Raw genomic sequence first — 72,089 nt, forward strand, 5'->3', positions numbered from 1 at the left:
TGTACTGAGGTTGATTGACCCATGTTAGTATGCTGAGGTTGTTGGCTAATAATGTTAATGGTTGATTATTGATTGTCCCTAATGCATACACTAGTTTAGAGTCTCTGGTGGCCACCCAATCCATATGATAACGGGACTCAAAACTCTAAAATAAGGTTTGATTTGCTCCAGAGTTCACTCTTTTGAGGTATTAAACCTTGTATTCCATGAGTTAAATTAAGATACCCCGAATGGATTATTAATGGTCAAATGATGAGCTATATTGAGATACAAAAGCTTTTATTTAATGATCTATGATGTGAATTTGGTTAGTCCCTGCCTTGTTGGATGTTTGGAGTTGTAGAATTGAGTCCCTATTCACCACTAAATCCAAATGATAAAGGAACCCATTTACTCTTAAACAAGGTTTGAATTGCTCCAGAGTTAGCTATGTGGAGTTACCAAACCTTGTTTTTAATGAGTAAAATCAACATATCCTTGATAGATTAATGTAGGAGCAATTTTAATTCACTACATAAACTTGACTGCATCTACAAACCTAGGTTGATATGCATACCTGTAATCTATACAAAAGTTTTTTGCTTACCTAAGTTTATATGTATACCAAGTAACAACACAAGAGTTGGTATGTAATACCCCTAATGATTGCTTGAAAGAGATTTAGCAGACTACTCATTCCAACAAGACGCATCTTTCTTTTAGAGAGCTCATTTCTTTAGTTACTCCACATTAAGCGTGCTTGGCTTGGAGAAGTCCATGGATGGACGACCTCTTGGAAAGTTTGTCAGGGTGCTCATGAGTGAGGACAAAATGCACCGGACTCTACTACAAATATGTGCAAAAGTATCACCTATGAGAGACCTCCTTAATAACATGAGTGATTATTCAGCAAAAAAAACCTATTTTGTTCCACAGGTGGTCTGTTATGACATGATAAATGAGACCTCTTCTTTAAAAAGGTGGTCTTTTTGAACCTTATCAAAAGTTTCCAAAAGAAACCACTTATTCCTATTAAGTGGTGATTTTAAATTTATATTTTTTAATTTTTTTTCATATATTCATGTACGTGTTTTCAGGTATATAATATCTATATTACTAATTACTAATAAAAAAAAATCAACACACACATCTATATCCACTAACAGTTAGTTACCTCTTATATCTCTATTTTAAAAAAGTAAAACCCTAAATATACTATTCTTTAATTACTTAATTTACCTTTAATTTACTTACTCCATCATTAACAAATTATATCCCAATGCATTTTGAAAGCCAACACACACATCGCTAATTATAGGTTGCCCCTAATGCCACCTTTTAGAGGCAGACAAGTTAAGGTGCCGCTAAAGAGACTTCTGTTTAGAGGCAACCATATGTCTGTCGCTAATTATTGGTTGCCCCTAATGCCACCTTTTTGAGGCACAGAACTTATAGTGCTGCTAAAGCCACTTACATTTAGAGGCGACCATAAACCAGTCGGTAATTATAGGTTGTTGCTAATGCCACCTTTTTGGGGCACACATGTTACATTGGTGATAAGGCCATTTATATTTAAAGGCAACCATAAGTTCGTCTCTGATTTTAAGTTGCATCTAATGCAACTATAAGTCTGTCGCTAAAGGATGTTTTTAGATGCAACAACTACTAGAATTTCCACATTTTCGACAATTTTTTGGGATTTTTTGACGTTTATAAGCGTCGAAATAAAAAATTATCGACTCCCTATAAAGGAGTGGCGAACATTTAGCCACCGATAATTAACGACACTCACAGGCTTCGAAAATGTTACACGTTTTAGCACCATTGCAATTGAAGATATCTCAATTTGAAGCTACTATATGGACACTTGTAAGCGTCAACATTGTGTTATTAGTACAGTAAAAGTTACAAGCACATTCTTACATCAACAAAAAAAAAACATTATAAATTAATAAAGGAAACTAGAACTATAATCTTATTACTAACAATTTTGACGAATTGATACAAACATTCAGAAGAGGAAATAAAAAAAAAACAAAAAATATGTAGAAATTCCATCTTCAACCGACATTCAACCTTCAGTGAATCTTGAACATAAAACTTAAACTTGAATGCAATTCAATCTGCAAACTCAACCCAAAAAAAAGATCAATGATTGCAAAATAAAAAAGAACATAAATCTAGAAATTGCGAAACTATACCAAAAATGAAACCCAAAATCGAAATTTCACAATAACCATAATTCAAACTCATAACAAACCCAAAAAAACAAAATTTCAGTAAAACATATTAATCAGAACTCAAACAAACCCAAACTTAGCAAATTTTCGAATAAAAATAGAAAACCCCCCCCCCCCCAAATTCGAACTAATATATGAAAACCCTATTTCGATTTTACCCTAAAAGTAACCCTAATTTCTATTTTACCACAAAATTAACCCCCAAATTCGATTTATTCCAAAAAATTTGAACAAAAGTATAAAAACCCCCCACAAAATTTGAACTAGTTTATGAACCAAAATCCTCTAATCCACCCGAATAACCCACCCAAATTCGAAATTTTCACCCCAAATTCATATCGAAACAATAACCCCTAAATTGAAACCAAGATTTTCAACTTATTAAGCAAAAAATCCCAATTCAATCAAAAAAAAAGGAAAACAGAAAAAAATACATGTGCAGATGAGAGAGAGTGAAGGATCATTGATGAGTGAGTGGAGCAGGCGGCAGTCGCGGTGGTAAAAAGCGGCAGCAGCAGCAGTAACATAAATTTAGGGTTCTTCGGAGAGAGAGAGTGAAGAAGGAATGAGAAGGAAGTGAGGGGGAGAGAGAAAACCTAGGAGAGAGAGAGAGTGGAGAGATGAAGAAATAAGAGTGAAATGGAAACTAAAATGAAGAAATCAGAATAATATGAGGGCGGGGATTCAAAACATTTGATGAAAATTTTGAAAACATTGAAAGGCAGAGCTTTAAACATTTTTAATGAAAATTTTAAAACTTTAGAAAATCAAATCAGATCTCATTAAATCCTTTAAAAATAATAAGTTTTAAAAATTATTATACTTTGACCAAAGAAGTCAACTTAAAAAATAGGGCACAAAGGAAGTACTACTAATTTTGTTGGACTCAAAAATTGTTTTAATTTAATTTTTAGCTTTGGTTAGTCTTTGTTTTCCTTGTTGATAGTACAAGAGTTTTGAACTAGGGGGTGGACGTAGGGGTGTTCATTGGCGGGTACCCGGGAAAGCGGGTACCCGGAGAAGCGGGTAATTAATTATTCGACCCATGACCCGGTCCACTAAAATCGGGTACCCGAATGTCGGGTACCCGGATTTAATGGGTCGGGTTGTAGGGTACCCGGTTTAATATACTGACTGCCTTAACTCTATAGGTTGCTGCAAGTCTGCAACTAAATTTCAATATTTACAGAAGGTAGATATACATAACGTTCAACTTGTTAAAAGGTAGATATAGGCTGCAGTGTATACATAACAAAGTTCCTCTACTACATAACAAAGTTCAACTTGTTAAATTACAAAAGCAAAGAAAATATTACAACGTTCAATAACTGTTAACACTCAACTAAATAAAACAAACACAAATTAATTTAAGATCAGGATCATTTCATGCAATAGTGAAGTCCGTAACTTCAAGTGTCTCATCGATTATTATTGTTGGTTGCTCCAAAACCAAATCTTTCATGCCTACAAAAAACATACAAGATAAAATATATTAGTATAATGAAAATTGAAAACAAGGGCATCATATATTAGGTTGACATAGTTACCTTCTTCTTCCATATTCTCCAACTCCAGCAAGTTTTCCTCTATAGTAATAAGTGTATTGGTTTGACGCATCCAATCTTGACCGCAAATAAGGGCTTCTACCATTCTAGTACTCAAAGAAGTGCGAAATGAATCTAGAACACGACCCCCCGTGCTAAATGTGGACTCCGAAGCAACAGAAGAGACCGGAATAGCTAGGATATCACGTGCCATTGTCATAAGAATTGGATAACTCTTTCCTTGTGCAGCCCACCATCCCAAAATATCAAATTTAGTAACTTGAGGTTCTAAATTATCTCCTAAATACTTCTCCAATTCAGATTTTCCATTAAAAGTATCTTCATCCCTACCCTCCCTCACAAAGCTATTTCTCAATCTGGATACATTAGAAAGATTCCCTCCAGCTTCAACCTCATTCCTTTGAACAATTGTGGAGGTTGAAGGTGAGGAAGATGACCCCATTTGTTTTGTATAAAGCTCAAATAACGAGTTCAGAGCATGGTTAACCTGTTGGCACAAAATATATGCATTTGAGGAATCATATGAGTTACGAACTACATATTCAGTATATTTCAACTTATTCCTGGGATCAAGAATCAATGCAATGAACATCAAAATATTGACATTATAAACATTTGACCAATACTTATCATATTTCAACTTCATTTGCTTCGCCATACTCTTAATCTCTTCATTAGAGTCACTTATGTACTTCGAAATTGTAAATCCAATGTCATATATCTCTTCAACAAAAGTATTACCAGTCACATAACGAGATCCCGAAAGTTTCAATGTAGCATCATAGAAGATTGCAAGGAAAGGCATGAAACATTCAATCTTATCCCAATCATCATCATCAGGAGCATCCCCCACTTGTCTTTTTAGCTCTCTAATATAAGGAGTGTGCTTAGTTCTCATATTTTTGAATGCTTTCCTAAACACTAATGCAGTTTTGAGCATCAAATAAGTGGAATTCCACCTTGTCTTAATATCTAAGCAAACAAGACATTTACATGCTATGCTCTCTTCTTCGACACAAGACTTGAACTTTTGCAGCCTAGAAGGAGAAGACCTAACATATTTAACAGCTGCACGCACTTTCAAAACTGAAACATCTACATCTTTCAAGCCATCCTTAACTACTAAGTTCAAAATGTGTGCAGCACACCTCACATGCAAAAACTCAGAGTCTAAGACACACCCGTCCCAAAGGTTTAAGATCTTTTTCAAGTACTTAATAGCTAAATCATTTAAACTAGCATTATCAACTGTAACAGTCAAAACCCTTTTCAAACCCCATTCTAACAAACACTTTTCAATAGACTTCCCAATCAGTTCCCCTGAATGACCACCAACAGGGCAAAAGTTAATGATTCTCTTGTGCAATTTCCAGTCATCATCAATGAAATGAGTCGTAAGACACATATATGACAAGTTTTGAGCGGAAGTCCAAGTATCTGTATTAAGACAAACTCTAGAAGACAGGTTTTGAAAAAAACTTTCTAACTTCTTTCGTTGTTCAATAAAAAGACCATAACAATCTCTTGTGATAGTAGTACGTGAAGGAGGAACAAAATCAGGAATAGCAACTTTGCAAAACATACGAAAACCCTCATGTTCAACAAAAGCAAATGGCAATTCATCAATAATTAACATCTTAGCAAGTGCTTTCCTAATCTCATCATGATTGAATCTCCATAATTTTGGAATATTAACCGTTTCAACTGTGCCATCAGTGTTAACCTTAGTCATAGACTCAAAATCCAATATTGATTGTTTTCTATCTAAGTTAAACGGGGCTTTTTTACACCTATCAGTGTGACGTTTCATGGCATTAGTTCCATTTTTTGTTGAACATGTAATTACAGTAGGACAATACACACACTTTGCATGATCTTTATCATTAGCAATCACAGCAAAGTGATCCCAAGCATCAGAAGTTTTTTTTCTTTTACCTACTTCCTTTGTGGCTTTGGATTTCTTCTTAGCTGTTCTCTTGTTTGTGTTTGTAGGAGCCTCCCTCACCACCTCAACCTCATCCGATTCATCAACACTTTTGCTCGAGTAAACCTCATCCGAATCATCAATGTTGTTCAAATCAGTTGACATCTAAACAAGAACATAAAAAACAGGTCAATACATATTAACTTATAAACTTTCCCAATGTTGACTTGAATACATAAAGCTCTTAATTATAGACCTTTTACCATAATAAGGCCTCTTAGATAAAATCTTTCGGTCCATTATAACACAATAAAGTAATGGTAACCTTTGTACAGATAGTTGTTAAACTCATCAATCACCTTTTACTGGTGGTAATCAAGCAAAACAAAAGAAGTCATTAATAAAAAAAGTTGGGCAAAGGTCATTTAAGTGAAGAATTAGTTTAAAAACATAGAGGTATCATATGAAATATGAAAAAAATGTTGAGTCGTTCAAAACACAACAATCACATGTAAAAACTTCAAAACTTTTTGAAAAAAAACAGTCAATATTTTTTCATTAACAGGAAGGAGTAATATTTTTTCTATAATTAATCAAAATAAAAGGATTTCCTCAACATGGCATGAGACGAATTCAAGTAAATAACTTACTTCTCTTGACGAAGATGAGAGCCGAATAGAAATTACAGAAGAGATTGATGGTGTTGAACTGTTGATTGTGCGATTGAGAGTGATGAAGCTAAGTTGATGGTGTTGATTTGTTACGTCGACAGAAGAAGAGAGAGAGTGTGTGTGTGTTTGTGTCTTTGTGAATAGTGTCGCTCAACAAGAAAAAAAAACCCTAACCCTAACATACTAACATCCTCTCATAAAACAGATATTTTAATTCCTTTACAAAAAAAATAGTATTTTACAGTGTTTCAACCGGGTAATTTGGGTACCCGTTTCCTGAGATTAAGGCCCATGCCCCGGCCCACGTTTGTAGCAATTCTTCGGGGCGGGTACCCGGCCCATTATAATTGAAAAAACAGTTTAAATACCCACCTAAATGGAGCCGGGTTATTGGGTAGTTGGGCCGGGTAGCTTGGGCCGAGTATTTTTGCACTCCCCTAGCTGGACGAACACATTTAGCTCGATTAGCGGTATGCGTATCGACAGTCATGGTGGGAATAGAAGGGATCTCAGTTGCATGTTTGTTAATTTTGGGGCGCAATTTATCAGTTTTCAATTTTCTTCTCTCATAAACAATTATTTTCAACTCAATTCAATTCAGTTCAGTTCAATTCAATTCGGTTCAGTCCAATTCAGTCCATATATTTTAATCTGAAACCAATCGGATTCAACTTGATATAATTCGAATAGTACCTACACCCGACAGTTGATATGATTCGAATACGCCACAATCTGATGTTGAAAGATCCGAAATCTGAGTTGTCCGAAAAAAAGACTATCAGAAATCCAAATAATATCATCCTAACATCATCAAAAAAAGATCAAAAAAAATTATATTTTTTAACCTTATATTATTAAATTTTTAATAAAAAAATAATAGATTATTATTGGAATTTAATATCTAGAATACACCATTGTTTATTTGTGGAACTTGGGAGTGTGTCGCTATGAAATATTATATGACACTAAATACATGGCTTTAGAGACAACTAACTACATGTGATGCTAAAGAAAATGGCTTTAGAGACAACTAAATTCATGCGACGTTAAATACATGGCTTTAGAGACAACTAACTACAGTTGATGCTGAAAAAATGGCTTTAGAGACAACTAAATTCATGTGACGCTAAATACATGGTTTTAGAGACAATTAACTACAGTTGATGCTGAAAAGAAATGGCTTTAGAGACAACTAAAGTCATGTGACGCTAAATACATGGCTTTAGAGACAACTAACTACAGTTGATGCTAAAAAAAAATGGCTTTAGAGACAACTAAATTCATGTGATGCTAAAAATATGGATTTAGAGACAACCAATATTCATGTGATGTTAAAAACATGGATTTAGAGGCAACCAACATTCATCTGATGCTGAAATGTATCTTTAGAGGCACCTGAATATACTTGACACTAAAAACCATATAATTTAGAGGCAACCATGTTTATGTGATGGTAAAAGGGGGTTTTAGAGGCAAGTCGACCAAATGATGTGCCCCAATAGCGAATTTGTTTTTGTAGTGTAGGATCATCTTCTTCAACCAACTTCATCTTCTCATTCAAGTAGTCTACTACATTGTCATCAATGATTTTCTGATCCACTATCACAATTTTTGGTAGCAGCTCTAACCTTCTAATCTCATATTCCCATGGTGAGGGTTCTTGTAGTTGTTCCTCCCTTTGACTTGTAAAAACTTTAACAACTCAGGTTCAAAGAAATCATATGATGATAGAATTTTTCAATCAACTCATCAATGTTCATAGGAAAAGTCCTATATTGCAACGCTTATATGGCATTAGAAAAACCTAGGTCTAGAATGTTAAGATCAGGGGACTATGGGGTTGACATACTAGTTGGACGTTGAAGCCATTCCTTATGGTTGTTGCCATGAAAGCTGGATCAGTTGGACTAATTTGTCGTCTTCATTATCCTGTTGGATAAAAATGTCTTTTTGGTAGATGAGTAAGTCATTTTCTCATGATTGCTGGAATGACTTGGTTCACTATAACATCTCTGATGACCACTTGGGTGATTTTCTCTATTGGTTTGGTCTCAATAGTGCCTTTGACTCTTTTTTTGCTTGTTTTTTTTTTTTTTTGCTGCAACCCTTTCCACGAAAGGATCGATTCCAAATTTCACATCATGGATCATATGACCTTATGTGTCATACAATGGCCTTGAAGTCACAACATAGCCTTGATCGTGAACGTCTTCCGTGGCCGTAAGTAGAACCTTCTCATATCTGGGTTTAAATAAAACCATTTTTCATCAATGTAAATCACATTCTCCATGGGTTCAAACATTGTTGGTTCAATTGCAGTGGTCGGTATGATGTGGGTAAGAACCCACTTCATCCTTGAAGCTTATGTGCCTTTGTGAGGGTTGGATGGTTGTTGGCGGTGTGAGATCTAAGCTTACCCTTCTTAAGTAGCCTGAATAATGAGCTTGGAGGAACCTTAAGTTATCCTGGAAATGACCTTACAGTTGATATGTAGTTTAGAGGACATGACTGAAGCCATTCCTCTGCATAATCTATGGGTTTTCTTCCAAAGTTGCCTTTTTCCTTTGAGCTCACATCCAGTGGAACACCTTGATCTTTGAATTTTTGTGCAGATTTCAAAATTATGTGAAGAGTGGTTCTATGAATACCAAACTCACTTGACAGTTTTCTTGTGTTCCCCCAAGGTAACATTTACCATTTTGTAGTTGAAAGATCTTCTCCACTAACAGACTTCTTATCTTTAGAGTTAATTATGATTTCATTGATGACCCACTAACTCGTACCTTTGTTGTTTCTTGTGTTGCATGTTGTTGCATATCTACTGCCACCACATTATCCGAATCAGAGGTCTCATCAAGCAACGCATGTCATCCCTCCTCTAACAACTGATCAACATTGAAGAACCCATCATCATTCAAATTCTGCATTTTGCCCTAGCAGGTCTAGAAATGAAGAATATGATATTCTTTATTTTTTCTGGTTTGGAGATGGTAATTAAGAAACTAAGTGTTGTGTGTGCTGTGTAATTATGAAGGTTAACTTTTTGGTGTAGAAACTGATGTTAAGTGTTGTTGATTTTTTTTGGTTGGTGAACATTAATGGCTGGTCATTTAGGTTGGTTTTTATATAGTGGTTGTTAACCTAAAAACAAGTGTTAACTTTTTTTTTTGAAGGTAAATTTCCCTCCATAATGTTTGGGAGATTAATGTTGCTGTTTTTGTGTTTTGTGTGTCCTCTTTTTTCCCATGCAGGTAGACTAAAATTTTGGCTTCTTGTTTTGGAGGGAAATAATCCCTCCCACTAAAACAACACTAGTGTCCCACCAAAAAAATTGGGGCACGTGGGGCAGCTGATTTTTTCCCCCTCAAAATTTTGGTGGTCCCATAATTCTCCCTCCAAGTTTACCACTACTTTAGGTCCCCACCGTTTAATTGTTTCTCTCTCCAATACTTTAATCACCCCTTAAGAAAAATTGTCTCAGAGTCCGCAATTCAAAAAGTGTTGCATGTATTTTGAAATGGAGGAATTATTTATTGCGATATTACTAAATTTAACTATGTTATCACTCTATCTCTCTCCTTATTACATGGGTCCTTTTTTATCTCTCTTTATTTCTCTCATCTCATTAAAAAAAGTGAAACCCCTTCATGTTGCATTCATTAAATAATGAAGAAAGTATGAGATTATGAATGTTGTATAACAAGGGACAAATATTGTACTTCCTCCGTTTCATAATACTCGCTACACTTTCTATTGTGGGAAGTTTTGCATTACTTGCTACACTTTCTTTTTGGGCAATAAACTCTCTCTATCTCTCTCATGTCACATGGGTCCCTTATCTTTTTACTCTCTACCTCTCTCTCTTCTCCTAGGAGTCCGTGAATTGATAAGTGTAGCGAGTAATTTGAAACGGAGGAAGTACAAAAATGACTTGTATAGGAAAATTTGTCAAAACAACCTTTTAAATACAAGTTTTTGCGAGAAACAACCTTTTAAAAAAATGGACAAAATAAGACCTTAAAAAATTTTTTTGCGAGAAACAACCTTATCCCATTTTTCGGGCATTGACCAAGTATTTTTGCGGCTTGGACTAACTAAAATCAAACATGGCAAGGAACGTAACCCACATTTCCTGTGTTTCAACCTCATTTCCCTTGCTATACTAATGAAGTCAACATCGGAATATACTTGGTTAATGTCGAAAAATGGAAAAAATAAAATAGAGTTGAAACATAAGAGATGTATTTCACATGCACTCCACATGTTTGCTTTTAACGGATCAACGCTGAAAAATGCATGGTCAATGCCTTAAAATGAGTCGAGATTATTCTTCACAAAATATTTTCTTCTTTTTTTTTTTGACAATTGCATAAATATCATAAATAGGGTACCAAAAGGCAAAAACTACAAACAAATGGCTAATTTCCTAGCTTGCGTAGCCAGGAAGTGAGCCTTTTGAATTTTTGTTCTTTCTACTTTAGTAATACAGACATAATCTAAATTATTTAAGATAAAGAGGATTTCTACTAAAATATTTTGAATTGAAGAAACATCACCCTTCAAGTCCCTTAAGCCTTCCACTACTTGTTGCGAGTCAGTCCAAACCTCAACAGCTTGTATTCTTCGGTCTCTACATTCTTTGATTCCAACTAGGAGAGCATAGGTCTCTGCTTGAATTGACGAATCTGCATCAATCAAGTTGCTTCCTTTTACTCTTTGATCTTGGCCTTTATATAATACTCACCCATAAGCAGTAGTCCCCGGGTCCTGTTTGTTGTTCTTATTACTCTTCCACGCTCCATCTATTAAGAGGGTGAAACTTATCTTATTTCTATCCTAATTTCGTTTCAAAGAGACTTCTCGGTGCAATACTCCAGAAAAGTTATTCTTATGGTGGCCGAGATTTGAAGTAGCATTAGTGGCCATCTCTTGCTCCAGTGGTTGAAGATTTTAACAACATCTAAGGGGTTCATACAATAATTCTTTGTGAAGATAACTTTGTTTCTTAACAGTCAGATGCTCCACAGAATCCCTATGAAACCTAACACTTTACCATTTGGTATATCATCATTCTGCATTAAGTACCATAACCAGTTCCTTGACCATGTTGCAATTGAGCTAGCTTCAGGAATTTTTTAGTTTATACCTAGTGTTGAGCTATTCTAGATTCTCATTGAGATTTCACAATTTTTGAATAAATGAGTATCCGATTCCACTGTGGTCCCACGTAGTAGGAAGGGAATCTCACTTAGAATTTTCCTATTTCTAAGGTTTACTCTAGTGGCAAGCGCATCATTAATTAGATTCCAATTGAAAAGATTTCATTTTGGCCAGAATTTTTGATTCCAGAAGATTGAAGTATCATTAATTGGGATAAAATCTCTTGTGAGGCACCAATAACCCGAGTTTATTTTATAATTTCCATGACTTGTTTTGTCCTAGTTGAACTCATCCTCCCTAACTAGTGAAGGGACATAAATTGTTTTAATCATCTTAACATCTTCTACTTTAAACCACTTTTGTAAAAGGTTTGTGTTCCATATATTGTTCTCCATTATCAGATACTGACCCATAGTGGCTTTACCTCGGTTGAGTTGTGCATATTTTCTTTGAAAAATATTCTTCTCCCCCCAGCCTAAATATTATCAAGAATCATCGTGGTTTTGCTATTACCTATTTATTTACCTAACCCATTTCTCATGAGACCAACACTTTTCATAATCCATCTACTCCCCCCCCCCCCAAGAGCTTGATTGGGGTATTTTCCCTCTTTTACTATTTTCAAACTAGGAGTCCGAGTATTTGGCTCTGAAAACTTTCCTCACAAGAAGAGACTGGTTGCTTTGCATTCGTCATGCTTGCTTAAAGAGAATCGTTGTGTTGACTGCCTGTAGATTTCTAAGACCTAAGCCTCCATTATGCTTGTGTTCCTCTAGTAGGCTACGCTTTTTCCAGTACATGGGCTTTTTTGTCCATACTTGAACTCCACCAAAACTTCAACATTGCAGAGGTGGCTTAGCGCAAGATCTTCTTGGGAAGCATATAAGTGGCCATAACATGTGAGGCATAAGCAATAAGGATTCTTAAGGTCTTCTTTTGCCAGTTTTTTTAAAGATTATTTCTCGCAAAAACTTGTATTTAAAAGGTTGATACTGATTAGTTTTCCTAGTATATATGAACATTTATATACTCATCCCAAAGAATGGAATTAGGCAAACCTCTCATGTGGGGGTTGTTCTTATTTTAGAGGAGGCTTGCTCTGGGATAGTTCTCATTGTAAATATCAGTAAGTTCTTTGTGGAATGCAGTTGGAGATTATCACTTTGGTTAACCGGCTGTAAAAGCTTTTAATGGGTAGCTCTTGGCCGAATGAACATTGCTTTGGAATGGACTAATTATAGTTTGATTGATCAAAAATATCTCGAACCAAAATCCAATTTGATATTTGATTTAATTAATTTGTAAACAAATTTTGACCTTGAATATGCAATAATATTAGATTCTAAATTTCGAATACTGGATATTGTTTCACGAGTTTTAATCAACCAAAGTTTGGGTCTTTTTGAGGAAAAATACACAATTTTTTACATTCTCACTTTATCCAAATTTAACCCATATTGTCGAGTCATGAGTGAACTTCTTGTTTATATAGATATTGATAACTAGATGAGAAGACAATAATTTTTGGAATATTATTCCTCAATAACCTTTGGTTCTCAAATTCTAGAACTCTATTATGCACATTGCACAATGATTTTTACTAGCGTATTAATTTTTTTTAAAATGTTCTACAGCAACGTGCATGGCACGGGTCTGATAGTAGTTGATGGTTATAAATCGTGTATGATGGCCGGCAGATGCTGCAGTAGCAATATGGTTGGTTTAGTTTTACATTAGAGGTATATTATGTCATATGTAATTCACACATGACATATTATGCCTACACTTTTTGAGGTAGTGGTAGATTTCGTCCTGTCAATTCATGGTCTAGTTCAAGTGTGGTTGTCTCTCTTTCTCACTATTTCAAAGCTAGAAAATGGAGTTCTTGATGGACCCCTTTCTGGAATCATAAAGATGGACCATATCTCTCCTGTGAGGTTGGAAAACATGCAAACCCAAAAGACAAGTATAAGAAGAACTAGAAATGACATTCAACTTTTGTAGATTGTTTCAATCGATTGCTATCACTTTGAAGATTTGATTGTCGAACAATTGACCTTTCAACTAAGCTACTTGGTCATGAATCAAACTGGCAATTTATACGATAGCTTATTTACATCCAGGAAGAAAGAAAAAATAGTTCGAACATCTTTTATGACTGACATATGTTTAAATGATAGTGTGGTATCAATAAGTATCTATTCAAACAATATTTGTAATCTCATCCATAATTTTATCAGTAAACCATTGATATTCTAAGAGATACCTCATCACAATGTTTATAAGTGACCTCATTCATGCATTGTCAATAACCACCATCACACCAATAATACTGACATGGTATATTTCATACTTCTTTTGTTTTTTCTTAATTGAATCATTTGGCTTTTGCACAAATTTTAAGAAAAGAGAAAAGAGAATAAGATTAGACCCATTTGTCCAGGTGTAAAAGTTATTCAGATAAAAACTGAAGTCCATCCTAATCTAAACCAAATTAGTAATTCGAATTGGACTCGAATTATGTTTGAAATAGATTCAGATTGAGTTTTTTCTTTTTAAATAGGATTTTCGAATTGGATTGAATTAAGGGTGATTGGATCCAAAAATTATAAATAACCTAATAGTTATGATTGGTCTTAACTGATTTTTTTTAAAAAAAAAAAAGAGTTCAAATAGTCCAACAACCCTTTTGTTTCCTTAAAAGTTAAAAACCCTAAGTTGTTGCTGTAAATTTAAATATGTTATGTAGTTAAACATATTTTTTGTTGTTGTTGTAATGAACGACGAGTTTGTAATGAATTCTTAGTTGGTATTAATGAATCTTTATGAGATTGTATGAACTACTTAAATTCCCTAATACTTTATATTGATATGCTCACGCTAAAATTTTTCATTGAAAATACAAAGTTTAAAAAAATTGAATAATTAGGATCAGATCCGATTTAATGTCTAATAATTCGGATTGGATTGGTTTAGACTCAAACTCTAATTGATTTGGATTAGGATTGAAAAATTCAAATCCAAATTTTGTCCGAGCTAGTCGAATTGGGTTAGCCCTAAATCCAAATCGTACACCGAACTTACACCCCCCTACATTAGTCGACTTATTTGGCAATTAGTTGGGTTGAGGTGTAGGTGAATTGAGGGAAAAAGGTAAAATAGTCAAAATCGTTGCCAAAAATAGAAATGGTGCAATTAAAAGAGAACACCCCAAAGTGAAAAATGGTGTCATTAGAAAAAACAGAGAAAGTACAAAAATTCGTAGAGTAGGTGATATTGATCCTAAAACAAAAGGCACACTCAAGTAGTATTTTGTATTAGTGTGGCTCAAATTAATTAGACACAATGACATATCTAGGAATTTAAGTATTATATGCTGGGTCATTGCATATTATTGACCATGTAATTGTCCAATCCATAAATTTAAAAGAAAATTACTTCAAATAAATCATTTCATGACTAGTAATAGTTCATATTACAATAAAATAGTACCTAAAATTTGCTACGATTGTTCTAGACGAGTTTTCATGTTTTGATGCAGATTTACAATATCATCCATGCTAACCTTAAAAAACAAATCTCTTTCTAGATAAGTAATCAAGTAATCATTTAACATTTGATCTCCCGTGCAATTATGCAATTTATCTTTCACTTGTGTAGTGCTTGAAAAAACTCTTTCTACAATTGTTGTTGCAACTTGAAGAAGCAATACCAACTTCAAAAGCAAGTAAACCTGATCATGAGTTTCAGATTTTCTCGTCTCAACCAATTTCATAGAAAGCTCATTGAGACTTTTCAAATTACAAAATTTTTCATCTCTCTAGGAGAGACTATATATGAAATTCTCAAGTGAAAATTTAAAATTCATCAATTCACTACTTGAAAATTCATTAGGATAGAATTTGACAAGTTGAATCAATAATCTCTTGTCGAAGGAAGAAAACCGATTACGAGGATTAAATCAAGACATACAAAAAGGTAGTTCCTTACTTATCTCTGGAAATCAACTTTTTTCAAGTTCTTGTAATTGCTAATCAATGATGCTTAGATTAACTTCAACTCGAAAATGATGAAGATTTCTCACTTGTGGAGTCTTACCTCTAAACATCCTTCTTCTAGGGACAAGATACCTCTCTTCCTTAATTGGAATCTCAATTTCATATCTCTATTATATAAGGGAAGGGGGGAGCTATAGTGTCCCCCATAAATTTACTTAATTACCACTTAGTAAATCAACTACTCTACCAAACAAAGTTGAAAGAAAATCAAACTCAAATATAGCATAAAAATATTAACAAAGAAAATTATATCAATCAAATATTTGATCAATAATCAAGTAGTAAAAAAAGAAGGAAAATACAGTCAATTAACAAAGTGAAATGATTTAATTAAAACAGAATACTTTGTTGATAAAAATATAAGAAATACTTAATAAATCTATGTAACATTCGTTTATTACTCATCAGTTTTAATTTTAAAAATTTTAAAGAAAGTATAAATGAAATAAATAATAAAAGACATGTTTGGTTAGGTGATATAGGCTTAATCAACAAAATTAGTTAGCCCAAAAAACATGTCTAATATTCAAATTTTACCTTTGTTTATGCCCAAAAAAGTTATAAATTATGTTCTTAAAAAGTGAGGCATGCATCGCGTGCATAAATTGCTAGTTTATTCATAAAAGAAGTGACTTTCTCCATATGAGAATCCCATCTTTCATTTCTCAACTTTTGCAAATTAGACTTGGTTATATCAACCATCGCTATTGCATTTACAATATCTTGATCATGTTTTTGCAATGCCACATTTAACTCATTTGTAAATTTCAAATATAGCGACCATCAAGTGTGCCACAAAATCAAATGACATCATCAAGTGTGTAATAGATTGTTCTTTATTTGAATCAATTGTATCAGAAACACTTCCAATTTTATTAAGTGAATCCGAAATTATTGGATATAAATCAAGCACATTCAAGGTTGTTTTTAAGTGAGATCCCCAAGGAGTGTCACAAGGTCTATCCAAGTCGCGTTCGTGATTTAAACCCATTTCTGTTTCAAGTTCACCTAGTGATATTGCTTCTACAACTCGTTGTGCTTGCTTATCTCGGAGAAATTCTCTCCTCTTTGGTGAATCTCCCATAAAATTTAAGAGAAGTGTAAGTACACCAACATAAAGCCAACAACAAAGTACACCAACATAAAGCCAACAACAATCTGAAGTTTTCTTAGCAATGGCAACTTGTGTCAAATGAAGTTATTGATGGGCAAAGTAGTGTACAAAGTGTGCTTAATGACATTCAGCTAATATTAAAGATTTGAGGCTATTAATTAAACCTTGCATATTGCTTGCCCCATCATAACCTTTCCCCCGAACTTGAGAGAAAGTTTAAAGAATAATCCATAAGTAAGACTTAATAGCCCTTTAAGTCAAAGAAGTAGTATTAGGAACATGCACAACACCAAGGAAACATTCACACACTTCCCCTCTCTTACTAACATATCTCAAACAAAGAGTCATTTGTTCCTTATCATATACATTAGTAGACGCATCAGCAAGAATATAAAACAAAAACCACTATTAAGATCTTCAAGTATTGGTTTAGTGGTCTCTTTTGCACAAGCGTTGATTATATCCTTTTGAACAATTGGAGAAGTGAGTTGACAATTACCAGGGGTCATCGTGAAAACAGCTTTAAAATATTCAAAATCATGTTCTGAAGGAAGAGTCGATAGTGCAGTAAAATTAACCTTATTCAATGACTTTTCTTTTTCATCATGACCACGAAAAGGCAACTCTTGGAGTAAAAGCCATTTGATGGTTTCAATAAATGCCCCTAATTACTTTCAATAGACAGTCATGGATTCTTTTGTTTATTTTGGTAAACCAGTAGTAATGTTATTCTTCTTATTTTTGAAAAATTCCATGCAACCACAACATTGGTGTGAGCACTAATGTGTTTACCTTCATGACCTTTAGTTATATCTAAGTTATTCCAAGATTCGATACCATGACCCACAAAAATCATCACCTCTTGATGTATTATCCTCGAATAAATAATAGATGAAAATCTAAGGGTGCTAATCGAGTTGAGCAATTCGCGAGCAACTCGAGCTCGACTCGGCTCGACAGCTTAACGAGCACGAGTTGAGCATGACCTTACTCGACTCAATAAGCTCGCGAACAGCTCGATAATTTATATTTTTTTTCTAGGAATTTATTTTATTTGGTATAAAATGTTTATATAAAAATTTAATTTACAAAGTATAATATGATATATATAACTAAAATATTTTTTAGAGTATTACCTAAAACTAGAAATATAGTAAATATTTTGACACCCTTACTAATACAATAATACTAACATTTGGATCTTAATTAATATAACAACAAAGCTTGTGTAAGATTTTTTTTTTTTTTTTGCCAACACTCATCTTTAAACATGCACGCAAAGATCCTCTAAAAAGAAAAAAGAAAAAAAGGGAAAACAAATCTAATGCTACTAATACGCACTCTACAAATCCATGGTTGCACTATATTACTCCTAGACTATTAAGGACCCTTGGGTCCAATGGTATGGCTTCCTATCTCCAATGGGAGACCAAGGTTCAAATCTTGGTGGAAGTAAAAATTTCAATATTGTTGGAGGGAGGGGGGTTTGGGGCTTGTTGAGCCTCTAGATGAGCAGCCCTGTGCGAGGGCAGTCTAGAGGAAATTCATCTTACCACGGGTTCTCGAAAGGGGGCTCAAAAAAAATATTACTCCTAGACTCCCACATCGAACATAATGAAGACAAAGATGGAATGGAGAAATGTTGAAAGTTTTATAGTAAATTAGTCATGTTTCTAGAGTCCCCCATCGGCATGTAATAAAGAGTATGGGGGATGAAACACTATAAAAAGGAGTGTAGAGTATGCATAAACATCACACTTACAAGCCCAACAATTCTGATGCCATATTGTCCTAGTTAGATGATGGGTTGGATTATTATTGGACAATAATTGACGATTTAAAATGGTAAAACTATTTTTTTCTATAAAAATAAAAAGAATTTTACATTATTAATTAATTTCTTACTAAACAATCGAGTTGAGCTCAACTCGAATTTTTCAAGCAAACTGAGCTAGAGTCAAGTTTCTCAAGCAAATCGAGCTCGAGTCGAGCTGAAACAAATCTTAACGAGCACGAGGCGAGCAAAATATTTGCTCGAGTCGAGTTGAAACAAATCTTAACGAGCACGAATTGAGAAAAAGTTTAGCGAGCTTAACGAGCAACGAGCACGAGTCGAGTAGGACAGAAATTTGTCAAGTCAAACAGAGGTACGTTCGTGATCGACTTGTTCGATTAGCACCCATAGATGGAACAAAAAGCGACATCCTTCCCAACACTATACTCAAGCCAAGTTTTCCATGTATCAAACCAGTCAACATTAAATCGACGCGTTTTTGAGTCCATAGGCATTTGAGGGAAGACAAAATTTTTAGGTTGACAAGGCCCTCTTTCTATGTATATTCTCCTTGCTAAATCTCTATCATTCTTATGAAAATTAGTAATCATTCTCCTCTTTCCCAAGTCTTGTGAAAGATTGGTGGTATCAAATTCACTTAGGGGGTGTTTGGTTCACTAGTTTTAGGTATGAGGTATGGGTTTGGAATGAACAAAACCCATACCTAGTGTTTGTTTAACTTATTTCTAAATTTTAAACCCATACCTCAAACCCATAAGGTATGGGGTTTAGAAACCCATGGGGGGAGGTGGGTATGGCTCATACCTTACCTCTAGGTATCAAATAAAATAAGATTTTTCATTCCTAAATGAAACCAAACACAAGGTATTAAGTATCAAGTTCCAAACCCATACCACCTTGGTTTCATTCCTGATTCCAAACCCATACCATTATATGAACCAAACACCCCCTTAATCTTTCATCATAAACCTGAGGATGAGTTTGTCCAACTTGATTTTGAGGGAATCGTGTAATGGAGAAAAATGTTGCTTACTTGCTTGGTGGGGAGGATTTTGTTCATTGGATTGAGAAGGGGAAGATTTTGTTCATTGGATTGAGAAGGGGGAGAATTTTGTATTAGAAGGAGGATTTAAAGCAAGTATTTGTGTTGTTTTAGCAAAAAAAAAAACTTAGTTATTCGTTTGCATTTTCTTTCTTTTTATTCTAAAATTTGAATTATAATTTTTATTAGATACAACCATTCAATTTGTCAATCATATCAATCAAATTCACTTAAATCTATTCAAATTTAATCTCATGTCAATGCATTATGCATAAAAATCAAATAATTTTACATTAGAGGAGAATCTTATCCATCTCCAACTAATTCTATCAGCACAAAAACACATAAAACCAATGGTTCAATCATGACCTCTTCGAAAATTTCACATGATAGGTCTAATTCTAAAAAGTCTAAAAAAAAATTTAGTGCACTACCTGAAGACAATCAATCAATCCTTCAAAACTAATCCAATGCTCTTGCTCATAGTCATCATTCACCAATTAGCCACTCTAACCAATTATATTAAATTAACAACAATAAATTAACAATAATAAATATAAGAACAATTAACAACAATAAATATAACAAGTGAAAGTATTGTGTCAGACCGTCTGACACAATACATTTGGTCGGACGACCACTCCTCTCTCTCAATACATTTACGCACAAATTGTTGTCATATTCTTCCTTTTCTTCCATTGAGTGTGTGCTGCTTCTTGAACAAATATCATAGAACTGGTCCAAATTTTCAGTCGAAGTTATCGTTCGTGTCGACTAAATTTGCTGTTTGTATGAGGGTTTGACGGTGATTTTGCGATGATGAAGAGCTGTTGTTGATCATGGGTGTTGATTTTGATGATTGATCAATGATGGGTTGTGATGGTGATGATTATTGATGCCGATTTCAACCATTAAAATTGGACTTATGATAAGTGGTGCTGATTCTGATGATTTATGTGAACCGTTGATGGCTGATGATTGAAGATGATGATGGCCTAATTATGATGAACGAAAGTGATGATGCAATGATATTAATGATTCTTGCACTGTTGATGTGTAACTGAAACAAAGATTATCATTTTATTTTTAGTCTAACTGAAACAAAACCGAAGCCAACTGAAATAAAAATAGAGCTAACTGAAACGAGAGTTGAATGTTTTCAGTTGGTTTTATTTTTCTTTCATTTAATCGAATTTTTCTTTTCAGTTATTCTAATTATTTTTTCATTTAGAGGTAACTTACTTTCATTTAGACATAAGTTATTTTCATTTAGAGGTAAGTTACTTTCATTTAGAGGTAAGTTGCTTTCATTTAGGAGTAAGTTGCTTTCATTTAAAACTTATTTTATTTCATTTACTTAAGTTTTGTTATCAGTTAGAATAAAACACGTAAATGAAACAATAAGATAAGTAACTGAACTTAGAAGACATCTAACTGAAAAAAATTCAAAACTAATTGAACAAAAATTGAAACCAACTGAAAAAAAATTAAAACCAATTGAAAAAAATTTGAAACCAACTGAAAAAAATTGAAACCAACTTAAAGTCGTCCGACCAAAAATTATGGTCGGACGATCTGACACAATTAACAAGATCATCTTATCATTACACAAACCATCAATCATTAGTAGCATTCAAATGCAATAGAATAAGCACAAAGAATCCACAAACCACAAATACAATCACTTCACTGTTACGCATAAAGAACTACACAAAAAGAGGTTAAGGTAGTGGAGTCGTGGCATCGTTCCCCACCTCATATCCTTGAGGTCTAGGGATCAAATTTCATGAAATTCATTTGAGCATTTGTCCTTATCACCCCTCAAGGGAGTCCCATTCATCTCACCTTAAAAAAATAAGTAAAGAATTACACAAAAAAAAAAAAAAATCAAATGGCAAACAAGAATAAAAAATCGATGTAACAATAACAGATTAATTTCGAAAAGCTGTAAGAATTCCACTTCAATTTCACTCATTACATCACACATTTTTCATGTTCTCAGAAAAGTCATGAATTCAGCTTAACCGATATAAAAGAAAAATTCACCATTAATATAATCAAAGACATTAATATGATCAAATTCGAAAAATGAGAGCAACATCAAGAGGGGAGAGAGTTGATAATTTCACAATTACTTTATTAGGAGGAGAGACAGCACTAAACACCGAACCGACAGAGCATCAAACGTAGTCGGAGGCAAGCAGCCCGTGACAGCAAGGCAAGGCGTAACTTGCGAGTTCCAAGCGGCAGCAAGTTGCGGGAGGAAAAAGAATAGAGGATGAGAGAGAAGTTGGAGGATGAGAGAAAGAGGAAGATCGAAGAGAACAGTAGTGGTGTCAATTCAGTTAACCAGTTCAGTTCTGGTTTAAATCAAACAGTTCAGTTGGCTTCAGTTCAGTTAATTCAGTTTATTTTTTCGAACTTAATTGATTCAGTTTAAACTTTTTCGGTTTCAGTTTCAACCCATACAGTTAATTCAATATTCAGTTAAGTTCAGTTCAGTTTACAGTTGTCTTTTGGTTTGACCCGTACAATTTTGGTTTATATAGTTGGCTTTTTACAGATTACTATCAGTTAAACAGTTATTTTCAGTTCGAATTCAGTTATTTTTAGTTTCTTAAGGAAACCCGCATTGACTCGGGTGAAAGTTGATATCGGTTATGCCGGGTGCTTCGGGTCTCACTTTGGGTCGAGCCGTTATTCATTGCAGAAAATTCCAATTCAGTTGGACTTTTATCACATAGGTTAAAGTGTCGTTAAACTTGTCGAACACAACAATAGCACCAAGGGACGTATATATATTTGTCTACGAAAGGGCATTTTGAAGTTGCCATAATTTCTGTAAAATTATTTTATTAAAGGTTCAACATTTGGCTGATATTGAAAAATTCAATTTCAAATTCTTCATTATTTTGTAGTTTTCTAATGTGTAACTATCAATGATGAATTTGTGATTGGTTGTGGTCAAAGATTAAGATGATGATTGATAATGATGAATTAGTTTATAAATCAGTTAATGTAAGTGGTTAAGCATTATGTCTTCCAAAGTTCCAATATATAATGGAATCTGAAACAAAAAACATTTACTTAAATAATCCAAGTATTTATTAGTGTACATAATGAATGTACCAATGGTAGCCTATAAGTTAATTTAAGATAACAATACGATATTTGAGTTAATCGTCTTTATGTGAAATGCATTTTGAAACATAAAACACATGATTGAACTAATATGTAGTTATTGTCAAGCATCAGATTAATTCGCTATTAAACGTCAATTCAACTTCGGTTGACTCCTAATACTCTATTGATTATAAATTAGTATAACGACTCTTAGTATGTTATAATACTATAACAAATGACAATCAATGTTTATAACTATCATTCATATGAGACCTACGTGATTATAAAGATGGTTCATATGTTATATAATAATAATAAACATAACAACAATTTATATAAATGAGTAAAATTACTAAACTAAAACTTAGATTATTGGCTAATGGTTTATTGCATTTCTATGTTACTCCAGCAGAGTATATAATAGAACAATATACATAAAGTCAATAATGATCAATCATCAAACGACTAAGTCAAATCAACTTGTTTAAACATTCAATTACAAGTTTATCTTACTAAAATCTCAATTTTTTTGATTCTTTCTAAAATCATAAGTTCTTAAAAATCAAAATCAAGAAGTTAATTGTTAACAATGTTATACCATAAACCAATAAGTTAATAAGTACTTACTGCAGAATGTCGTGTTAACAACCATATAGTAACTTAGCACTTAGTCAGTTGCTCACTTAGACCTATTAACTTAGTAATTCACTAGCTTGTTAGCTGTAAATTCTTATTAAGTGAAAAATACTAATTAATAGATATTTGATAGAGTGATACATATTAATGATATTACAAAGTTAACACAATAACAAGTATCAACAATAAGACACAAACCAAATTGCAAAAGTAATAACTAAGACATTAAGTCCTAAATCCTAATACCGAACCAACAACAATAACCGACTAACAGGTTACTGTATTACGTCGTACATGTTAACATTAAACTAATCCTTAACAACTGCATCTAACATGTTCAAATATTTCTAATTTATAAATTTAGAATAATAATTTCTTAAAAATCAATAATATATACTTATTTAATTTTGAAAGTTTGTAATTTCTATTAAATTATACTAATTACTACTAATTTCTAAAGTTAATAAACTAATAATAAGAGAATTAGAAATTTAGAATACTCAAATCAAAATAATATCAAAATACAATAATAGTTCCCCTCAAAAAAAAAAAAAAATACAATAATAGTCTATTAGTAGTTTAGGCCATTGATTTTAGAAAGATGAAAATCCAACCATTGATTAAGTTGACAATCCATGTAATTGGTCCATCTCAATTGTCATTGGTCAAAAAATAATGTCATGGATTGTGAATTAAGACCATTGATTTGATAAACATCAAAATCCAACCATTGAAGTAAAACCATTAAGTTCCCTCCCTAACCCTCAACCCATCCTCGTTCCTCACAGCCTCCTTCTCCATTATCCTCAAATCAATCTCCTCCCCAAAACCTAACCATAACCATCAGCTTAAAACAACCATTGGCAATCTCTCATACAATAAAGAAAGCCTAAAATAACCATCAGCTTAAAACAACCATTGGTTGTGGGTGGTGGCAATGGCGGCAAAATTGGATTCAGAAATGGTTTTGGAGGTGGTGGTTATGGTGGTCAAGGAAGAAGTCGTAGGAGAGAGAATTTAGGGTTTTAGGTGGTTTTGTTGATTTCTTCAAGTTTAGCTTTATGGGTTGTTTTGGAGAAAGAAAAAGAGAGTGAATTAGGTTTATGGGTTTTGTTGGTTTGTGTTTCTGCATTTGCTGTTTACTGCTTGCTGAAAGGGTGGAGGAGAGAGATTAAAGATTGGGTTTTTGGTTTTTCTTGTGGTGCTGTGTTAATGGGTTTGGTAATGAAGAACAATGAGAGTTTTGTGAGATTGGTTGATCATTTTAAGGCGAATTTTTCAAACTTTTTGTTCATTTCAAAGAAAAAGAGAAAAGGTAGAAGATGGATATAAGTATAAGTATATCTGGAATTTAGTTTCTTATGTAGTTACTGTTTGTTATTTGGATTTGCAATTTTGGCTTGTGTAAATCCAGGAAATTGTAATTGAGCTATATTGAGAAGAAATGTTATGTTGATAATTTTTTGCGGTTGAAATTCATTCTATTGTTTTTGGTAAAATCCCAAATTTTGATGTTCAGATTAGTTTTTAACAATTAGCAAAAGCGAATTCGAGCTTTGATTAGTCGTACTCTTTTTTGTAGTTATCTATTTATCTGTAGGCTGATGCTAGTCAATGAAAGATTGACAACGCAATTTTGGTAATAAATATAGCCCTTGGATATGTTATGTTCTCTGATCTATTTTGTTTTCAAGATATATGTTCCTTTAGTAGTTGTTTTAAGATAAAATTTCAATTGCAATTTCAATCCTCTAGTCGGGATTGGATTGTTTTTTTTTTTTTTCCTGTTTGTATGTTTATACCAGAGGTATAAAATTGTGCTTCTAAACTATAAGTGAATTTAGAAAGTATAATCTGCAAATTTTAGTAGTTTTTGCCTTAGGTCTTTTCATAAAAATCAAAATCGAGTGGAAGTGATCAAAAACAAAATAACCCTTAATCAAAGTGTGGTGAGTTATGGCGGAATAAACTATTATTAACTATGATGAATTTCATGAATTATATTTGAAGAATCAAAACAAATGATGTTTTTGATTTGTTGAAATTGGTTATATGAATTTATAAATAATCATAACTTCATAGCACATATAACTGTATAAGTGATACAATCATGTAAGCGTTTCTCTTTGTTAACATACACAAAAGTCTTGTATATTACATTTTGATTATTGAAAATTGAAATAACATTTTTTTTAAATCTTTGTCTAGTTATTATTAAGGTGTTATGTTATTGTATGTTAATAAAGTAGGTAAATTAAAAAAACACGAAATTAGGTGTTATATTATGAAACATTTGAGTTTGAGTATTAAAGACAATTGTATTTTATATAGTTAAAAACTGTTTTGTTCAATTTGATTCAGTTTTGTTTAAAACAGTTTTATTCAGTTTTATGCAGTTCAGTTAAAAATAGTTTGATTCAGTTTAATTAATAACAATTTTATTCAGTTGAGTTAAAAACAATTTATTCAGTTCAGTTAGAAACAGTTTGATTCAGTTCAGTTATAAACAGTTTGATTCAGTTCAGTTAGAAACAGTTTTATTCAGTTTGATTCAGTTCAGTTTAAAACAGTTTGAAACAGTTTTCAGTTAAATTCAGTTCATTTTCAGTCCAGTTCAGTTCAGTTTAAATCGGTTTTTCGTGCAGTTAATTTCAGTTTGGTAGGTTTTCGGTTGAGTTGCAGTTCAGTTTCAGTTCAGTTAATTGCAGTTTACTTTAATCTGATTGACTTATCGGTTTTTAACTTTTCAGTTATGGGTCAGTTCAGTTCAGTTTATTCAGTTCAGTTGATTTACAGTTTGCGGTTTAACCATCGATTTTCAACCAAATTGACAGCACTAGAGAACAGTAGGAAATTAAGGAGCAGCATAGAATGCAGTAATACTAAAACTAAAAAATTAGAATTTTTTTCTTGGGGTGACGGATAACGTGACCCACCATGACAAAAGGTAAATCCGCCTCTGATTACATTCTATTCATATATACTTTGACTTGTTTTTTTTTTTTTTTTTTGTCAATCCAATAGTACAAGTTTTCTTACTTTTATACTAGTCTTCTATACACGCGATGCGTGCATCGATTATTTGGGTCTATTTTTAGTAAATTTCATCAAAATATAATTATAAAAGTGTGATTTATAATTATTGTTATACAAACTACTGTAATCTATAAAGTTTTTAGAAATTAAGATAAACATTTAGATGTAAAGTTTTGTAATCAAATCAAAATTATATTCAACAACCATTTTTCTTATTATGTCAAGTTACTTTGTTAATGCTTATTTAGCTTATTATTGGAATTTTTGACCCATCTTTAAATTAAGAGAGGATATAGTTGTACAAAATCTAGATATTAACTATATATATATTTAGTTTAGGATAACAGAGACATTTTATTGGGAGACATTATAGCTCCCCTTGCCTTATGTAATAGAGATTACCAAAAGAAACTAAACAAGCGCATATTGGACAGAAGAAACTGGAATATATATTTTGTTAGGGCATTTCTCATTTTTATAGGAACTTCTGTACCACAAAAATGGTATCTCCAATTATACATACTTTGGCATGCATCTGTAGTAGAGTTTAAATGTGAGCTTAGGTAACCGAGGCACACTCATAAAACTTGTATCAAAGTTTGAGCAAAGCCTCAAACTTGGTTAAACTAGAAAGATTTATGTCTTGCTTGAATAAAGCTGAGGAAGAGAACATAAAATGGTGTTTACTGTCTCATTTGACTATACATGGATAACACAACTTGAACAATACTATTGTTTACAAGTACTTATTGTACGCTAACTGAATACATAAAATGGGGACAAATTATAAGGATAGCAGCAAAACTCTGAGACAACTTTGCAATATACAGGAAACTATGCGGACAATGATCACCAAATGCAACATGCGAACATCGAAAGGGATGGCAACGTGAAAGATTTGCAGAACTTTCTTAATCAACAAAAGGAACGAGCTAGAATCAGTTGTCACAACTTAGTCCTAAAACTCATGCATATGATCCAGAAGGTAATTAGCTGTGAGCTCTTCATTTTTATTGCAGGCAAAATACAACTCTAGAACTGTTGACCTCTCGAAACCCATAGCTTCAAGCTGCAAGCACCAAAGGATCAAAAATAGAACATTAATATTGTTATTTGTGAGAAAACCCCCCAGTGTTCGCAGGAACTACTAGGAGTATTGTCCGGCCAGAGTGAGCTTAGGGGACGTATCTAATGCCTTCCATGTCAACCAGGTCTTAACCTCATTATATATAGAAGATTCCATCCATAAGATATATGTGCAACAGTTCCGCTAATAAGTAGGAGTATATACCAAACCACATCAATCACAGTCAGAAAATTAACAGCAACACAGTGGGTGAATGGTACAAGGGAAAGAGAACGAATCAATATAGCACTTGTAAAAGAAGTGGAAACTTTCCATTTTCCTTCTAGTGTTTTATCAAAATGTAATCGATGCTTAAACCAACTAAAGATGATTAATCGAACCTCCCTAAAACATAGATAACATCGCAAACCTATAAACAACTTTATATTAACACCAAAAATTATGTGGAGTAGCCTAATAGTAGCTACTCTCTCTTTGGTATCCCCAGGATCGATCCTCACCAAAGGACGTCTTGTCTTTTGTTTTGGGTTGGGTTGGGGGGGGGGGTGGAGGTTGGAGGTATGGGGAAGGTTCATGAAATTGCGCTTAGGTATGGGACCCTAACAAAGGGTAGCCCAAGAGTATGCATACCAAATATATATTTAATTATTTATAAACACGCAGAACAACCGCTTAATTAGACACATAAAACAAGTCGACTGAGTTGGGTACTTGGGTTCTGCTCAAATAAATTCATTGGCTTATTTTGAGATTGGGTCTAACATCGCATATTAAAGATCCAAAACCATGGGATTCAGGTTGACCTGGCAAGTTAAGGGTATATGAGACACCCATTATTAAAGATCCAAAAATCGTGGGTTCAGGTTAACCTGGCAAGTTAAGTGAAATTGAGTCACCCTTTTATTTACAATCATGAATGTGATATATTTAACCTAATCTCAATAAAGCAAATGAAAAACACCCCGACATAATTAATGCTCTAATTCATAGCAAAATCCAACCATTCAAAGGATATTAAGTCCAACAATAACCATGAATCTAACTATATCAGCAGTTGAAGGAAGCTCAGGATGGTTCCTGTAAGTTCATAATATTACATAAGATAAAATAGTTTTCGGGTCTAGTCACGTCAAAACGGGTCAGTCGGTTTGATCTAAATTTTTGGGTTGTTCGACTGTAGATAATATTAGGTTCGTGTCGCAGAATTTTGGTTATAATGCACCATTTTCGGGTCTAGTTGACATTTGATAGGTTTTCTCCTAAGGGAGCAAATAGACCTTATTAGTTTCCGTATGGCGAGTACACACAGATAGCACACACATGCGCTCTCTTCCGAATACAGCACAATTGCACAAGTACCTTTTTTTTTTTTCTTACTCCTTGTTTCCCAAAGTTATACACTTTGGTTAATTGGTACAGTGAGTATTTAAAAACAAAACGAAAAAAACTCATAGTATCAACAGGTGACACACACACGATATCATATTAATTAAATGCTCGGTTACACCATTCGAACCAAGACTGTGTAAGATAATGAGTGTGCAGTAATCGAAACTCAGAAATAACACTAACAGGGCCATTGAGGACATACTCTTTCAATGGTTGCATGCTCCTCGGGAGTGACTTGTATAGCCTGAGGCATGGCAGCAGCAAGTTGCCTAAGTAGGTTCCTGGAAAGGGGTTGACATTGAGGCCACAAGGTAATATTTTAGACAGGGAAAGGAGGAAAGCTACAACAAACTTCCTCATTTCACAATTGCAACTTTTTCTTTTTAATGGTCTCCAACACTATACCTTTAACGGATTATTATTAAGAAATTATAAAAGTTGATATTTAGAAAATACACATTGAGCCTAATCTAATTAGATCAAAAGGCAAATGTTGCAACTATTATGAAATGGATGTAAGTATTAGCAAAGAACAACTGTGCATTCACATACTTCCTCCGTTTCTTTTACATGTTACACTTTCTATTTTAGGAAGTTTCAAATTAGATTTTACACTTCATTTTGAGTAATAACTTCTCTCTATCTCTCTCCTATCACATGTTCACAAGGGACCCTTTTCTTTTCTTTCTCTCTCTCTCTCTCCTCTCCAAAAATTGTCTAGGAGTCCGTGATTTGAAAGTGTAACATGTAAAAAAAACGGAGGAAGTATATAAATTACAGACTAAATTTTTACCCTTCTTTGCCTTCAACAGGTTCATTTAACAATTGGTCGAACTCCGTCTGATGTTCTTGAATAAGTCTCACAAGGTTTGGATTTTGTTTTCCAAGCTCTTGAAGCATGGGCTGTCATGAAGAAGAATTTAGAGGACATGGAAAGAATAGCAAAGAAAGCATCAGAAAGAGACTGATTGAATTGGAAGTACTTGAGAAAGAGAATATTCTTAACAGCAACGTACAATCATGGGGAACGACATACCTGTAGAACCTGGGGATTAGCTTGCACCATGGCTCGCAGTGCTTGGAACTGCAGAGAAAAGATTTGAACAGAATGAGATATCAAATTCCCCCTTTCTCAAAAGTCCGTTCCTACCTAGACTGGTGTAGAGGTGTTTGATGCTGGAGCTGACTATGCAAAACATGTTTTAACACACTTTAAAGTTTTATATATTTTATAGGCATGTAGACAGCATACTTGTTCACTGTTACGTAGAAAATCCAGGGCGCCAGAGGGAGCAGCATCAGAGCCCACATTAAGAAGCCCCTGCTTCAAAATAAAATGTGAGAACAAGACAGAAGTCTCCAAAGAAATGCAGAACAATGGGCACGAAACATAGTGTCCCCAAGACAAAACTCACAGAATAAAGATATTCAACAGCTCTCTCTGGGTTATTAGATGCAGCACGAAGGGCGCGTAAAACAGTCTCTCTATCCCAAATCCCTCCGCCAATATCAAGTATGTGCTGGATTGTATTCTCAAGGCCATTTCCAGCAACAAGATCTGGAGCTGTCTTACTATGGACATGAGATTCTGATCTGCATCAACATATAGTTCCAGAAAAATAAACACAAGCCATTAGAAAATTTGAATTCAAAGTTCAAATTCAAAGGAGTCAATGGAATCTCTTGATTTGCAACATAAAAAGGAGAGTAGATACTCACGCAGATGATGACATAACGGAAGCTGGCAGGGGTGTAGGCAGAGAAGCAGGGCTGCAAATGTGCAGATGTTACACCATAAGACTACAAACACTTAGTCCGAGGAGCTGAAAGAATAAATAACACAGAACTGCAGGACTCACAGAGATAAATTAGTCCCAGTAGTTGGAGGTGTAGTAGATGCCTCAACAGAAGGCGCCATAGCTGTTCCAGGAGCCTAAAGGTAAACACATAATGGTTGTAAAGGGACAACTACTTTTAAGTTTTTAGCTGGCAAAAGATTTCAAAGTCATCAAAATTTCAGTCAACAAGGTAAGCATTAACTGTACGCAGCAATTACAAAATGACAAGATCCAAGATTTAACAGGCAAGGCTTAGAACCCTTAAAGGAGCATCAAACAGTTGCTTTATTAGCATAATCATTATAGACAGGTTTTGCTAAGCACGAATCACAATTCCAGAAATAATATGACATGAAATCAACCAAAGAGGCAGTGATAATTCAAATACTATAAATTCACTTGTAACAGGGACGGATACAAAGTGAAAGATGTACCACTCAACGTACCTCAATATTTGGTAATATATTCTTTCTCTCTCCTAGCACATGAGGGTCCTCTTTTATCTCTCTATTTCTCTCCTCTCCTAGATTTTTGTCCCATATTTCAATATTGCAAGTAAAACAAAAAGGAGGAAGTATGTTATACCATTATGTTATGAAGCTATGAACACCACTCTAGAGTTGTCCATACCTTGGATTTAGGCATAGCTGCTGCTGCCACTTCCCCAGGCAAACTCTCACTCTGTCAATCCACTATCATTCAGTATTAATGACAAAAACTAATGAAAAATACGCATAAAATAAACAAAATAAGTACCATATAGCAAATGATCAACACTCTAGAGTTGTTCCTACCTTGGATGTCGGCGTAGCTGCTGCCACATATGTTACTCGGACGCGGGTACTCTTATCCGACACAGGTACTTGTCCAAGTGTCCGACTTGACTATTTGTTTAAACTTTTTCATGTTTATGGCCCAAAATGAAGTGTTTAAGTGTCCTATCCATGTCTAAGTGTCCTACCCATGTCTAAGTGTCAAGCTAACACAAGTACTTGAGATGAAATTCAGAGTCCGAGTAGCATAGGCTGCCACCATACTTTTTCCGGACTTCCTAAAATGGGCCCAAGATACCCAATGAGGAGGAGAGCATCAACCACTACAAGCATACTTCGAAAATACGATGTTGGCAACGGTTGCGAAAATGGTCGTGGGTTCGGTGGAACGGAACGGGTACATTCGAGATAGACGACACGATTTTATCCACTAATTTGGTATTATAGTCCTTTTAAAGTGCTTGTTTTAGTTTTTTAAGGTGATTTTATGATTGTGCTCAATACTATGATAATATAAAATTTACATTTTTAATATTTACTAATTTATTATATTGTTGTATTTAAAGTGTAGCATAAAATTTATTGAAATAACAAAAAAAAAAAAAAAAAAAATAACAACATACTTCCCCATCCTAGAAAATATAAATATCGTTATCATGGGAATCCAACCCAACACATACGCACGCACACGCACACGCACACGCGCAAACACACATATAAGTTCAGCATAAACATCACAATAAAGTGAATATCATTACCAAGGCCAAAATAAGCTATCAAACTGACATCTAAACCCTTCAAAATACAAAATTCAATGGCAAAACAAGTGGCATGTCATATCTCGTAGAGCCTCTTCTTCATCCTTATATTTTCTAGAATCCCAAAAATATACAAACCTGCAACATCTTGAGGGTTCGAATGGTGCCACAATTATACATTGTTGTATTATCATGATGTTCCGTTCAATATGATAGTCCTTTATGAGAATGTAGAGGAAATTGTCCATAGCCATACCCTTGATCATAGCCATACTCTTGAGGGTTCGAATGTGAAGATCCGACTCCAAAGACGTGTTTAGACAACCCATTCCACAATGCTTTACTGTGTAGTGGTTCCGTTGTTGCTCCTACACTTTGGAAACATCTGATGATAGTCTCTATCATATACGTTGAGGTTGTGGTTCAAATGCGGTTTGATAACATTCATGGAAATATGAGGTTTAGATGAACAGGAAGAGTCATAATAATGCTCACATCTACCATCGGTACTAGGTGGACATAAAGCATATGCAATATTAACAGAGATATGAAAGCTTTGCTCGTTTTTGAATGAATTAGAGTAGTTTGATCATCTTGAACTCCATTAGTATTATCATTATCAATCCAAGTTAAATCATCCCCATTGAAGATTGGAGTTTCTAATTCTTCTAACCATCATTCAGTTGATTATCTTCATCAAATATGTAATCAAAATATGGATCTTAGCTAGCACTAATCTCACAATTTGGTGCCTCCTTAAGTGTCTTATTTTCAATTTCATGTTATGTCGAAGATAAACAACCATATAGAGCCTGTTGTACTTCAATCGGTTTCTCGTCTTCACATGAACTAGGCTCCACAAACTCCAATTTCGTTCACAATTTGAAGATAACGTAGTTTGATTCAAAACTTTCTCTGGGATTACTTTAAGTTCTAGAGAGACTTTCACCAAAAGTCATACACCACATGGCTACATCATTTATAAACATTATAATAATATCTTTTTTTAGTGTCTCACTTATTTGACTTAATAGATTAACATTATATTAAACAAATGTACCAAAAAAATGTACCCTGATCCATGTAAGTGATTGCCTTTTGAGCCGAGGTGGTTGCGAAACTCTTCACTGTATCAAGATAAGGGTAAAGTTGTAATAGTGCCTTTACTTGCTTCTCTATATCTCATTCCAATCTAGATACCACATCTTCATCCCTCTAGCAACTCTTGATCACTTCCAATTTAGTTATTTCCATACATAAACAGAGGTATGAGGAAAAGCCCTATTAAAAACAAAACACCGTATGATATGAACATTTGGCTAAGCTATATAAATAAATATCTTTTTAATACGAAAATATTATCTGATGCACACCTAAAAACCCATCTCTTGATTATCATTTTCCAATAACTCTTGTAGAGTGGACAATCTCCCCTAATAGCCAACTTACATCATTCTATTGCTTCATATATATATCTCATTGTTGGTTGTACATATCCATCAACAAGCTTGAAGAATTTCAAGAAAAGGGTCTTGTAAATTCACGAATTCATCTGCCTTTTCCCAAAATCTAGCCATGACGCAAAGATTTTAGACAACAGCCACGAACATGTATTAGACTAGCCTAGGGAGAAGGGCAATTTTGGTACTTGATAATTAGTTAGTTTTAGTTGTAGATTATCATTTTCCAATAACTCTTGTAGTGTGGATAATCTCCCTTGATAGCCAACTTACATCATTCTATTGTTTCATAAATATATCTCATTGTTGGTTGTACATCTCCATCAACAAGCTTGAAAAATTTCAAGGAAAGGCTCTTGTAAGTTCACGAATTCATGTGCTTGAAGAATAAGTTAGGGAGTTAGTGAAGAAGTTTCTCTATAAATAGGATAGATTAAGGAGCGGAAAATCATGTTAAATATCGAGTAGTGGTGTGGGTGAACTAATAAGAGTTCTTTTGAGAGAGAGCAAGCCTCTCAAAAGCTTGTAAACACCATCTCTATCTTAGAGTTTTCCACAAAATTACTCCATCCGTCCCATAATACTCTTTACACTTTCCTTTATTATATGTCCCTCGAATAATCTTTACACTTCTATTTTGGGATATGACCCACTATTATTTTAATCATTCTACCTTTTAACTATTGGCCCACACCTCTCTCCTCCAAGTAAAACAATACCGATATTCTTACCTACCAACTCTAACCATGGCCTACATTCTCTCTTCTAAAAATAAAATAATATTACTTTTACTAACTACTAACTCCTATCACATTTACTTTTCAATAAAATAACACAAACAACAACTTATCATCTAAAACTATGTGTCTTGATAATCTGGGACGGAGGGACTATTATTCAAGTCCATTTTACTTCCTAATGTTCTTCTCTAATCTGGCCTAATGATGTCAGTTCATCACAAATGGTATCAACGATTCAGGGAGGTTAAGTTGCTGATTTTTTGATTTCACACCCGAAAAAAACAAATGGACTTGAATGATAATTAGTTTAAGTCGAGTGTAAGGAAGGGATTCTCCTAAGATAAGCTTTTTAGGAAATAGAAAGAAAACTACTTTTATGAGCTGTCTCAGTAGTGACCTGACCGACTTTATTAGCTGTGTGAGTAGTGGCGATTCGATTCTTAATATAGTCAAAGTAGACTCACTGGCTGTTTCTAAGGAATATCGAGGAGGACCGCTGGTGTCTCGACGAATCCACTATCCGCTCTACCTGTGCTCTCGCTTCGGGTTCACTTAGGTAGGACACTAGCTCTCAACCTTCTCCACTCCCCCCGGCTGTGTCGTACCGGTGAACTAAACTCGTTCTATTCGTTATAACAGAATGCGTGAAGACGAAGTAGGGTTGAGTCTGAGGAAGCGTAAGTCTTGGTTGCAACGGAAGGGCATACCTCAAGGAGAAAGGTTCCCAGAAAGAGAAAGAGAATGTTAAAATGCTACGCACCTGCTACACTTGTCCTAGCTGGGTTCATTCCTAGAAAACGTATGCGACCAAGTCGGTGAGCTCACGTGGGTAGCTCCCGTCTCCTGTAGCCGCCTTGTTCTCTGTCAGTTCATAAAGTGTCTGACACAGACGCAAAGTCATGACAACCAGACCTGACAGCTTTGTAAACAAAGGTTCCTTACTCTATTACTTTTTGATCTGAAAGAAGTGACAAAAGAAAGGTGGAAGAAGGAAGCGAGTCAGAAAAAGCGCTAACTAGAATTATTAACTGGCTTAGTGTGCTCCTTTACGCCCTTAGAAGTTCAAGTAAGTGAGTAGAAACTACCTTCATGAGTCTTTACGAGGGAAGAGAAGGCGCTAAAGCAAGTGGCAATGCCTTTGTTCTTGAATTCAAGAATTCTCCGCCTTTCTGAGTACTTTAAAGCTTCCTTGAGAGCATCCCCAAATTCCCCCACTTTTTTCTTTTTATTTCTGGAAAATAGTAAGATAGAGATAGTGTTTACAAGCTTTCTAGAGACTTACTCTCTCCCAAACATTGTCTTAAGAGTTCACCCACACTATTACTCAATATTTAACATGATTTTCCCCTCCTTAATCTATTCTATTTATAGAGAAACTTCTTCACAAACTCCCTAACTTATTCTTCAAGCTACAACTAAAACTAACTAATTATCAAATACCAAAATATCCCCTCTCCTTAGGCTAGTCTATTACATTAAATTTTAAGATTTGTTTTGGGAGAGAGCAAGCCTCTCGAAAGCTTGTAAACACTATCTCTATCTTATTGTTTTCCAGAAAATTATCATTCAAGTCCATTTTACTTCTTAATCTTCTTCTCTAATCTGGCCTATTGATGTCAATTCATCACAAATAGAGGTTGTTCGAGGACATCGGGCTCATAGTTGATAAGGCATTGGCTCCAATCAAACGGGAAATAGAGATGATTAAAGAGGAGCTCAAGGAAGAGGCGATTAAGGAAGACGAAAACCAAGCAGTGGTTGAAGTGGTTGAAGTTAAAAAGGAGCAATCACATCATGAGAAAACGAGATTTGACACATATTTTGTCGTTGGTGAATTATACTTCGTCTGCGACGATTCAGAGGGTGGCCTTGCGGTTGATTGCATAGGAAGGGCCACTTATGGATGTTGAAACACCATCTCTAACAACAACCACAATGGCAGAAAATTTGAGAGAGGAGGAGTTGGGGGTAGTGAATCTGGTGGAGGTACGAGATCTGACATCGACTGGGCTCCAGGTGGTAATGTTGGCAGCATTATGGTAGTTTGGCGGGTCAAGGAAGCTAGGTGGTCTTATGACTGGAGGAGAAGAGACGTTTGTGGAGGGTCACTCGTATGCGAGTAGATCTAGGGGTGGTCCTGGCTTCTCCGCTGTCAAAGCTCGCGGTTCTAATGAAGGATCAATAAATTTCGATAGGAGTGGGGAATATGGTGGTTTTGCTAGTAAACTAAGGAGATACATTTTCCTAAAAGGTGATGCTGATGGTAGTGGTTCTGGCGGTGGTCCGGTGTTCGCCGCAGAGGGTGGAGGAGGGGAATGTCGCGGTGGGCCATGCAGATTCGTTGGCCACATTAGGGTAGAGGGTGAAGCATATGAGAGTTGCGGTGTTAGGGGTAATTTCACCGAATTTTGTTGCACAATTCCCCGAGAGGGAAGCATGGAAGAAGAAGAAGTGAAGCTTGTGTTGGCTAGGGATGGAAGACAATTATGGAAAACCCTAGTAATAGCAATAAGGTAATTACGGAAAAAGGCAAATTCTTGACAACAGGAAGTCACGTGCTGATTATGATTGTCTTACTGTTTTATTGTTCTTTAATTAACGAGGCAAAACCCACTGGTGGAGTCCAGTATATAAAGCCCACTTTTGGGGCCCAAGACAAAAAACTCATTTCATATCTCTTATCAATCCAACCCATTTGCAAAAAAATACACCCATTCTAAGCTCATGTGTCCTTCAAGTAATGAGGAAGACCATAAATCTAGACTGACCCACTTACAGCCCTACAGATCTCTCTTAAAACCCATCTACCCTCGTACCACTTCGTAACCTAAACATTCTACACATCTACAAGCCGAATTATACTAGCTCAAAGCAAAAAAAATTCCGCCAACTTTTTACCCCCCATCTTTCTACCCTTTACCACCCCCATGTTTAACACCCGATTTTCCACCCACCCACCCACTTCACTTATAACCACAACATTCCACTTGATAAGCTACTAGATGTTTCTACCATGGGCAAGCCACTGAAGCTGCTACACTCGACTCACAATAAAGAGGAGCTTAAACTACAATGCAAATCGTATTCTGAAGATGATGGTAACCACTATTGCCTAGATAGGGAATTTGTGTGCCAAAATCTATCCACCTTGGACAAGGTGAATGTTTGGGCGGCCGGTAATGTAATAGAGTAGCCTAGGGAGATGGGCTACTTTTGTATTTGATAATTAGTTAGTTTTAATTTTAGCTTAAAGAATATGTTAGGGAGTTAGTGAAGAAGTTTCTCTATAATTAGAAGAGATTAAGGAGAGGAAAATCACGTTGAATTTTGAGTAATAGTGTGGGTGAAATTTTAAGAGTTCTTTTGGGAGAGAGCAAGCCTCTCGAAAGCTTGTAAACACTATCTCTATTTACTTTTTTCCAAAAAATTATCATTAAAGTCCAATTTACTTCTTAATCTTCTTCTATAATCTGCCCTAATGATGTCAGTTCACCATAAAACTTCAACAACCAATTCGTCGTCCATTCTTTATCCATTCTTGAGTATCTTGAAGCAAGCTAATCACTGGAGTCAAATATTTCTTGTAAAATCATATTTTACCTTACAACACCCTCCATCATTATGAATTGTGTGGAAAAGCACGTGATAAAGAGACGAGTAAGCTCTCCAATGGATTTTTTCATGTAACTAAATTTTCCAATTTATATCGTAGATAAATTTAGGGATATTTCTAGCATTATTTATGACAAGCTTCATAGAGCTTTTTATGTATATACCTTTTACAAGTCTAAAAGGTAAGCTGCACAAGCCGTCCAATATACCAATATAAATGAGGAAACTTACCCATGAGTTTCTTTGCAGGCTTCACATCGGCTTCATTTTCCGTACTATATGGACAACTTTGTCTTCGCCTACCTTCTCAAACATCTTGCTCATAAGTTTCAACTTAAAGTAGTAGTCCCAATCTCTACACAACATATTTGTGGCATCAATTGACTTGTGGTAAACATTATCACGAACTACACAAGGAAGTTTATTTCATTTTCTTACAATCCTCGCGGAGGTAAACGTGTTATGTCATATGTGATATGTCGAAGGAGCTCGAGTATCTTTAAATTCACGTATGGTTTCCATCAATGGATCAGTGTACGCGGAGACTCAATTGCTTTAAATGGTAGATTAGTATCAACCATCCAATCTCCAAATGATTTCATTATTGACTTATTTGCCTTCTTCATCAATTTGCTATAAATCTTTTTTTGTTTTTTCCTTTTGCATATCCATTTCTAATACTATCTCGCGAGTCCTTAATCTTAAGGTTGGTGTTGATGTCGGCTAAAATGCCACACTTCTAGCCCAAGTATATCCAAAATCTTGAATCGGTGCTAATCGTTCCATTTGCCGATCAATATTACTACTTCCTCTATCGTAGAAACCACTTCTACTATGATTATACGGTCTTTGATGATCATAAAACTCATGTTGAGTTCTACTTTGTTTTCGACCAAAAGCAATTCAAGATCTTCCTCGTCATCATCAATGTTACCATGTTTCATCTGCCTTTCAAGTTCATCTTCTAACTCCCAATCTCTACATTTTTTCTCTTTTTTTTATCCTTGTTATTTATTTAGAAATACCATATCGTCTCTTTTTCATGCCTAAAAATTGGTCGGATATGGAAAATAACAATATTACAAATTAGGAAATATAAAATATATATTATTATAAATTTACTCCATTCGTTCCAGAATACTCTTTATACTTTCCTTTTTTATCTGTCCATAATACTCTTTACACTTCTATTTTGGGATATGACCCACCATATTTTAATCATTCTACCTTTTAACTATTGGCCCACACTCTCTCCTCCAAATAAAATAATATTACTCTTATTACCTACCAACTCTAACCACGACCCACATTCTCTCTCCTTACAATAAAATAATACTACTTTTACTAACTAATAACTCCTATCACATCTACTTTTCGATAAAATAACAATTGATAACCAAACAACTTATCATCTAAAACTACGTGCCTTGATAAGTGTCAAGAGTATTTTGGGACGGAGGGAGTATAATTTATTATTATATTATCATAGTATTGGGCTAGATCATAAAATAACCTCAAAAAATATTTTCAAAAAAAGCACTTCAATAGGACAATTATACCAAATTTGTGGGCAAAACCGTGTTGTGATCCGTGTCGAGCGTCCCCGTTTTGTTCTAGCAATCCCGTGACCATTTCCGCAACCGTGACAGAAACGTATTTTGGAACTACGATTTCCAAAAAAACAATTGGCAATGGAAGGAGTAGCTCCTCAAAGTGTATAAGGTACTTATTTTCTCTCCTCTTCTCAAATGTGGGACAATTCACATGTGCACGAGGAGTTCAACACCACCAACTCACCGTAAGTGTCCTTAGAATTAGAGCATGCTTGCAAGGTACATAATACTAATAATCGTCATTGGGAATAAACGTCAAAATGAGGCCCTTAATCCAATTGCTTGGTAAATGCCTCATTGTCTTGTAATGAGAAACCCAACATATGAGATACCATACCAAGTTATATTTTTAGAGAATATGAAAATGTGTCTAGGTCTAGCTATACAATAGCAGAAAAGTAAGCTGAGAGTATGACCCACTTACTCGCTCAAAATAGGTTTCACCCTAAGACCAATTAGCAACGAGAGGAGTAGCTTTCTAAGAAAATAAGGTGGTTTAATCTCTTCTTTTTTAATGTGGAATTACTCACATGTGCACAACAAGCGAATCAACAATGGGAACTGTCCATGCACAAAAATGCAAATGAGAAATATATGATATGAAACCATGGAAAACAACCTAAAGTTATTCAAACCTTGGCTGGTGGAATAGCTGTTGCGGCCACTAAACTTTCCCCTGACGAACTCTCACCCTATCAATTTTCAATCATTCAGTACAGAAAATTCTATGATAAATAAATTCAGAAAACAATTAAGAAAGTCGAGAAAGTTATGGCATGAAGCTATGAACAACATCCTAAAGTTGTTCTAACCTTGGATGTAGGCGTAGCTACTGCTGCCACTGAACTTTTTCCAGACGAACTCTTACTCTATCAATCCTCGATCATTCAGTATTAAAGGACACATAAAAAAATCAAAGAGGTTCGAGAAACATATATGGCAAGAAGCCATGAATAACACCCCAAAGTTGTTCTTACCTCGGATGTAGGCATAGCTGCTGGAGCCACAGAATTTTCCCCAGGTGAACTCATACTCTGGCAATCCTCAATCATTCGGGTATCAATGGAGAACAGAAATCAAGAAAGACAAAGAGAACATAAGAAATGAAATGTAAAATCACTCTGAAATACATAGACCACTTTGACATCAGTGTTATTTTATTTCATTCAATTAAGTTTATCCTTAACTATACAATAGTACCTCTTCAAACGATTATGTACCTATGATTTATGCCATTCGTAACTTTATCCCTAAAGGAATCTTGACCAAGATATACAGAAAAATGTATAGATCCTTCAAAGATCATAGTATGCAGCCCATACTAATCATATAACTTCCAGTCTTTTTCTTCCGATCTACTTGTCTATGCATCTGCAATATCTTAAAAATTGTGTGCTAAGGCACTCCCAAGCCCTAGGGCTCAGTGTATTTCCCAAGCCCTAGGGCTCGTGCTACCAAAATCACTTCACGGTTTTAGCAAAACAACATTACAAGTTATAAGATTGATTGCCCTTTTCTTAATGATTGATAATCAAGTCAATACTAACTTAATTAGACAAGGAAGAAAAATCGTACATGACCAGCAAATTACACCTTCACTAAGTTAAAATACCTCTACAGCTACAAAATAATTCTAAAACTCAAGGTATATCAGAATATAGAACTTACTTTGATGGTATCTTAAGTTATCAACTGAGCGGGAATTAAAGTAATAAGTAGATATAAACCAAACTTAATAGCACTATAAGTTTTCCAGATAGTTGTGATGAACTGCCATAGCTGATTTTAGGACTTAGATGATAATTAAGGACATAAAGATGGATTTATACCTATAACATGGAAATTACATAAATTAGAGATAGTTGTCAAGTATTCGAGTGACTTGGTCATACTTCAAAAGCTACCCACTAAAATGACTCTCAATTATTTTCTTCATAAATTCTCTCTCCCTAATCTATTCTATTTATAGAGTTTCTTCCCTTCTAACCATTTTAACTTATTCCTCAAGCTAACCCATAACAAACTAATGTGCATTACCAAAAGTGGCCCCTTCCTAGTCTATTACAAAATATTCACTCCTTTGTCATACCAACTTCAATCTGAGCATTTAGGTTAACATCCATTAATGTTTAAAAGGAACAATCAGATTTACATAGTTACCACGAGTAATACAGCTAACACAAAGTGGCCCTTGCATTTAAAGCATAATAATGGAGCTCTAGTAGGTCCAAACTCCAAATCCTTTTGACAATGTAAGAGAAAGCAAAAGAGGACCACCATGCTCATGGAAAACCTCAAGACAGACCAGCTATAGACACATTGAATTGAGGAAACTGATCCAAACAAATAGCACAGTGGACCTGCGGACCAAAAGGATTGTGAGGGAAGAAGGGAGAGGGAACAAAGAGAACAGGAAAATCAGACAGTGATAAACATCTGCATGAAGAGATATGTGCAGCACAGAAATTTCCCGAAAAATACCAGCATCATTCTCTGGTATCTAATGTTTTGTAACAGTAGCTTAGTTTAGCTACTAAAAGAATAATCAAGAATTCAAGCAACTCGAATTGATCTTGACTTAATGAAAGATAGAATATCTAAATTAGAGAAATGAGAGAGAGAATAGAAGGATTATGAGAGATTATTATTCAGAATTACCAAGATTACATCTTAATGCAGGTATTTATAGAAAATTAGTTGTAACTAATTTTCCCGCCAAGATTCTGTTATAACAGAATTGTAAGCTACTGTTACATGTTTCCCTTTTTTCACTATTTACACTAATCACAGCACTAGCTAATAGCAACACCAACACCTCAACAGAAAACAACATAACCTAGAAAACTGGTACTTCACTCACTTACATAATAGCAACACCAGCCAATTCCTGCCAGTATTAGTTACCAACATATGAAGTCAGAAGATCTAGTGAAAAGGACCTAATAAGGAGATCCTCACAGCAACTTGGCTTGTCAATAGATAGCAAGGCAATATGACTGTCAACAGTCAAGTGACTTTCTCCAATCCCCAACAGAAAACATAAGGATAAAAGAAAGGTACAAGACAAGAAAACATTCAATCCAGCACTCAGCGGCTAGTAATTGGCAGGATCAATACACAAGAAATAGAAATGCCTGCATTTTTTGTTGAATAGGTGGCCTTATTTTATGTACAAATAAACAATGAGGAGAAACTGTGCTTGAGGGGAAATGAGAAGTTACATAATCAATTATTGATTGGGGAAACCCATAGATGTATAATCAAGTAGATGAGTATCGCAAGAAGGTCACACAAAGTTCTTCAGTAGCTAAAAAAGTATTTCTGCAGCATATAAATATTAAATCACTACAGACTGTGCAAACACGTCGTATCTTATGTACCATTTGCATCTTAGTTGTGCATTTTCCTGAACCAGCTATGTTTGAAAATCAACTTACAGAGATTGATGAACAAATAAAAGAATAAACACATGCATGTTAATAGGACCTAGTAACTGACTCAGTACGGGAAAGCAGATACGGATGGTGTTAGCACAGTTTCTTGATGATCAGCTTAGACAGCTTGATGAACAAATAAAAACCACTCTTTGTATCTGTCGATAGGACCTAGTTATTGACTCAGCACGGAAGCAGACAACAAAAGCAAGATACCTCTGACAGCATGATGACAATAAAACTATTTTCAGCAACCTTGTTATGTTCCAGTGTAGTTCCATCTATAAGAACCTTTCCTTGATAAATAAGCATCTGGTGTGAGGCAGGAAAGAGATTTGCACCTTTTACAGATTCAATGTTTTTCTTGACGTCGAGTACCTAGAAAATATATGAACAAATCAATAGCAGCAAGGATATTTATGGCAGATATATTAGTTTTGCACAACCTATAAGAATGTAAGTGTCATGAAAGGACGGTTCTTGGAACTTATATGCATGTGGTCTATATTATATTAGCAAAGAAGACTGCATTTGAGCCCAAGGAGCCTGAGAAGAACATTCTAGCAGTTATCTGACCTATTGGACTTGCGACTACATATAGCCCAAGTACAACTAACGTTCTCATAAAACTCATACAGATGTTTCATCCAAAACACCGCTATCCCAAACATACATACATCTACAAGTTACAACACGTATTCACCATGAGATAGTCCAGCAAATAATGCCTAGGATAGTTTCTTCATATCCATCCAAGTTTGAGTCCTGCATGTCCCATAAGAGTGGAGTTTTCCTTCACCTCTTAGACCCTGTCTTCTGTATCATATGTTTGTGTCCTTTCAAAAAAATGAGCTGTTTTTGAAAACAAGAGGCACTCCAAGGCAAGTAAAATTTTTGGAGCTGAGGTTCACAGCACGAAAAAGCACATCACACATAGGAGCACCTCTTCGGGAAAAAATGTGTACATTTTATCTACTTCTTTTTCTATTCCAAAAATACTTTCGTTCATTTCATGAAGGCACACATATTAAGGAGCACTAGCACGAGAAGAACGAAAAAAAGAATTAGATCAATGGAGAGAGGGGTGTGCTTTACATGCGCTCCATATGCAGCCCAATTGCCCCTCACACACCTTAGTTGCTGCTCATCATCCTAAACTCCTAACTGGGTCTTGGATTGCGAGGCTGGCACATTATTGGACACAGGAGAAAGGCAAGCTTTTCCAGAACCAAGATATGGGGCAACTTGAAATAGGCCAATTCCATTTAGAAGCCACCAATTGTTTTCACCTACTTAAGAAAATGCATCGATAACAACTAAAAGGACCCAGATAAGAACACTCTTGGCTAAGTCAAAGTTGCATATTCTAATTGCTAAACCCTTGTAACCATAAGACTCATCGCAATTTCTTTCTCTCCGCTCCTCTTTCTCCATTCCTACCTACAGTTGGTCCAAGATCAGTTAGAAGGTCATCATTAACAACTTGTCACCTACAAGTTGGTCCAAGATCAGTTATGTTCATTTTTTCTTTTTTCCCCCTCTCCTTTTCTAGAATGACTGTTGATCGTTGCACAGAGTGAGAAAACTCTTTCTATACAGTACCACCAACATCGTTACCCCAATAGTTCTAATAAAAATTCCCATTGTGTGCGAATTAAGTGGGAACTATGAGGATATTTATAGCTAAACCATAGTTTGATATAAACAAGAACAACATAAGCGCCTTAGTCTTATTCAAATGGGGTCCGCTCCCTGAATCAAGATTTTATCTCCGATGGTCGTCTACATGACTCCTCTTCCTCCACGCACTTCATAATTTGATATACAACAATTGAAATTTGTGTAGTAGTCTACAATGATCAAGAAGGTGCAGGCTATTCAATTAGCCATTACAGTTAAGTGTCCGTTTGGTTTGACGGAGAATATTATCCATGGAAAATGGTTTACCATGAAAAATGCTTTATGTCGGAAAACGCAAATGAATATTAGTTTCCGGTTTTCTGGTTTGATGTAAACTATTAAGCTAAGAAGGGAAAAATGGAGATGTTGGACGAGAGGAAAATGGTTTTCCTTCAAATCTTGGAGGAAAGTGTTTACAAAGTGATGAAAAACTCTTTTCCACCCTATTTTTCATTTTTACATCCCATATCCAAACAAACAATGGAAATTAGAGAAAATCGTTAACCTGGAACATGTTTTCCTCCAAAACAAACGGAGCCTAAACGTGTATCACATAAGCTCTCTGTTCATTCATAATTCAGATAAGCATTCAAAACCCACTTCCGTCAATAGTAATAAAGGGATGCTAATAGAATCCATGAAGAATTTGGTTGAATTCACTAAATAATACTCCTCAATTATAGTCTAATTGTGTATTAATTTTGTTAACTGTTTATCCTTAGTTCCTTACAACTTTTGGGGTTTTAACAAGTCCAGAAACTACAAAGCAGAGCAATGTGAATCAAAAAAGTGCAAAATTTCAAGAAATGTACGTTGCAGTTGCATCTACAAGCAAAGTGTACCACATTATCAAACAAAAAAAAAAGGCAGAACACGTTATTAAGTAAAACAGATAAAACCAAAAAGTTCGGGTAATAAACAATCATAGTAAAAATTGAGATGGAAAAGCCAAACCGTGTCTTGTGGTTTTACTTCGATCTGAAAGTGCTTTCCCTTCAAATTCTTAACATATATCTTCATTCTTAACATATACTTATCTGTTATGAGCAAAGTTTTCTTTTGTAGGGAATGGCTTCTCTTGAAAGTGCTAAATTATTGTAACTTTTTGTCGGCGCTACTAAATTATTGTAACTTATAGTAGTAGTAAATAAGTGATGTGCAGACGACAGATGTACTTATCAGTTCTACACTTCTACTTGTCATTGAATTGGTAGAAGATAGCACCCCCAATTCATGTTGAGTGTTGTATTTTCCTCGCTGTGTTCCACTGAATGAGGCTCAACATAGAGAGATGATAAAACACTAATAGTTATGATAAAATATCTCCCTCTGTCTCAATTTAGTTGCTACATTTGTTTTATTACACTTTACGATATGCAATTTCAAACATCAATATCTTAAGTTAGGCATATAAAAAAATTATAAAAATTATATATTTAGAAAATACAAATTGAGAAGAATCAAACAAGATTCAACATCACTATGTTTTTTCTTATGTATATAGAGTAAAAATAAGATGTGATCTTTGTCAAAAGGTAAAAAGTAGCATTGATTTGCGTGTCCCATTCAACTTTTTCCCTCAAAAAGTACACATGGTTATTGATAAGAATCTCATGTTTCTGTGTTTGAAACCCATATTATTATTGTATCACCTCTTGTTCATGTGTTTGAAACCCGTGTTTTGTTAGAGCACTCTTAACAATGAAAAAAAAAAGGTTCACGAGGATGAACCATTAATTTTTCTCTTAATGATGAACTGATGAATTGTTCACACGTGAATCGAGGCTCAACCATTCGGAAATCTAAATTGGTTCATGAAACAACAATGAAAGCCATGCTGGATCTGGAAAGGGAAGAATACGCATAAAAAAAATGAAGCGCCACATGTCGTTTCCCTAGTGGTGGGAATAGCTCACAAAAGACAAAAATCTGAAAAAAAAAACTAACTCACGTCAGTTTCCTCCCCTTTTCATGCGGTCCTCTCAAATTTCGCCAAGTGTTTAGTTTCTATTGGTCCTCTTATTATTAACGTTACAATTTTTGTAAAGTTAATAATTCAAAAAATACAATTTGAAAAAAAAAATTACCAGAATTCATATTTTTTTATTCTCTATAAATAGACACTAATTTTGCTATACTTTATTCACAATTTCAGTTTTCTCTTCTTTTCCTATTATCATTTCTTTCATCACATTATTTTGCTTTAACTTACAATCTGTCAGAAAAAAAAATTCATAATTATGGACTCTAATTATCCTAATTATGTACCTAATCCTGGTAGAAGACGCAGAAATCGTCTAACAAATTCACAACAAAATACAAACCAAAACCCCATCAATTACCAACAAAATCTTAATAATTACCCCCAAAATCCCACTAATTACCCACAAAATCCGCATAATTATCAGCAAAATCCCCCTAATTACCCACAAAATTCGCATAATTATCAGCAAAATCCCCCAAATTACCCACAAAATTCAACTCAAAACTATTCTCAAAATGACCCTCAAAATTATCGCCAGCATCAACAAAATTACCAATATAATTCCACCCTTGAGAGTTCCCATAACCCACAAAATTATCCACAAAATCAAGATTACGATGATGATCGTGATGATGAAGAAGATGAAGATGATGATGAATTTGAAGTTCCATGCACGCAACAAACCTTCACTCAACTTTTGTCTGAACCAACACAATTTCAACCAACTCCTCAACCAACTCCTCGACCAACTCAAGAACCCATTGTAAATGAGAAAAAAATTTGGTGGAAAGCTGAAAAAGCAGCACTAGTTTCAGCATTCATGAATACAAGTATATACAACATTGTTGGAACGCAGCAGAAAAAGGGTGCATTTTGGGGGAGAGTGATGGAAAAATTTGAGGCAGCTAGAGAAGCCAACCCTCATGAAATTCAATTCCGCAATATTGGCAGTATGAAGGGCCAATGGTTCAGAATGTCTGAAGCGGTGCAAAAGTGGTGTGGATGCTACGACAAGGCAGAGGTAAGAAAGAGGAGTGGCCAAAATGATGATGATGTGATCTCTGAAACTCATAAGATATTTGAAAGCACGGGAGGAAAATTTCACTTCTATGATGAATGGATTTTGATGAGGAAGTTCGATAAGTACCGTTCCATATTGAGTAACCCTGGTTACAAGATAACACATGGACGTCCATCGAATACGCCTCAAATGTCTAATTCTGTTGGTTCTGGAAGTAGTGGAAAGAGAACAAGGTCTGAAGATGGAGGCTCCACACCAACCACCCCCACAAGCGGTGATGTTCCGGATGATCACTCGCCTCGTCCAGAAGGCAACAAGAAAGCTAAGGCTAGACTCAAGGGCAAGAGCCAAACTAGTGAAGCTATTGAAGCTTTTTCATCGTTTGGTGACAGACTTCAACTCTATGGTGAGAGGAAGGGATTAGATATCGATTTGCAACATGAGAAACTACGGTTTCTTAAGCAAAAGGAAGCAAGGAAGCAAAGGCAACTCGAGCTAGAAGAGATAAGCAGGCAGAGGCAGACGGAATTAGAGGAGAAAAACATAAAAATGCAACAATATCAGGTGAATTGGCAAATGCTCCAATCATTAATCTCTAAGGAAAATCGCCTACCATGGGAAGATGAAATGATCAACAATCTGCAAATATACTTTAACAACTTTGGGGCATTGTAGAAATTACGTTCGGTGTAATATGTTTAAGCTATTAGTGTCTATGTAATATGTTTTAGGTGTGAGTATTATTAATTATATTATGTTGTATGTTTGAGTGTTAATGTTTTATGTTTTAGTTTAATTTGAGTTTTTTGAGTATTAATGTTTTAAGTTTTTATTGTAATGTCACTCATGTAATAAAAGTTATTTTATCCATTACTCCTTTTCAGATAACCCATGTGATGCTTTATCTGAAGAGACATCTCTATGATCCCATACTACTTTTCAGAGAACCCATGTGATGCTTTATCTGAAGAGACACCTCTATGATCCCATACTACTTTTCAGAAAACCCATGTGATACTCTCTCTGAAAAAGTATCTCTATGATCCCATACTACTTTTTAGAAAACCTATGTGATACTATCTCTAAAAGACATCATTACCTACTCTTTTCCAGAGAAGGCATGTGATGATACACTTCCTACTTCAAAATAAATCTTATGCTCCTCCATTAGTATATATAAAAATGATTAGAGTTCTACAATTCTCTACAACAATCTCCCCTACCAAAATCAGATATCTTACAAATCTAAAATGAATTCCTACAAATTTAATATCAGTTCAACTTCCTCTTCTTCTTCTTCCAATGATTCAGAAGAGGAAATGAGGGATATGGTGAACAAAGAAGTAGATGACATGATCGACAATGTCACTCATACTTATCTCCCATTCCTTGTGTCGGCGGTCACTCCTAGAATGAGACCAGGTGGACGTACTCGACCTCGGACTGATAGGGGTCGAGAAGAAGGTCATTTAAGATTATACAATGACTATTTTGCAGAAAATCCAATTTACTCAAGTAGGTTGTTTCGACGTAGATTTCGTATGCAAAAGCATGTTTTTGAGCGTATCATGAATGAAGTTGTGAGGAATGACAAATGGTTCAAACAAAAGAGGGATTACACCGGTCGTTTTGGCTTGTCGCCACTGCAAAAGTGTACCGCAGCAATACGACAATTAGCTTATGGGTGCGCTTCCGACGCTTGCGATGAGTACATACGTATTAGTGATAGTACGGCAAGATTGGCACTTCAGAGATTCATTGACGGCGTCATTAACGAATTTAGTAATGTGTACTTAAGACGACGAATGAAGCCGATCTGAGGAGGCTGTTACGAATTGGAGAAGAACGTGGATTTCCTGGCATGATTGGTAGCATCGATTGTATGCATTGGGAGTGGAAGAATTGTCCAACAACATGGAGAGGGCAATATCAAGGAAGGGCATGGGTAGCTACACTTGTGCTTGAAGCTGTAACTGATAGGGACTTGTGGATTTGGCATTCTTTTTTCGGATTGCCGGGAAGTTGCAACGATCTGAACGTGCTTCATAGATCTCCTGTGTTTGAAGATGTTTTAGAAGGTCGAGCTCCGACTGTTAATTTCGTTGTAAATGACCATCAATATAAAAAGGATATTACCTTACTGATGGTATCTACCCCAAATGGGCTACTTTTGTGAAGTCCATAACGAGTCCACAATCTCATAAAGATAGACTCTTTGCAAGACATCAAGAAGCAGCAAGGAAAGATGTGGAACGAGCATTTGGAGTGCTACAAGCTCGATTTGCTATTATTCGGATGCCATCCTTGCTTGGGATGTGAACATGCTTCATAAGATTATGTTGGCGTGCATAATCATGCACAACATGATAGTTGAAGATGAACGAGAAACCTACCAAAATTACATGGATCCATCAGAGTTTGACGTAGGCGGATCTCGACATCGTTTGCTCAGAGAAACAACGAAGAGCAAGAAGGTCGTTTTGAATATCATAACGAGCGAATTGTCGACATCAACACGTATTTGCAGCAAAAGCAGAAATCGAAGATCAACAAACTCATTTATCATTGAAAAACGATTTGATTGAACATATATAGGCAAAGTTCGGTAGGAACGGAAACTAAAAAATGGGATTTTCTTTTTTATTTTAATGTTGCATTTAATTCCATGTCTTTTTTCATTTGATTTTTATGTAATATGTTTTGAATGGATGCATCTTTTTTAGTATTTGTCAACTAATATTAATTAATTTTCAAAAAATAATTAATTAGATTACGATAATTAATTACTCCTCGATAATTATTATATAATAAAAATTAGTTTTTATAAATTAATAATTATAAGAGTTAATTACAATTAATTAGTGTAAAGTCGTTTTACATTAACTAATACAACTTCATCGAATTATTTAAAGAGAGAGAAAATATGGTGGGGTAGGAAAAAAAAAGAGAAATAGTGATGAACCATTATTATTGGGTTCGGGTTAAGAGTAAAATTGTAAATGGTTTGTGAGAATGATGTGGAGGAGAGAGAAAAGAGGAGAGAGAAGGAGGAACCATTTTTTTGGGTTCATTGATAAGAATGCTCTTAAATCAACCTCTGTTTGTGTATGTAAACAAAGGTTGAAATCTATTTTTATGAAAAAGTAAACATGTGATGTCAGCCATAAAGCAAAAAGTTACATTGATTTGCGTGTTCCATTAAGCTTTTTCACAAAAAAAATACAATTTGGTTTTGATAAAAAACCCTGTGTTGTGTGTTTAAAATCTTGGTTATCGTTAAATCAACCCATGTTTGTGTGTTGTGTTTCAACCCCATGTTTTTGTTAAACCAACCCATGTTTGTGTATGTAAATATGATGAAATGGCAATATTAACCTTGTTAGTAAGCAAATTGTCCACTAACTATTAGCGTTTTATCACTCCTCCAACATCGAATGGTTTGGTGGTTACATGTTTTGAATAAGAACTATTGGGTTATGCCTCGGGTAATTCTAACCTCCACATATTAATACTTTAATTTATAATTATAACACCAAATGTTATTTGGTTTAGTGGTTAAGAATTTAGTATATAAGTTTAAAATCATGGGATGACGTAAGGTGGCAAAACTTTTTGTTTAGAAACAACTTTTAATATACGAAAAATTGATTCTAATAATCAACGTTTGGGTCGTTTGCTCAAATTAATCCCACCTTTTGATTATTTTTTAATGATCAGACCTTTTAACTGTATCTGCTCATATTGAACCATGAAATGGGTAACCTGTTGAAGTTGTAAAATTATATTTCTTTTCCATGTCTCTTTTTTTTTTCTCTAACTCCTCCCTCCTTATCTCTCTTCCTCCTCCTTACCACCCTTCAGTACTCACCAGCACCCCCTCCCCTCCCCTATCCCCACTGTGAGCACCACAACCCCACCCCACCACCCTGTGAGCACTCAACTCTGTCGCCTACAAGCAGTCAAGCACCCCCTCCTCACCCCCACCCTACCCCCTAGTGAGCACCCTACTCCACTGCCTGCGAGCACCCTACTCGGGGTCTACTCTCTCTCTTCTCCACGTCACTCTCCTCCTCTTCTTCATCAACCACTTTCTCTCTCTTGAACCCCAAACCACTATTCGTCAACAACCTCGAACCCAGCCCCGTTCCTAACATTTTATGGGCCCTAGGCGAAACATTAAAAAAGGGCCCCCTTTATATTATGTCTCCATTTTAATATAATACATCATAAAAAATAATTAACACAATACCCTCAATTGTATTTTACTATAAAATCCACTAACTTGATTACATTGAACTAAGATATGATTTTTTATAGGATTTAACTAAATTCTTATAGGTTCGTTTAATAATCAATTCACTCATAGTTACAAATTACACTACTTAGAGGATTTCCTACTTTCTCCTTATGAAAAATTTAAAATCTAATACAGTTAAAGGAGTACGTGCTATATTGTATGTACCACAAATAAGTATTTCTTCTAAAAAAAAAAAGGTATTGACAAAAAGTCAAAAGGTGTTAAAAAAATCACATAAGCTCATAATAACCTTACTAAATTCACATAACAATTCACAATCCGATAATTTCTAGAGTCTTATGCTGCATTTCCTACATGCAAAGTCCATCAGCTATAAAACAAACCATAAATAATACTTAGTTTACTTTCTATGGAGATAGTACACAATCAAACAAATTAAACATCTATATGTCTTACCGATTTACCGGGAGATTGAAAATGAAGATATGAAGACTGTAGAGGAAATATGTTGCTTGCCATTGGATCGTCGCAGGCAAGTGATGGCCGGTCCCCGGCGCCGCCACTTAGCTTCTTCAATCTTCAAACTTTAGATGAAGAATTGAATTGAAGCTAGATTCTACAAGTCTCTAGATTCAATTCCAATTTTCGGGTGAGAATTGAAAAAAGTTGCAATGGAATTTCATCATTTTAATTTGAAAATTAGATGTCAGTTGTAGAGTAGCATTTGAGAATTGGATTTTACTAAAATTTTTGAATTTTTTCTAGTGGAGTTGTAGCAGTAGAACCAAAGAATCCCCGTGGATTAATTTAGTTTACTTTGTCTTGATAGTTGGCTGATATCACAATTTGATTTTTTTTTCCTCTTTAACATTAAATTTCTTTATTGGAATATGGAAATTTTACTTATTATACTTAGGAAATTGGCGTGGTTAAATTGAAGAAGTCAAAGAGTCTTCAATAAAGGCTGAGTTTAGGCCTTTATTTATTTAGGGAATTAAAATCAGTTGCTGAAGAAGGGAAAAAATGGTTTAATTCTGGCAAATTTCTTTCCTTAGATTTTTTTTTTAAAAAAAATAATTTTGGGCCCCCGTCCTGGGATGGGCCCTTGGCCGTCGCCCCTCTGGACTACCCTCAGGGCCGGGCCTGCTCGAACCCGACCCGAAATTTGACATGAGGTTGTTCGCTCAAACAGAGAGATGGATGGTTTGTGATCCGGGGAAGAGGAAATGGATGCTCCATAATTGGTGTGATTTATGGCCCATGAGTTTAGTAGTGAAGTGATGCACTGTGTAGTAGTTGGGTGGGGTTGGTGTTGGTTTATGGTGGGGAGGGGAGAGAAATGGAGGTTGGAGAAGATGGTTTCTGGTGATTGAGTCGGGTAGGGGGGGGGAAGTGGTGGTCGACTGTTGGTGTTGTTGATAGTAAAGGTGGTTTTGTTCGCGTTAGTGGTGTTTTTGGTTGTGTTGGGGGTTAGTTTAGTGATTAGCGGTTAAATTAGATTTGGTTAGGTTAAGTAAAATTAAAATTGATTAATTAAGTTACAACGTTAGAAAAAGACATGTGTTACAATTAATCCATTCTACTAGTCACCAACTTGTTTCAACATGTCACAATTCATTATAAGCGAAACATCTAAAAGGTTGGATTATTAAAGAATAATCAAAAGGTGGCTTAATTTGAGTGAACGACCCAGTTGGATTATTAAAATCAACTTTTTCTTTATATATATTTATATATATATATATATATATATATATATATATATATATATATATATATATATATAGGAATAATTTATATGAATAATCCTAACTTTTGTTGGTCTTCTCTAAACAGTCCCACCATTAATTAATTTATAAAAAAATCCCACTTTTACCCCTTGTCTTTTTTAAATTGGCCTTTTAATCTAAAACTTGTTGTACATGTTAAAAAAAATTCTAAATAAGCTCCTTCTCTTTCCTCCCTATACTCAACCCCTCAACCTCTTTCTCTCTTCTCCACTTGACTCCACCACTACCACCACCCAGCTGACCCCCCCACTACCACCACCCAGCTGACCCACCACATCAGTCCACCCCCAAGTCCCACCCTGACCAATACGAACTACCTACCCACTCACCACCAAAACTCCACCACCTCAAATCCACTCAGATCAATGCCACACATAAACCACCCACTCACCACCGAAAAACGCACCCACCATCTTAAAATCCCAACCTATTGAATCGAAAATTCGGCTATATTTGTCGTTTAATAACAAGAACTAATTATCGTTAATAATTTCTACATCACAATTCACAAATCACCACTACAACAACAAAAATTATAAGATCTGTAGATGTAAGAAGTATCCCAAACCATGAAAAATCAATCACACATAAAATATCATCACGTATATAGTCAAGTTCTCAATTATAACCATTGAAACAAAAAAAGATTTGAAAAGAACCAAGGTTAGCTCGAACCAGGCTAAACAAGATGAAGAAATCAAATCAGATGGCCTGAGAAGGTGATTAGGGGAAGAATTAACAGTGGGGTTGAGACGAGAAGGAAAGTTATCGTGATAAGAATCATGGTTAAGACTACGAATCAGGCTAAACATGTCATTGTCATTATCGCTAGGAGTGTTCATAACCGAGTACTCGGATGTACGGGTACCCGCATTTCTGGGCATATGAAAATGTGGCCCGTGACCCGACCCGGAAAAACAGGAACCCGAATTTTTTGTTTGGTCGGGTCACATGATACTCAACTCGTTTTTTCTTTTGAATAAAGTTCAACTCACCTATTGTCAAGTGAATTCATGTCATACTCATTTCTTCCAAGTGCCAACTCGTTTAATATTCATGCATAACACTGCCAAGCTACAAATGCAAAGTGCAAACTGAGTGCCCACTGCCAAATCACAAATGTAATCCACTGTCGTAGTGCCATTTAATTGATTTACCTAGTTTGCAAAATAAAAATAAAAGGGAGGGGAGACCCACTACTACGGTCAAATGTTGCTGGAGTGGCAAAGTGCTAGTCGAGAGTCGAGAGAGACGTGCTTAGGGCAAAAACTCAAAAGTGAAAAGCAGGTTTATCATTATTCACCTGTGGGCTATGTAGTATGTGGCCCAAAAGCCAAAACTCAGATTTTGTAATCAAGTATCTTATAATATGGATCCACTACCCAGAGAAAAACTTAATTGAACCGGGTACCCGTTAGCGTTTTTCATGTGGCCCATTACCCGACCCGAGTTCTCTTGTTTTTACTGGGTCGAGGACCCGGCCAAATAAAATTTTAACCCAGCTTTTTTTGCGGTTAGCAGGTTTTCGAGGCGAGTATTTCGAGGGGAGGGGTGGGTTCTAAACACCCATAAATATCGTTGTCGTTAGTGCCCCCATATTCTCCCTATTAGTGGTTGCCTCGGCCCATATAGATGGTCGTGGTGGCAATGGGTACGAGCAAGGGATGGGAGAGAAAGGGTGGTGGACAAAGAATTGAATTAGAGACAATAGTAGGGTCATTCTAACATGTGACCTATTTGACTGATTGAAAACCTTATTGATTTTCTTCCTTCCAAAAAATATAATAATTCAATTAAGAACACTTTAACCATCCCCCTTGCAAAGCCACCCCCACCCCTGCACAATCCCCTCCACCCAACATTCTGCCGCTTGGCCCGCCATGCACAACCCCCTCCAACTACCACTCCCACTTTGACTCTCCTCCCAGCAATGGTAAAATACGACGAAGAGACAAGTGCTCGATATAATTGGCATTGCTCGGAGTCTGGGGGAGAGAGAGAGAGAGATTTATGGATGGTGCCACTACAGTTTCCTAGAAGACAACGTCCCTAGATCATGCAATCTTCACACCACTTCTTTACGCCAAGTTAATGTTCACCAGAACTTTTTTTGCCCTTAACATTTTTACCAATTTTTTAGCTCACCTTAACAACTTCATAATATATGTTTATTTGTGGAGTTTCATCCATCCGCGAAAAACATTTGATTGCATCACTAAGGTGTTTTTTTTTCTTTTCTTTGGGGGTGATAATTTGGTATATCTAGTTCAATGAAAGGTCTGAATCAATTAGGGAAATGACTCATTCGATTTTAGGAGTGAAGTTGGAGAGATAAAAGAAGATTGGAAGGATTATATTCTATGCAGGAGAGGTGGTAGGGAGGGTGTATCGTGGGTGGGGAAGAAAGAGGAAGAGGTGGGGGAGGAAGAAAGGGAAAGGAGTAGATGATGGTGGCAGGGTTGGGGAGGGGTGGTAGTTTTTTTTAGTGAATTCATAGGTAATGGTCCATTTTGGACGGACATATTCCAAATTTGGGATTATTTTAAGATTTTCTAAAGGACGGACTATTTTGAGCAGACCAGCTAAAGGTGGGATTATTACTTTCAATTTTTCCTAAAAATTAATCATGTACTTTTATAAATTCTCCTAACATAACCTAATGAGAAATATCATTAAGTATATGATTCATTATCTTATAGTTTATCAACTTTTGACGTAATCATATAAATATTCTCAAACAAAAAAATCCCACGTAATTTGCACTAGTCTAAAAACTAATTAATTTTATAATCCCTTCATTTATTTTGTTTGGGACATTTTGTTATTTAGGGGCGTTTTTCTCCACAGATAAAAATGGGACAATTGACCATTTTTTTTACTTATGTGGTAGATTGCCTTATATACTCTCTCTTACTTTAACTCTTTCACTCCACCTTTTAATTACTCCTTTTTACTATTTTTCTCTCTATTTTTGGACTTTTTCATTAGTCCATGCGTAAAATAAATGTTTAATTTAATATTTCATAACCTAAATATTAATTCTTATTTGGTAATCTCTACAATTAAAATGAAACGGAGGGAGTACAAGTGAAATTGGTAATTAAAAAGTGAAATTGGTGAATAGTGTAAAATGTCAAAGTGTAACAATTAAAATGAAACGGAGGGAGTACAAGTGATAGGTAACTAAACTACTTAGGCTTTGTTCTTTTGGACTAAATTGAATTGAATTTGTCTGAACTAAACTGAACTCGAATGAAATAAACTGAACTGAACTCGAATGAAATAAACTGAACTGAAAAAAATGAATGAAAACTGTAAGAGTAAACTAACTGAACTGACTGAATTAAACTGAACTGAACTAAAGTGAATGTGTCTGAACTGAAATCAATTGAATTTATATTAATTCAGTTCAAAAAAACACAACATTACTCATTTTATTTTTTAAAAAGTAACTACACTATTTAATTGAACCTAATCTTTAGCTTCCCAGAAACTAGCACACATTATGTATTTTCATTAGCCAGAGTTTTATGGAAAATTGTTAAGACACAAGTTATTTTTTTAGACGTTGTTCCTATCAGACTTAATTCCATAAAATCACTTCCTTGAGGAACAATTCATCCTTTGAAAATGGTCAATTCAAGTTCCTTTATCATTAAATGTTTTATCTTTTCTTACATGAAACCTTTCAATATCTCTAATATATAAGTGAAGGGAGTAGATCTGTGTATGGGTCGGGCCAGTTCACGAGCTTGGGAAAATCTCGGGCAGTGTCGGGCCTGAAATTTTCAGATTTTATCCACGGCTCGGCCCAGCCCCGCAGGCTAGGCTCGTGCCTCCTGCGGGCTGGCCCATATTTTATGTTGTTTTTTTTGGATCTTTTTGGATTTTTGACAGTTTTAGCTAAAAAACAAAGGAAAAGAGCGTTCGGCTCGCGGGGCGGCCCATGGGCCATCTAGGCGGGCTCGTGTCGGTGCGGGCCTGAAATAAAATTTCTTGACCGTGACAAGCCCGTGGCCCACGTAGCGGACAATGGGCCGGGCCTCGAGCAGTCTCGTGCCGGGTCGGGCCCGAATCGTGTCCCCGTAGAAAAAAATTTGATATACCCTTAATGATTTCAAATTGTCATATATATTGGATAATCTTTTAATCTTCCTACTTGCCATATATATTCAACAAGTTTACCATGGAATTGAATTTGAAATTTCAATTAATATTAAATTAATTAGAATGATTTCATCTTCTTATATATGTGTGAAAAACTCTTATTAAAAATAAACTGACAATATAAATTGATTGACACAATCAGTAGAAAAAATAAAAATATGGATTTATTCTAATAACCATTTTTTCACCATATACCCCCAACAAATATTTTTTTGCACCCTCTACCCCTGTAAGTCTCATAATTCACCACATATACCCCAAATTTCCAAAAAAATCCACAAAATACCCTTAATAAATAAAGGACGTTAACTCAATTAGTCATTAATCCTTAATTAACCTTATTAACCTTCTAATGCTAAATTAACCTATCATAATCTCTCTCCTTTCATTCTCTTTCCCTAACCCACTTAACTCATTTCTCCTTTCTCTCCTCTACCATTAACAACACTAAAGAAGCCACCACCCAACCTACTCCCCTTCTCACAACCACCAGGACCACCCCTCTCCTCCCCCTACACTTGCACCAACCACCAACCAGTTTCACCGGAATTTTCGCTACAACCCCGTCGCTTCCACCTCTGCATTTTTCCTACACCTGCACCAACCATTTTTTTCGACAAATCGTTGAAAATTTCACCAGTATTGTTCAATTTCTCGCTCCATTTTCGCCAAACCACAATTAATTATTGCTGATAATTAATTGTATTTTGAGACCATAAAGAATCCTTTGAAAAAATCCAATAATTAATTATTCATGATAATTAATTATTTTATTTTAATAATTACAATACATATTTTTAAAGATTTTTTTTATAATTAAAATCGGATTATTATCCCGTATAATCATATTTCCGGATTAAAAAGATAAAAGAAAATCGTTAAAACATGTTTATAAAAAGTTGTCAATATGTGTCAAAAGTAAGGTGGGGCACTTTCCGCACCAACATGCGCCAAACCCATAGGTCGAGCTGTGTCAGGCGCACTAATCTGTGCCTGACATGTGGCATAGTAGGTCAAGCAGAGTTGTGCGCCTGGCACACTCCTCTGCGTGACGCACAATTTACATCAATATTTTCTTATAAATAAACTACGATTTTCTTCCATATACTTTAACATTACGACTTTCACACCTTCAACACTTATATTCACATCCCCTCGCATCCCCGGCAACCCTCCTCCTCCCTCGCAACTCGCCGACAAACACCCCCCACGACCATCCCCACCCTCGTAGCCCTAAGTCCATCACCTCCCTCGCATCCCCCGACATCTTAGGTGGAAGAAATGGCGAAAAATCTGGAAAAAAATGGCGAAAATCTGATGGTCAACGCCGGAAAATCAAGGTCAACGCCAGATTCCGGCAAGTGGTGGCTTCCAACAAAAAAAAGAACAAAAAAGGTGGCTAATTAACCAAATTTTTTTAAAAGGTGGTTTCTCGCAAAAAAAGTGATTATAAAAGGTGGTTTCTGACAAATTTTCCTTATTATTATTATTATTATTATTATTATTATTATTATTATTATTATTATTATTATTATTATTATTATTCATATGCATGATTATATGTTTAATGCTTTCATCACCTCATATGATTATTATTACTAATCAAGACCTAAATAATTGTTTTAATATTAATCCCAGTAATTTGATTGCTTAATACCATATTACCAAAAAATAGTCTTTTATGTGTTTGAAGAACTAACCTAGACTAATTATTTTTAAGGTGTGTGAGAATATTATTTGGTTATTCTTCAGCATAAAACTTGACATGAATTGATATTTAGTAGAGGCCAGCAATCGACGAATGTGGTCCCTGATCGTGTTCGTATCCTCACCCCTAAACTCAATCTTTGGTTCATTGACTATCTATGGAGTTAGGACGGGTAAATCTACATTGGATAAGTCCCAAAATTTGTCCCTAGGATTTTCCAAAATCCAATTAGGTTTATGAGTCTTCCTTTAAAGACTTGTTGGCAACTTCAAAAATGTTTTCAATAAAACCTTTACAATGAGGTAGTCAATACATGCTCATGCTACGTAGGCGAAATAAAAACACACCTACAATAGGTGGAAGGGTTAATGGGTTTGACCCCGAATTGGAGGATTGACCCTCGTCTGAATTGGGCTCATGGTGATGTCCAAATGTGAAGAGGGAGGAGAAGGGTGGCCGAAAAATGACTCGTGGTGGAGATGGAGGTGGAAGAAATTGGGTGGAAATAGAGGAGGCGGAGGAGGAGCGAGGATTATGGAGAAAAAGAGAGGAATTAGCGAACATGAGGGTAGGAGGTTGCTTTAGGAGGCACATTGGTGCTCGGAGGTGGCAGCGTGATGGGTCGCAGTTGTAAGGTGGTTGAGAGGCCTAAAAGAAAAGAGAAAATAAGGGATAAAAGGGGTGTAGGTGAGAAGTGGTGGGTCGTCGGCGTCGCGATCAAGGAGGGAAAGGGGTCATTGAAGATGGTAGCCAGAGGTAGACGGATTTAGATGGAGAGAGATAATGTGGGGTGGTGGAGGTGGTGACTAATAATGGCAAGGGTTGGGTGGAGAGAGAGAGTGTGGAGTGGTGAAGGGGGTTGGTGTAGAGAGAGAGAGAGATGGGTTAATGACTAACACAATTAACGTTCGTTAGTCTTTAAGAGCATTGCGTGGATTTTCTAGAAAGTAGGGGGTATATGGTAAGTGCTGAAACTTGCAGGGGTATATAGTGCAAAATTTTTTGTCAGGGATATATGTTGAAAAAACCGTATTAATATTTATACTAATTACTCCCTCCGTCCCAAAAAGATCTGATCAATTATTGGGACACGTATTTTAAGGTGATAAGTTGTAGTGTGATTATCAAATGTTATTTTATTGAAAAAGTAAACGTGATAGGAGTTAGTGGGGTATTTTTTATTAGCGGCGAGAGAAAGTTGGGTAACTTTTTATTGATAAAAGGTAGAATGTTATTGTTAGATACCTTGACTTATTTGAAATATTTACTTATTCGAATTGAGATGATATGTTGACTTAGAGATACTTTATGTAGTATGTGATATTCATTATTCGGTTTTTGACTAGACATATCATCAATGCAATAACGAGTTAAGAACCTATCAAAGGTACATTAGCAGGCTATTATGAGAATTAGTTTTGAGTTGTATTATGTTTAATGATGGTTAAACATATGAATTATATTGGTTAATAGACTCACAAGAGTGGGTATGTTATGGATTCTAGCTATTTCTCATTTACTTGGAACGTATATGGATTTGTATAGATTTGATCTGGATTAAAATATATATTATGAACTACAATGTTATTAAATAGATTGATTAACTCTTGTGATTATGGAATCTTGATAATATTATGTGATTTGATCGATACATAAGAAGATTTTTGGTTATTTGATCATTGTGAAAGAAAGAGTACACCTTTGTTGCTCTTGATTTCTTTAAAGATATTAATCGTGGAAAATGAAAGCCTACATGGACTAACTATTGGAGATATAGATGTTCTATTATATTATCTTCTCCCGAATTGGGAAGATATTGGATTGATTGATATTCGCTCATGTGGCAAGACATTCAACCGTCCTCTTCTCTAACGTGGCTGGCCGGGGCTCTTGAGTCACATAAAAACTTGAGGTGAGGGGTGTGCACACTATAGGTTATTGGCCATTGATATTATTGGTAAACCGGCCGGGTCTCCAGGGTTTACACTATCATAGGCCGGCCGGGACTCCCGGGTATATCATTTGCTATTTAGTGGGTCTACTGGGGCTCTCGGATCCACTCTGACTTTATCTTTGGATTATTTGATAACTCTTGTTTAATGGAATGATCTTTGGACTTGATAATAATTGATATTTACTCCACGTCTGGTATTTGATTATCAAAGATAAATTACTCGTGAGTATGGACTCGATGAATCGTTATTAATATCTTAAGATACTCAAATGTAGTGACCTTCGTAACTTGTCACTCGATTACTTTGTGATTTAACTGATGAAACCTTTGGTAGTTCTATTTGACTATATTCCGATCTACATGGTTTACATGGTTCTTTTACTTATGATGATCATGCTACTTGTTTGGGAAGTTTAGGATTATCAACATTGAGTATAAGTAATGTAGCTTTGAGATACGAATCCTATGGCTTTGAATGGATATAGATTGACATAGAAAGTTTATAAAGGGGAAACTTCAGATAAGAATATAATAATAATTTGAGCTATATTTTTTCCTTTTGAAATATATATTTCGATGCTTTCTTGTTTTGATACTAAGGTGGAGCGTTGGTACTAAGCTTTTACTGACGTGTGTTGTATTTGTTTTTGTTTGTGGTTGTTGTTATTTTCCTTGTAGAGTTGAACCTGTGATGACCCATATACTATGTAAAATGGTGAGCATTTGATACTAGAGCAGGTTTCTTGTTGGATTCGCGAGGTTTAAGGTGAGGACGGAAATTCATAGAACTTTCTATTCGAAGACTTTCATATGTAAATCATACTCATGTTTAAATAAGTAATGGTTATTTTATTCTTGTTTAGGTTTTGCTTGAAGATTTCTTAGATTGCTTTGTAATACTAATTAGATTCATTGGGTTTTGTTTCTGTCTAGAAATTAAGGTTAATGATCTGTGCTGAACAAGTCCTTAAGTCCGAGCAGAGCTGGTTATCAGTTCACCGGAAACCTGCAAAACACAGAAAAACTACCCGGGGTTGTTCCGGGATCGCCCTCCGACGCTCAAGTCAGTGGATGATTGAGGTAGAGAGAGAGTCTAGAGTGAGAAGCTCAAGTTAGTTAGGTGAGTATTCAATACCTTTGCATTGATGGGACAAGAGGTCTTTATAGTGGTGAGAATTTCTATAAAGTGGTGTGCTGGACATGACAGCTCACTTGGGGATTGATGATATCTTTTCAAAGGATGATTCTGGTGGGACCCACGATCCTTAGGTGGCGGTGCCACGTGGCATGATCTCTCTGGAAGGGTTTAGTGGGGCCAAACATTTAGCCCCACGCCAGGAAGGGGCAGAAGGGCCGTCCGACCGGGTGAAGCCCCTTGGTGGCGTAAATTCCTCTCATGTGATCGACCTCCTTAAAGAAAGGCCAGAGGGGGACCAAGTTGGGCATGCGCCGACCAGGTTCAGATACTCAGCAGGACCTCTTCCACCGACCTCCAAGGAGGGAGATTAGGGGGAGATCAGGTCGGGCTAGCGCCGACCATGGCGTGTTTGACCGAGAACTAGGGAGCTTGACTGACCGACCGGGTTCCTGGAAAGAGAACCAGGTCGGCTGAGAGGCCAAGATGCCCCTTGGCTGACCGACCCGGTTTTTGGAGCAAGGGACCAGGTCGGCTGAGAGGTCAAAAACCCCTTGGCTGACCGACCAGGTCTTGGGAGCAAGGGACCAGGTCGGCTGAGGGGCCAAAGAGCCCCTTGACTGACCGACCGGGTCTTAGGAGCAAGGGACCAGGTCGGCTGAAGGGCCAAAGAGCCCCTTTACTGACCGACCAGGTCTTAGGAACAGGGACCAGGTCGGCTGAGAGGCTAAGAGCCCCTTGACTGACCGACCAGGTTCTTGGAGCAAGGGACCAGGTCGGCTGAGAGGCTAAGAGCCCCTTGACTGACCGACCAGGTTCTTGGAGCAAGGGACCAGGTCGGCTGAGAGGCTAAGAGCCCCTTGACTGACCGACCAGGGTCTTGGAGCAGGGGACCAGGTCGGCTGAGGGGCCAAAGAGCCCCTTTATTGACCGACCAGATCTTAGAGCAAGGGACCAGGTCGGCTGAGGGGCCAAAGAGCCCCTTGTCTGACCGACCAGGTCTTAGGAGCAAAGGACCAGGTCGGCTGAGACCCCAAAGAGCCCCATGGCTGACCGACCGGGTTCCGAACGAGTGGATGCTGCTCGGACAGGGACTAACAGGCCCTGAGGTGGCCGAACAGGTGTTCCCTAGCACTTAGTAACCTTGACTAAGTGAAGGGGACAAGCAGAGACCTGGTCGGGCAAAGGGTGATGGAGCCCCAGGTTGACCGACCGGGTACTGGATTGACGGGCGCAGCTCGGACAGGGGCTAACATGCCCTGGAGAGGCCGACCGGGGAGTTTCCTAGCACTTAGTGACTGACTAAGCGAAGGGAACAAGCAGAGACCAGGTCGGACAAGGGGTGATGGAGCCCCAGGTTGACCGACCGGGTACTGGATTGACGGGCGCAGCTCGGACAGGGGCTAACATGCCCTGGAGAGGCCGACCGGGGGCTCCCTAGCACTTAGTGATTTTGGCTAAGTGAAGGGAACAAGCAGAGATCGCCATTTTGCCCGACCGATGTTCCGAAGGTACTATTTTCATATGACCGATCGGGTGGCATTGAGCTGGAAATCAGTGATTGCCAGATGGCGTTTTTCAATGAGCTGGATGGGACTTTCTGGAAATTTTGACGTTTCATCTTCCCAGAGGCCATGTGGAGGCATTTGATAGGCTTGTGAGGGGACGCGTCCCGAGGCGTGCTTATATATTTGTACGGGGAGGAGAGAGAAATCATTTGCACAAACTCACTTCCAAATTTTCACTTTCTCTCTCTAAAAGCTCTCGCTTCTCTCTAAGTTCCCGAGCAACTTCTCCGGTTTCCGTCGTCCGACCAGGTACGCTTTTGCTTTTTTAGTTTCCTTTTCGCTTTTTAGTTTTCAATAACCTCGGCGGACTCCCTTGTCCATACAATAATGGGAGACTCGTCCGAGTCGGTGACACCTCCGACCTCACCTCCCAACAATAGGTTCGAGGAGGTGAGAGGCATGGGAATAACGCTGGCGTCAACCGTAATAAGTTGCTCCGACCCCTCGGCCGTTCCCGACGCGGTTCCGCTTCCGAGCCCCTCATCGTCAATGGAGGAAGAGGCCGAGGGCGCTGTTCCCTTCCCTTGGGAGGTGTCCCTGGCCTTTCCTTCCACAGCTAGTTACTTAGACAAATATGTTGATGATGGTGTAGTGAGGGTGACCATGTCGGATGGTGAAGAAGAAGCATCAACTTCCGGCCGACCGGGGTTTCCAGATTTGGATCCGAAGGGGGGTCCAGGGTCTAAGTTTCCTCTTCCTTCACTGATGAAGGCTATTCTCGAAGATCCGAGGGGACAAGCTGCCCGATTCCATATAAGGGACCCATACATGCTGGTCCGACCGGAGGCCTTTCACACCGTTCTTACTCCTCCCCCGGGCTGTACTGCGGTATATTACAAATCCATGGAGATGGGGCTCCGCTTTCCGCTAACTTCTTTTGTGAAGGACCTCCTCAACGCCTATAACCTGACTATAAGCCAGATCTCTCCGAACTCCTGGGGAGGGATCGTTGCGGTTCAGACCGTATGTGTCATGTTGAGCGTCCAACCCACCATCACTTTGTGGCGCAATATGCTCAAATTAGTCGAGATGATGGCCGGGGACAACGGACCGGGCTGGTGGTATTTTCAGGCCCGACCTGGGTATAAAGTGGTACTCGACCTCCCTTCTTCTCAAAAAGGGTTCAGAAGGGAATTTGCCTTCATTTATTATGGTGGTGACTGGGGTATCCCGACTGTCCGACCAGACGTGGAACCGACCATGTTCGGCTATTTATCTGCAAACCGAGGCCCAGATTGTGCAAGGGGGGGAAGTCTATGTTGCTAGCAACTGGATTCCGAGCTGCCGGCTCTTCAAAAGCGAGCACGTTCTGTCGGCGGTTGGACTGAGCCGGACATTCCCCCGGGGTAATCGGCCGAGGGGGTTGCTTTATTTGCTTTTTGTTCATGCTTACGTTTTTTAACTTGTGTTTCTTTTTGCAGCTTGCTCTTTGTCACGTCTCTTGGAATCCGACCCCGATATGGCCGAAAAGCTTAACTACGCTGCAATGAGGGCGGCTCAGCTGAAAGCCGAATTAAAAGCTAAGAAGATAGGCATCCCAAAGAGCCCCAAGGTAGGTTTCTTTTAACCGAACACCCTTCCTTTGTGTTTCGACCTTCCATTCCTCTATATTTCGACATGACATTGGTTTATGCAGGACCCTTCGAAGCCCAAGGCCTCGAAGAAGAGGAAAGAACGGGACCCGGAGAAGGTGGCCAGAACTGCCAAGGCCTTGGCAAAGGACCAGGCTGAAAAGGCCAAAAAGACCAAGTCTGTAGAGGTTAACAGCCCTCGCCCAGAGGAAAAAGCAGATAAATCCGAGGGGACCCACATTTCCATCCACTCGGAGGACTTCCGACCAGTTCGGAGTCCTCAATATACGCCGGCCACCCCTCGCGGCCCCCATGACGACCCAGAGGAGCTCAGCCTTGCTTTGTCCAAGCCTTTTGCTGAGTTGGATGTCCACGGGCTCGACACTCGCTGGACCAATGCGGTCGAGTGCCTGTATAGCCCGACCGACCGGGAATATATTGCGCAAACCAGCGGCGCGGAGGAGACGAACAACCTCTTCCGTAGCTGGGTTGAGGTGAGCTCCTTTCTCGCTTTTATCTTTGCCGTTTTTCTTTGCCAAGTACTGATTTTTTGTTATTACAGTTCTCCGCTCGGCTGGTCAACGTAGCTCGGAACAAAGTGCACCTGGCCGACAAGGTATCTGACTTGGAGGCTCGAGGTAAGAAGCACTATGAGGAGCTCCGCGCTGCCAAAGAGGGCCAGAGGATAGCCGAGGCCGACCTCGCCAACGCCAAGCGCTGCATCGATCGGGACCAAGAAGATTTTAAGGCCGAGCGAGCTGAATGGGCTACGGCCAAGGCGGAGCTGATCAAAGAAAAGGATGAGGCTGTGATCGCCAAGGCGGCTGCGGACGCCCAAGTAGCCGAGGCGCAGACCAAAATTACTGATCTGCAATTCAAGCTGGCCGAGCTGGAGAAGGCTTCTAAATCCGAAGATGAGTGGTTCGCAGGCTGGAAGGAGACCAAGGCTTGCGAACTGTTTGTCAATGAGGTCGGCGCGACCGCCCAGAAGATGGGGGTAAATGACGCCCTCAAGCGGATGAAGGCAGCCTTGGAGCGATCGCATCCTTCCCTTCTCTGGTCCGATGTCATGGGGAGCTATGAAGCCCTTCTAAAGGAGGAGGATCAGGCCATACTCTCCGAGCTGCACATCGGCCTCTCGGATGATGATGACGACGATGATGAAGATCCGGAGGAGGCTGAGGATGATCAGGGCCAAGGGGTGGCCAGGTCTGAGGAGCATCATGGGAGTACTAATGATCAGACCGACCCCCCTGTCGCTTAGGTTTACTTTGTATTGTATTTTGTTTTTTGTTTTCTTGGCCTTGGTAGTACCAGGCTTTTAGGATGTAATATTTTCTAACTTCAATGGAAGTCTTCCTTTTATTTTATCCGAGCACCTTTTATGTTTGTCAATTGCAATTTGCTTCAAGTATTGATTCTCGAACTGGTTAAGTTTTGCCTGATAGCGCTGGTCGGATTTAACTCGAACAACTCGCGATTGAAACTGGTTAAGTTTCGAAAGACATAGTTGGTCGGGTTAAATTAAAACTGGTTAAGTTTAATTGGAACTGAACAAATGACTGGTTAAGTCTTTTTATAACTTGGAAGATTGACTGGTTAAGTCTTACAATTTCGACCTGGACTGGTCCGAGTGGCTACATGCCATACCGGCCAGTATCTCAGCTATATGCCCCTAATTGCGATTGACTATACATAGTATTTCTTAAGATTATCCAGATTCCATGGCCGAGCAAGTGGTATGCCTTCAGGATTCTCGAGCTGGAATGTACCAGGCTTGATGACTTTGGTTACTTTGTAAGGACCGTCCCAGTTATCCCCTAGTTTGCCTTTCAGATGTGATAGCCCCATGGCTTCAACCTTTCTGACCACCCAATCTCCGAGCTGGATTGGCCTTGACTTGACTCGACGATTGAACTGCCGAGTTACTCTTTGCTTGTAGCGGATCGACCTTAACAATGAGTTGCCCCTTGTTTCTGGCAGCAGGTCGAGGTTGACAGGCTTTTCTTCTTCATTTTGCTCGAAGTCATAGAAGGTGATCCGAGGTGATGGGATACCGACCTCTACTGGTAGTACTGCCTCACTACCGTAGACTAATCCGAACGGGGAATGTCCCGTTGCCTCCTTTGTAGTCGTCCGAGCAGACCACAAGACTCCAGGCAGGTCGTCCACCCAAGCCCCTTTTGCTGCGTCAAGGGATTTTTTGATCCCCTTGAGCACTATCTTGTTGGCCGCTTCTGCTTGGCCGTTGGTTTGTGGTCGGGACACGGCAGAGAACCTGGTCTGTATTCCAAAACGAGCACAATATTCCCGAGTTGGTCCACTATTAAATTGCCGACCATTGTCCGAGACCAGGGCTCGGGGTACTCCAAACCTTGTGATTATGTTCCTCCAAATGAAGGCTTGGACTTGTTTGTCAGTGATGGAGGCAAGGGGTTCGGCTTCAGTCCACTTGGTGAAATAGTCTATGGCCACTATCAAGAACTTCCGCTGACCAGATGCGGTGGGAACGGGCCGAGCAGGTCCATGCCCCATTTGTCAAATGGCAGAACTGCTTGAATGGGATTGAGGGGGGTAGCTGGGGATCTGGGAATATCCGAATGGATTTGGCAAGATGGGCATCTCTTCACCAATTCTTGTGCATCTGCCTTGAGAGTAGGCCAGTAGTACCCAGCCCTTAGAGCTTTTCCCGCTATGGTTCTCCCTTCTTGATGGCTGCTACACGCCCCTTGGTGTATTTCCCTTAGGATGTAATTTCCTTCTTCAGGGGTTACACACTTCAGCAATGGGTGCGTGTATGACTTCTTGTAGAGCTGTTCGTCATGCCATAAGAACCAACCTGCTCGGTGCTTGATCCTTTCGGCTTCTTTGGCATCTGTTGGGAGGACTCCATCCCTTAAGTATCCGACCACCTCATCCATCCAAGTGGCCGTTCGGTCTAGAATCAATTGTTCCTTGGCATTTATGCTGGGCTGGCGAAGCACCTCCCACATGATAGTCCGAGGGGCTGACCCCTCTGCCGAACTAGCCATACGAGCCAGAGCGTCGGCTTGTTGATTCTCCGACCTGGGTATGTGGCTGATGCGGAAATGGGAGAGTTTTTTGATGAACTCTTGTGCCTTGGCCAGATACATTCTCATATTGTCCTCCTTGGCCTCGTACTCTCCCGAGACCTGACCGACTATAAGCTGGGAGTCTGATCGGGCCTCAATGGCCGTGGCTCCTGCAAGAATGCATAACTGAAGTCCGAGGATGAGAGCTTCATACTCCGCTTCATTGTTCGACCCCAGGAATTCGAACTTGATTGCATATTCCATTTTTTCTCCGACCGGGGGCTTAAGCACTAGCCCCGCTCCACACCCTGACTTGGTGGAAGAACCATCCACGTATAGTTCCCACTCTTCATTCTGGCCGACCGGGGGCCGAGTTGTGCATTCAGTTATAAAGTCCGCCAAGGCTTGAGCTTTGATGGCCCTTCTGGGCTCATACTTCAGGCCGAAATCAGCCAATGGTCAGCCCAATCGTCATCCGACTGGAGTGGTTCCTGCTCTCTATACCTTGCGGAGGGTGTCCGGTAAGGACCTTGATTTGATGGGCTGGAAGTAGGTTTCAGCTTTCTGCTAGCCATGACGAGGGCGAAGACCATCTTCTCCACCTCACTATATTTTGTTTCTTCCCCTCGAAAGGCATGGCTTATGAAGTAGACCGGATGTTGCGTCCCTTCCCTTTCGGCTACCAGAACGGCACTCAGGGCGTATTCGGATACGGCCAAGTACACAAACAATGTTTCCCCCGGCAAGGGGGACATGAGCTTGGGAAGAGTTGATAAATGAAGTTTGAGGGAGGTGAAGGCTTGCTCAGCCTCTTCATCCCATGTGAACTCTTTTCTCTTAAGGGCCTTGAAGAAGAACAGGCTCTTATCAGCCGACCGCGACAGGAACCGTCCGAGGGCAGCTAGACATCCTGTTAGGCGCTGCACTTCCTTGACGTTCCGGGGGGATTTCATTTCCAGAACTGCCTTGATCTTGTCGGGGTTGGCCTCAATACCCCTTTCATCAACCAGAAATCCGAGGCACTTGCCCCCTTTCACTCCGAAGACGCACTTTTTAGGGTTGAGCATCATACGATACTTCCTCAGTGTGCTCAGCGTCTCCCTTAGGTCGGCTGGATGATCAGAATGGGCCTTGCTTTTGACGATCATGTCGTCAACATACACTCATGTTCCGACCCAACTGATCACTGAAAATTTTTTAACTGTCCGCTGGTAGGTGGCTCCGGCATTTTTCAGTCCGAATGGCATCATTTTATAGCATAGACCCCTTGCGGGGTGGTGAAAGCGGTATGAATCCGATCTGTCCGCCATGGAATTTGGTGATAGCCTGCATTAGCATCCATGAAGCTTAAAGGGCATGACCAGCTGTCGAGTCGACTAACCTGTCTATTTTGGGCAGAGGATGGTTGTCTTTCGGACAGGCCTTGTTCAGGTCTATGAAATCCACGCACATGCGCCAAGCCCCGCTCGGCTTTTTCACCAACACTACGTTAGCCAGCCATTCCGAGTACTGGCATTCCTCAATGAATCCTGCCTCGAGCAGTTTCTTGACCTCCACTGCGGCAGCTTTGCACCTTTCCGGACCTTGATGCCTTAGCTTTTGCTTGACTGGCTTGTACCCCTCCTTAATATTCAGCTCATGACACATAATTGGGGTCAAGTCCAGGCATCTCTGAGGCCTCATAGGCGAATACGTCCTGGTATTCCCTGAGCACTTGCACTACTTGTGCTCTTGTTTCGGGTTTAGGGCCTTGCCCACTCTTACAGTCCGACCGGGTTCTGTCCCGATCTCTACTTCTTCGTCTTCCTCAGCTGGCTGAGGTCGTTCGTACTTTTGGGGTTTTCTGTGATGTACACCCCCAAGTTCCTTGGTGAATTTCTTCCCTTTTCCTCTTCTTCGAGTCCTCTTGGACGTCGATTTCAGTTCTGCTCTTTAAGCTATTAACATAGCATTCTCGTCCAGCCTGCTGATCTCCCTGAATTTTTCCGACCTTCCCCTCATCTGTTTCGAACTGCATGAGGAGTTGGTATGTGGAGATAGCAGCTTTTGTTTTGTTCAGAGTGGGTCGTCCCATAATTATGTTGTATGGCAAAGGAATGTCGACCACTAGAAAGTCGATCGGTAGGCTTCTGCCTTGCCTTTCTCCCCATCCGAGTGGGAGCTTTATCGACCCAACGGGCTGTACAGAGTTACCCCCGAAGCCTATGAGTGGCTGATCGAGTGGCGTGACATCCTTCTCCTTATTTCAGCTTTCAGGCATTCAGGTTATGATATCAGCGGATGACCCACTGTCACCAAGACACGTCTGACCCGGGAGTTGGCTACTTTGAGCTCGATGACCAGGGGGTCATCGTGGGGTACGCTGACGGCCGACTGGATTCCCCGAATGTCATTATGGGACAATCCGACCGGCTTGGTTTGACCTCTAGTACCTGGTGCTTGAGGTTTTGAAGGTGAGCTTTCCTGGCTCGGCCGGTTAGGCCTCCCGAGGCGAAGCCACCCGCGATGACCCCAATGTACCCTTCCGTGTCCCCACTATGGACTGACCGACCTTCTGCTTTCCCTTCTCTTCACCGTTGTCTTGAGGTAGCGGTTCAGCTTGCCCTGGTCGCAGGTTATCCAATCCTTTTTTCAGTTCCCTACAATCCTTTGTGGTATGAGCACATTCCCGGTGGTACTCACACCACTGGCTTTTGTCCCTCCGGTAGGCTGAGGTCCGGACGGGTTGGGGGTTAGGCAGCATGGACTTGTGCTTGATGTCCAGGTATATTTCTCTTCGGTTCTTATTGAAACGAGGGTCGTTTCCATGATCAGTGAACTATCCGACCTACCGCCCGTTTTCTGCTGTTTGGGCTGATCTCTGTTATTTCCTTCTTCCTTCCTCTTCTTACTTCCTTCTTCCGAGTGACGGCAAATGTCCGCCGCTTGGATAAACCTTTGAGCCTTTGCCATGGCCTCTGAAAAGGTTTTGACTTCACTCTCAGCCAATGTCCATCTTAGCCGGCCAGGTTGTAATCCGGACATGAGAGCAGCGAAGGCCACGACATCCTGCAGGTCGGATACTTTCAGGGACTCTTCATTGAATCTTTTTATGTAGTCGGCTAGACTTTCATTCTTCTCTTGCTTGACCCCCATGAGGTGTAAGCTAGTCTT

At 37.4% G+C, this 72,089-nt stretch overlaps 4 protein-coding genes and 1 long non-coding RNA gene across 12 annotated transcripts in view; 2 read left to right on the top strand and 3 right to left on the bottom strand.

The window, feature by feature from the left end:
• Positions 1 to 21,132: 21,132 nt before the first annotated feature.
• LOC109135281 (uncharacterized) lies at positions 21,133 to 21,873 on the bottom strand. The gene is made up of 2 exons (XR_002040115.3): positions 21,684 to 21,873; positions 21,133 to 21,393 (listed from the first exon to the last, which is right to left on the bottom strand). It is a non-coding gene; the product is annotated as an uncharacterized LOC109135281 (long non-coding RNA).
• Positions 21,874 to 27,001: 5,128 nt separating this feature from the next.
• On the bottom strand, positions 27,002 to 45,933 carry LOC104896513 (ubiquitin receptor RAD23c). Of its 8 annotated transcripts, none has more exons than XM_048647284.2 (14): positions 45,682 to 45,933; positions 43,264 to 43,425; positions 40,591 to 40,656; positions 40,426 to 40,482; positions 40,249 to 40,305; positions 31,288 to 31,338; positions 30,679 to 30,752; positions 30,539 to 30,589; positions 30,235 to 30,412; positions 30,072 to 30,143; positions 29,856 to 29,903; positions 29,613 to 29,722; positions 29,022 to 29,100; positions 27,002 to 27,412 (listed from the first exon to the last, which is right to left on the bottom strand). In XM_048647284.2, exons 1-14 carry the CDS (start codon positions 45,754 to 45,756, stop codon positions 27,302 to 27,304), a joined length of 1,191 nt encoding a protein of 396 aa, XP_048503241.1. In that variant the 5' UTR covers positions 45,757 to 45,933; the 3' UTR covers positions 27,002 to 27,301. The 8 variants fall into 8 exon arrangements, with proteins under 8 accessions (XP_048503241.1, XP_048503242.1, XP_010681563.2 ...); XM_048647285.2 differs by having other exon boundaries at positions 40,591 to 40,647; positions 45,682 to 45,932; XM_010683261.4 differs by having other exon boundaries at positions 30,072 to 30,140; positions 45,682 to 45,931.
• Positions 45,934 to 46,967: 1,034 nt separating this feature from the next.
• Positions 46,968 to 48,407, top strand: LOC125498763 (glutathione S-transferase T3-like). The gene has a single exon (XM_048647035.1). The coding sequence runs from the start codon at positions 46,968 to 46,970 to the stop codon at positions 48,405 to 48,407; it is 1,440 nt and encodes a 479-aa protein (XP_048502992.1).
• Positions 48,408 to 48,982: 575 nt separating this feature from the next.
• On the top strand, positions 48,983 to 49,552 carry LOC125498762 (uncharacterized). Its single transcript, XM_048647034.2, has one exon. It carries the CDS (start codon positions 48,983 to 48,985, stop codon positions 49,550 to 49,552), a length of 570 nt encoding a protein of 189 aa, XP_048502991.2.
• A 22,015-nt stretch (positions 49,553 to 71,567) lies between these two features.
• LOC130591802 (uncharacterized) overlaps positions 71,568 to 72,089 on the bottom strand; it is a 711-nt gene continuing 189 nt past the window's right edge. The window contains exon 1 of the mRNA XM_057395724.1: positions 71,568 to 72,089. This exon is cut by the window's right edge and continues 189 nt beyond it. Within this exon, the coding sequence (XP_057251707.1) occupies positions 71,568 to 72,089 (522 nt within the window).

Source organism: Beta vulgaris, chromosome 6 (assembly GCF_026745355.1).
Source record: "Beta vulgaris subsp. vulgaris cultivar EL10 chromosome 6, EL10.2, whole genome shotgun sequence".
Taxonomy (NCBI): Eukaryota; Viridiplantae; Streptophyta; class Magnoliopsida; order Caryophyllales; family Amaranthaceae; genus Beta; species Beta vulgaris.

Coding starts and splice junctions, on each gene's coding strand:
- LOC125498763 (XM_048647035.1), top strand. CDS start 46,968: ATGGACTCTAATTATCCTAATTATGTACCTAATCCTGGTAGAAGACGC.
- LOC125498762 (XM_048647034.2), top strand. CDS start 48,983: ATGAATTCCTACAAATTTAATATCAGTTCAACTTCCTCTTCTTCTTCT.
- LOC104896513 (XM_048647284.2), bottom strand. CDS start 45,756: ATGTTAAGAATGAAGATATATGTTAAGAATTTGAAGGGAAAGCACTTT. Junction 40,306..40,425: donor TAGCTACGCCTACATCCAAG/GTTAGAACAACT, acceptor GAAAATTGATAG/GGTGAGAGTTCGTCAGGGGA. Junction 30,413..30,538: donor TCCGTTATGTCATCATCTGC/GTGAGTATCTAC, acceptor ATGTTGATGCAG/ATCAGAATCTCATGTCCATA.